At 38.0% G+C, this 55964-nt stretch overlaps 9 protein-coding genes, 2 long non-coding RNA genes, 1 other non-coding gene and 1 pseudogene across 22 annotated transcripts; 9 read left to right on the top strand and 4 right to left on the bottom strand.

The window, feature by feature from the left end:
* Positions 1-1391: 1391 nt before the first annotated feature.
* Positions 1392-2902, bottom strand: LOC119980100. The gene is made up of 2 exons (XM_038822760.1): positions 1921-2902; positions 1392-1752 (listed from the first exon to the last, which is right to left on the bottom strand). The coding sequence occupies exons 1-2, from the start codon at positions 2640-2642 to the stop codon at positions 1566-1568; spliced, it is 909 nt and encodes a 302-aa protein (XP_038678688.1). The 5' UTR covers positions 2643-2902; the 3' UTR covers positions 1392-1565.
* Positions 2903-3581: 679 nt separating this feature from the next.
* LOC119980002 (protein CHLORORESPIRATORY REDUCTION 7, chloroplastic) lies at positions 3582-4368 on the top strand. The gene is made up of 3 exons (XM_038822640.1): positions 3582-3678; positions 3749-3882; positions 3997-4368. The coding sequence occupies exons 1-3, from the start codon at positions 3624-3626 to the stop codon at positions 4267-4269; spliced, it is 462 nt and encodes a 153-aa protein (XP_038678568.1). The 5' UTR covers positions 3582-3623; the 3' UTR covers positions 4270-4368.
* Positions 4369-4415: 47 nt separating this feature from the next.
* On the bottom strand, positions 4416-5476 carry LOC119980003. 4 transcript variants are annotated; one of them, XM_038822644.1, is made up of 4 exons: positions 5413-5476; positions 4999-5214; positions 4791-4902; positions 4416-4638 (listed from the first exon to the last, which is right to left on the bottom strand). In XM_038822644.1, exons 2-4 carry the CDS (start codon positions 5193-5195, stop codon positions 4567-4569), a joined length of 381 nt encoding a protein of 126 aa, XP_038678572.1. In that variant the 5' UTR covers positions 5196-5214; positions 5413-5476; the 3' UTR covers positions 4416-4566. The 4 variants fall into 4 exon arrangements, with proteins under 4 accessions (XP_038678572.1, XP_038678571.1, XP_038678569.1 ...); XM_038822643.1 differs by having other exon boundaries at positions 4999-5239; positions 5321-5470; XM_038822641.1 differs by having other exon boundaries at positions 5321-5470.
* A 6256-nt stretch (positions 5477-11732) lies between these two features.
* LOC120016507 (serine carboxypeptidase-like 25) lies at positions 11733-15231 on the top strand. The gene is made up of 8 exons (XM_038869317.1): positions 11733-12066; positions 12898-13101; positions 13409-13584; positions 13653-13943; positions 14043-14173; positions 14248-14343; positions 14446-14551; positions 14804-15231. The coding sequence occupies exons 1-8, from the start codon at positions 11805-11807 to the stop codon at positions 14945-14947; spliced, it is 1410 nt and encodes a 469-aa protein (XP_038725245.1). The 5' UTR covers positions 11733-11804; the 3' UTR covers positions 14948-15231.
* Positions 15232-15879: 648 nt separating this feature from the next.
* Positions 15880-18952, top strand: LOC120016852 (exocyst complex component EXO70E2-like). The gene is made up of 2 exons (XM_038869797.1): positions 15880-16148; positions 16556-18952. Exon 2 carries the CDS (start codon positions 16735-16737, stop codon positions 18694-18696), a length of 1962 nt encoding a protein of 653 aa, XP_038725725.1. The 5' UTR covers positions 15880-16148; positions 16556-16734; the 3' UTR covers positions 18697-18952.
* Positions 18953-20704: 1752 nt separating this feature from the next.
* Positions 20705-20778, top strand: TRNAN-GUU. Its single transcript has one exon. It is a non-coding gene; the product is annotated as a tRNA-Asn (tRNA).
* A 10-nt stretch (positions 20779-20788) lies between these two features.
* LOC120016851 (pentatricopeptide repeat-containing protein At5g12100, mitochondrial) lies at positions 20789-28233 on the top strand. Its single transcript, XM_038869796.1, is given in 9 exon segments — positions 20789-23706; positions 23708-23834; positions 24601-24636; positions 24760-24843; positions 25675-25733; positions 25811-25921; positions 26731-26899; positions 26988-27081; positions 27752-28233. Coding segments are annotated over 2 exon segments (2439 nt in total). The 5' UTR covers positions 20789-21303; the 3' UTR covers positions 23744-23834; positions 24601-24636; positions 24760-24843; positions 25675-25733; positions 25811-25921; positions 26731-26899; positions 26988-27081; positions 27752-28233.
* A 2698-nt stretch (positions 28234-30931) lies between these two features.
* Positions 30932-38934, top strand: LOC120016533. The gene is made up of 10 exons (XM_038869357.1): positions 30932-31087; positions 31741-32134; positions 32390-34162; positions 34265-34767; positions 34863-34945; positions 35258-36958; positions 37171-37219; positions 37321-37568; positions 37791-37892; positions 38328-38934. Exons 3-10 carry the CDS (start codon positions 32758-32760, stop codon positions 38554-38556), a joined length of 4320 nt encoding a protein of 1439 aa, XP_038725285.1. The 5' UTR covers positions 30932-31087; positions 31741-32134; positions 32390-32757; the 3' UTR covers positions 38557-38934.
* Positions 38935-38957: 23 nt separating this feature from the next.
* LOC120016532 lies at positions 38958-39391 on the top strand. The gene is made up of 2 exons (XR_005472002.1): positions 38958-39050; positions 39150-39391. It is a non-coding gene; the product is annotated as an uncharacterized LOC120016532 (long non-coding RNA).
* Positions 39392-40593: 1202 nt separating this feature from the next.
* On the top strand, positions 40594-41803 carry LOC120017282 (transcription initiation factor IIB-like). The gene is made up of 2 exons (XM_038870456.1): positions 40594-41464; positions 41588-41803. The coding sequence occupies exons 1-2, from the start codon at positions 40648-40650 to the stop codon at positions 41722-41724; spliced, it is 954 nt and encodes a 317-aa protein (XP_038726384.1). The 5' UTR covers positions 40594-40647; the 3' UTR covers positions 41725-41803.
* A 1308-nt stretch (positions 41804-43111) lies between these two features.
* Positions 43112-44207, bottom strand: LOC120016187. The gene is made up of 2 exons (XR_005471909.1): positions 43922-44207; positions 43112-43610 (listed from the first exon to the last, which is right to left on the bottom strand). It is a non-coding gene; the product is annotated as an uncharacterized LOC120016187 (long non-coding RNA).
* LOC120016186 lies at positions 44031-46510 on the top strand (annotated as a pseudogene).
* Positions 46511-47254: 744 nt separating this feature from the next.
* Positions 47255-54133, bottom strand: LOC120016184 (putative pentatricopeptide repeat-containing protein At1g31840). 8 transcript variants are annotated; one of them, XM_038868832.1, is made up of 8 exons: positions 53975-54133; positions 53662-53752; positions 50943-53539; positions 50559-50658; positions 49024-49119; positions 48901-48949; positions 48441-48569; positions 47255-47482 (listed from the first exon to the last, which is right to left on the bottom strand). In XM_038868832.1, the coding sequence occupies exon 3, from the start codon at positions 53497-53499 to the stop codon at positions 51046-51048; it is 2454 nt and encodes an 817-aa protein (XP_038724760.1). In that variant the 5' UTR covers positions 53500-53539; positions 53662-53752; positions 53975-54133; the 3' UTR covers positions 47255-47482; positions 48441-48569; positions 48901-48949; positions 49024-49119; positions 50559-50658; positions 50943-51045. The 8 variants fall into 8 exon arrangements, with proteins under 8 accessions (XP_038724760.1, XP_038724762.1, XP_038724766.1 ...); XM_038868834.1 differs by having other exon boundaries at positions 48441-48561; XM_038868838.1 differs by having other exon boundaries at positions 47255-48569; positions 50943-51162; positions 51304-53539.
* Positions 54134-55964: the final 1831 nt, after the last annotated feature.

The raw sequence follows: 55964 nt of genomic DNA, 5'->3' as shown, positions 1-55964 counted from the left end.
AAATTTAACCATTTTTTGGTGATAAAGGAGCCACCGCCCAATCCAGCATGCCTTTTGGATAACTAAGTATGCGTAAATCTCATGTCGCCAAAACAATCTGCACCATACTGATGACAGGTAAGACTAGACCGAAACTCATGCTGAAGAAATGATGCTCCGAACTCATTCCCGGAAGTAGGCAAGCCCACAGATCATACCAGAAAACTCTAGAAAAATACTTTTAACTGATTCGAACTCCCAACCTTAATGGTATCCGCCTTAAATTCATAGATATAACCAACCGAGCTATTATTCCGTGGTTAGTAATAATATAGACAGATGATCAAGAGTGAGACGCAAAATACTATAACATGTTTATTGATCTTTTTGGTCACCACGTTCAATCTATGAAGTTTTAGCATTTGGGGTTCGTCACAATCTCTTTTTACTGTACAGATTTCCATTATCTTTAATGATACGATAATATTTCATGTGCTCTGTAATTACATCATTGTGACGAACCAATGACGTCATCCGGCTGCGTAATGTTGTTATATTTTATTCACTTATAATTAATTACAAATTAAATTAATATTGAACATAATCTGCTCAATTATTTAATTATAGAGATCAGAAAGAATACACTGTTGCGGCTTTAATTGTGCCATGTGAGGGTGTGGTGGGAACCTTTTTTTTTTTTAAAAGATAAATTTAACCCCTTTTTTTGGTGATAAGGAGAAGGAACCACCACCCACCCAGCGGGCCAGGATAATATTTTAACAATGAGTGTGCGTAAATCTTGGACTGTCAGAATAGTCCGTATCATGTTAATAACAGGTAAGGCTGAAACGAAATTCATATGGATTAATACCATTTTTGCACACCGAAAGATAATCAGTGTTTCAATTTGCACATCGTTGTTTAAAATGTTTCAATTTGGTCACCCAATAATAAAATTGTTTCAAAGGTAGATTTTTTCACTTTGGGGCAGTCAAATTGCACATGTGGCAATCAATATTTGAGCAGTCAACGTGTCACATGTGCAGTTTGACTGTTCCAAAGTGAGAAAATCTACCCGAGAGACCAAGTTGAAACAATTTTATTATTGGGTGACCAAATTGAAACATTTTAAATAAAGGTGTACAAATTTAAACACTGACTATCTTTCGGTGTGCAAAAGTGGTATTAATCCAAATTCATGCTGAAGAAATGAAGCTCTGAACCTATTCCCGGAAGTGGGCATGTCCATGGATCGGAACCAGAAAATCTCAAGGAAATACTCTTAGTTGGTTCAAACTCCCGACCTTAGCATCATCCGCCTTAAGCTCTCAGAGATATAACCAACCGAGCTATTGTTGCGTGGCTAGTAATAATGTAGACAGATGATCAAGAAAGACACCAAAATTCTATGACATGTTTATAGATCTTTTTGGTCACTACATTCAATCTATGAAGTTAGCATTTGGGGTTCTCAACTCTGATACTGAAAGTCACATATTTTTACATGCATGAGTTCCATATACTTGGAGACACTTTTGATGAGAATGAAGAGGTTTTGGCGTTGCATTTGTTATCAAAGAAGTCATTTAGCAGCACCCAATTTTGCAGAAAGAGAAGCAAGAAAACCAACTGTTCCCAGCACTGGTCTTTGGGGTTGTTTCAGAGGTTTGCAGAGGCGGCTGCTCTTGCTGCTGTTGTTGATTTTTCTGTGATTGCTGCTTCTCATCAACATCTACCTTCATAGAGCTCAGTCTTCCAGCTTCACCTTCCAACCTGAAAATGTGCCAAGACAAAGTAATGCAAACATCAGAAACTGACTACTGACTTGTAACTAGCTATGGTAACCATTAGAATTGCTAGATTCACCAAACATGAACAACAAATCACATGCAAATAAACATTTCTAGCTACCAGAGTTGAGAGTATACTAATGTGGCTTACACAGGGAATGCGAAAGAGCGTGTGCTGTTGTTACTTCCTTCGGAACGATAAGAGATGCTTTTGCTATTAACAGTGTCATTTGCAGGAGGAGCCTTCAACTGAGTATGATCTGCTTCTTCCAAAACTTCCTGTTTATTGGCCTCCCTCTGATCATTTTCAGCTCTACTGTCTGGAGAGGCTTGGGCTACTTGTGATCCTTTCTCCATATTTTCACTCCTTTTGTTCGTCTCGTCCACTTCAGGCATAGGAGGCAGGCTATTCGAGAAATTAATCATGTCATCAAGCTTTGGCAATTCTCCGGATTTATACAACATAAAAACGTGGTCTCTCGAGAAGCTGTTGTTTCCCATTTGAATACTAAACAATGATTCGTTCGAAGCAACGCTCCATTCCATTGGCGAGGCTGGTTTAGTAGCAAAAACAGCAGATGGGATGCGATTTGGATCATATCCTGGAGGATGCCCCAATGTTTGAAGGGAATATGCAGGTGGGACCGTAGAAGAAGATCCTTGCATAGAGTGACCAGAAAGTTCAGGTGATGATATGGCTGCTTTTGACTCGAGGCCGGATTCTTGAGATATGGTTGTAGTCTTATGCGTAACCTTAGATTCCACCGAAGCTTCGCTTGAAGAAGATCCCAATGTTTTTGGGGGAACAGGCATATTATCTTCATTGTTAGGTGTTAAAAACTTGCTCTTTCCATTGCCATGTTCGTTATCCATAGCACCACAAGTCTTCAATTGTACTACAGCAGACTCCAATCTTTAAACTGCAGAATCAAGTAGCCATTTGTGTCATAATCATTACACAGTCGTTAGATCTTTCCACGTTCTATTGAAACGACATTTTCACAGACTCCAAAAAAGTAAGCAAAATTGACATCAATCCACAATGAGCTGAGACCAATTAAGAAAGCTATGAACATTAATCCCCATCTGTAAAATACACAACTGCTTGTCAGATTCTAAACTGACCTGTTCTATGTTATCAATTGACTTGTCCCTAGGACTACCAAAATTTGCAACAAACATTGCCTATAAACGACCAAACAAATCATCGTCGTAATCAACATAATTTAATGAGAAAGAGGGCAATGTACTTGCCCGTCTTGAGAATGACTTCAAAATTTTGTTTGATCCTCGGCTGATATGTTCTGCAAATTAGGTTGAATCAATGCCTCAATTGATCTGACATGTAGTTCAAATAATCAAAACCCAGAAAGGTTTGACAATGTAGAGAGAAGAAAGAGAGGGGGGTAAAGGTTTGTGGGTTCTGGTATGGTAATTGATAATAAGGGAAGGCCAAGAGCGGATTTCGGTTTAATATTCCTTGTTTTGGAAGAAAGTAACAGACTCTGGTAGCCATTAGTGCCATTTTCTGTTTAACTACTCTGTCCAAACGCGCAAAGATAAACTCTACAAAGTTTGTTACTTATAACCAAATCAACCTATAATTAAGCATATTTTTTTGAAAAACCCACTATGGAGTTGTAAATCTCAACAAACTAAACAAAATATTTATGCTTGGCCATGGAAAAGACAGAGGAGAAAGTGATCAAATCAAATGGTTCAAAACCAAGAGGGGTAGACATGTTAATTTGACAAAAAGTGAGGGTGAGGACTGAAAGTCCATTAGAGGTTCATATAGTCCTAGTTATCTTTGAGACATGATCTTCACCAACTTTTGTACTCAAATAGTTGTCAATGGAGAGAGCCTTGAAGCAGCAATTAACAGACAATGGAATCAACAGTTTTAACTGTAAATTTCTTATCCTTTTCATTGTATACTTCTACCAGTTTCCTTCAACATTGATTGAAATTGTTTGCAGGTCAATATACACCAAGATACTATACCCTTAAACAGTCTCTTCAAGCAAGTTCAGTTGGTTTTTCAAAGAATACTAGTTTGTTTATTCATTCACAGTTGCAAAAAAACGTGAACCAGCATAGAGAGGGAGTAAAGGTAAATGCTTTTTCTTTCTTTCTTTCTTTTCATTGTGCTTTAATTGCTACAAATTGCTCATGTTAACATAAATTGTTTCGAATTCGAATTTTTTTCCGGCATTTCTTGGATTAGGTTTGTGCTGTACGGAGGAGAAGGGCACATATGCGGACAGAAACTTATGTACTACTGGAACCTGGACAGGATGAGAAGTTTGTCTCTGAAGAAGAGTTAAGGAGCAAGTTGAAAGGGTATCTGGAGAATTGGCCAGGGAAGGCACTACCACCTGACCTTGAAAGATATGAAGCCATAGAAGAAGCAGTCTCATTCTTAATAAAATCAGCCTGTGAACTTGAAATTGATGGAGATGTTGGTTCAGTCATGTGGTACGAAGTTCGTTTGGAATGAAAAAATACCACCTTCTTCAAGCCTTGATTTTCTTTCTCATCAAATACTGTGAAATTTGAGACTGAATGTTGTTTGATAGTAATTTGTTACTTGTTTGCACACTGCACTGTTGATGGTGTTCTTCAATGAGGCATTTTAACAAACAGTTTGTATACCATTCTTTTATTGATATGAATATATCCAGATTACACAAACAGAACTGAGAAAACTCACATGACACAAGACTGATTCTTCAGAAAAATTCATCAAGTTCAAGAATTCATCTGATCAAAGAGAAAGAAGTAGAACCCATCAGATTTAGGGCTTGTAATATAGAGTTCCAATATTTTCAACTTGGGAAGAGACATCCTTAATTTCAACATCCTGAATCTGCAACATTAACAAATGAATAACTGCCTCATTCATATCACTAGCGAAAATGAACATCAGAACTCACCCTAATAAAGTAACTGACATATTCATGGCCCAATCACACATTCATGAAAGCACTAAAATTGCTTGAACAATGGGATTGCACTTACCTTTGTGTGATTCAAGCTGGGAGGCAACAACATTCCACTGCCCTTTCTGTTTTTGGCAAGTAGAAGACCCTTTGAAACTGGTGACATCATTGAATCCGTTGGGCTTCTATACCTAAAATTAACCCAAAGAAGTAGACATATAAGCAAAATTTGAGACGTAATTACAATTCTTCATACACCCAACAAGATTGAAGATTGAGCAACTTGCCTTTCAGGGTAATTGAATGCCTTGGGAACTTTGAGCCGATCTGGGGTCCCAATTTTGCCCAATTTTTCAGTTCCAGAGCTTTGAAAGTTCTGGTCTTTCAGAGGATCCTGAGATGGTGGTGGTGGTGTATTGCACTCCAAGTCTATGTTTTTGGTCTTAATCGGGCTTTTGAGAGTCGGCTCGGACGAATTCTCCATTGAATGACAAATGGGTTACCTGTAAAAATTCAAGAATAGGCCTCCTGTGATGAAACCGTAACCCTCTTTCAAATTCATTAAGAAGTAACATATTATTTACAGAAAGAAAGTAACTAAATCCAGACCTTTTCGAGAAGAAACAGAGAGATGAAATTTGTCTACTTAGAAGCAAAGATATGAATATTGCTGCCAAAGAAACTGTGTCAATTGAGGTTACCGTTCTTGTGTGGTGGAAGATTGTAACGGTCACATTTTTTGCTTCTCCACAGAACTGCCCGTTGAGGTTCAAAACAAAAGTTTAAAATTTTTATCTTATTTGTTTAAAAAGCTTCCCAATAATGGTTGGGCCGAAAAGAAGACCCAAATAGTGGGCCCAAATTGATAAGCTCTTTAGCAACTTTTGAATACAACCTCAAACAGCAAAAAAAAAAGTTAAGTGAATACAATGATAAAGAGGAAACATGTAGAGCCAGAATGAAAGTGTTGTGGATAACAAAAGTAAGGCGGAGAGCAGGAGATGGATAGTGGATGGGATCCAGGGTAATCTAAAGGATGGGAGACGGTGAAGGGAAGCTTAGTGGAGAAAAAGGTGAGAGGGACAAGACAATAATAGTCAAGACATGCCTCCAAAAAAATGGCGAAATCTGTAGTGAGGAAATAGGGGAAGAGAGTGAAAGCAGAGGTCAACATGCATGAGCAATAGCCGTTTGTCTCATGAGAGTCAAACTCTATGTAGATTGATTGTAGTAGGTAGCTTGGTTTCCAACAAAAATGGTGGAGATAGTTGTATGGTCTTCTGCAACTGCTCTTGATGCAATGGACACCTGGGCAATGGTTTGCGAAACATCTGTGCTTGGTCTTGGACTTGTACGTTATCTTGTTATCATTCATTCCTAACGAAAAATAAATAAATAGATAGATACGAAGCTATCATCGTACTTGTCAACCGTTCTTTGACTAATAAGAAGAGATTATAATGAGTGAAAGATCATGATGACCATGAAGAATATTTATATGTCAACCGGCTATGGCGATGTTAATTAATTTTATGAGACATATGACCCAATAATTAATATATTCATGGATCAAGAATTCAATATTTATATATATATGACCAAATCAAGCCATGCACATTATTTCTTCTTTTTATTCTTGAAATAGAAGCGAAGGCTTTATTTGACTTATGACCAGCATGAGTTGTACCATTAATGAACTATATATATATAGTGTGTGTGTGTGTGAGGAATTTTTTTATGCGGGTGTAAAATACGGACCACTTGGGTAAGAGAAATTAAGGTCTGTAGGCACTCGATCGAGTCATCATAAATATTGATTACAACCAATAGGACTAAAAAAGAACAATACAAATACAAAATCAATCTTCACTAGACCCCCTGAACGACACCATATTCCACCGGATATCGTAAGAAACCGAACGATATCATGTCACATTGGATTCGCTGGCTTGAACAAACAAATATGAAAAAGAAAATAACATGAACAAAACATATTTGATCTTTTGAGAACTCCTCCAAACAAATCTGGAAGTAGATCAAGATCTAGATCTAAATCCAACTCCAACTCCACCGAATCATGACTATTCATACTTTATCTTGGAGTTCAGAACTAAGAACGTGGTAAAGAATCTCCGATTATACATCGTTCTTGAAGCAAAACCATAACCCAAACGGACGTATGGGCGGGAAACCATGATCTTCCCATAGTTCTTATTCAACATAACACCAACAAACTAAGGACTGTCTTGGATTGTGGGAGGAAAAAGCGACTCTACCTCGCTTAGATTGTAGGAGAGATAATTAAGTGGGGTGAAAGTAGGGGGCAGTTCCCCCTAACTTAACTCTCTAACTCTACATTTTGTGATCCCTCAATCTGGGGGGTTTGTGAGATAAGAGAAAAGTTTGTTTATTATTTCCAAAATCATTCATACAAGTTTTTCACTCATTTCATTTTTAATAGAGGTATTTTTGTAACTCACATTTCTTAATTCTCTTTAACTCTACTTTCTATCCAAATAAAGGTGAGTCAAGGTAATCCCCTTATCTTGACTCCACCTCCCATAACTCTCTCTCCATCAACTAACTCTACTCTATTCTACTCTTCATTTTTCAGTCCAATCAAAGTTGAAAACAAAAAACTATTATTGATTGTAAGAATAATAGACAAATATATCTCAATCATCAATAGCAAGTAGTTATTAGTAAATAGTAGTGCATGCACGTGTGGGTGCACGAATGGGTATTATTATTGATTTGTGATTAATTAATATTAATATTGATATGATTATGATTGGTTGTCACTGAAATGACTCTATTTGATTAAGTTTTCTTTATTAAGTTTGTTGCATACGACCGACTACACTTTCACATTATCTACCACCCACCCGAATACCCGAATCAATTGTCATGTAATAAATCAACTAAACTAGCTTACTAGATTTTTTTGTTGACTTTTGGTTATTGTGGACAACAATGTAATATTTCATTTAAATTCGTGATGAATAATTGATCTTGGATTTAGTAGTTGCATTATTGGTAGTTGTTTAATTAATTTTGTTTTCAAGTGATTATGTTACCATCAATTGATCATGTCGAGACCAAAATTTAAGCTTGTTTGTATATGTGTATACCATCACTTGAGACTTTTATGGGTTCCACTAAATTAAAACTCTAATCTCTAAAATTAACAAGATGTCGATGTTGGGTGTAATACGATATCATTAGAGAGTGTTTGATCGATAGCCATTGTTTGTATTTTTCTTTTTAATTATTTTGTAATTCATTTATGTGGTCACTCGAGTGTCTTAGAGCCTCAAAATACAATCTAAACCATGAAATTTTTTCAAAAAAAGTCAAAGTTTTTTTTTTTTTTTTTTAATTTTAACTTTTAATATGCCAAAGTTTTGAAGTCGGCCATGGCAATGTTTTCAAACACTGACGTGTGGGTGATGTAGCCGTACGGTGGCCTTGACCAATGAGAGCACGTTTTAGCAAATCTCTGGTTGGACAGTGATTCAACGACACGTCAATAATACGTGTGCTTAGTAGGCCCAAACACACATTGTGGGCCCCTCTCTGGTCTCATCGTGAGCTAGCTAATCTGACTGTTTTGAACAGAGATGGAGATACGATCACTTTTTTGAGTGACTAAACGTTTGTAAGAAGCAAGAGATATTATTACCAATATAAAATAAATAATAATAATAATAGGAGAAAGTAAAAATAAAAATAATTTCCCCTCAAAAATAAAAAATAAAATTGTTTTTCCATAGTCAAATACTAAGTGTGAGTACAAGATGAGCAGTGGTCATCACAGATGTTGGATTGATTTGTTTATCAAATTCAAAAAATTATGTAGACACTAATAAATATACTAAACGATCATCACAGATGTTCAATCAATCTGTTTATCAAATTTAAAAAATTATGTGGATACTAAAAAATAAACTAAATAATTATCACAGGTGCTTGATCGATCTGTTTATTAAATTTAAAAAATTATGTGAATACTGATAAATAGACTATTTATTAAAACTGAAGAAACTGCAGTACACTTAATCTGCTTGAGTACTTCAAGGTTTCTGCTTGCAGCCAGAAAAATAATATTAATTATCAGAATTTCAGGTTCCAACTACTCTCTGCTTTGATTTTACCTTTCTAGTATGTATTATTTTGTATTGTATCTTCTGGTCTCATAAATACCATAATTACGTCTCTTCTTCAACAGCTACTCTACCCTACATCTGTACCACATATATATATATATAGCTGTACATATATATACATATATATATATACAAAAAAACACAAGGAAGAAATGAATACTCTTGCTAATTTTACACGTCGAGACAAAACCTCATGCATTATTATTGGAAAAGAGATTATGATTATGATTATGATTTTTTTTACTGGTCTTGAGAGAGAAAGATGACCTAAGGAAGGAATATGGGTTATTTTTGGACCGACCTTAGAGAATGGGTTAATTTGATTTTTTATATGAAAGAATCTGAACACAACACAAAGTTGGAAAATCCAGGAATCGAATCTTCGAAAGCAACTAATCAGATTACCACAAATTAAATAATATGTACAAACAGTCAAAATTCATCATTTTTTAGTCCAACAACAACGACCGAGTAACTACAATTCAACTTCACAATAATATATATATATATACACACACACATACATACATACATACATATATATAATACAAGGTAATAAAAAAGAAAATAGGATCGAAGTAAGTGCAAAGGTGACAAATAAAATGAAAGAATGATAAAAATGAAAAGTACGTGGTGTTAATGGTTTTAATTGCAAAAGAAACAAATAGTGGGTGGGAGGAGCTCGTGACATGACATCCTCAAGGTGCATACACACACACTGACTCACATAACACAGACACATATATATTTGTATGTATGTATGTGTATACAAATATACAATACAAGTCCAAATGTACCATGATGACCATCATCATCAAATCCCCACACATCATGCCATTTATGGACATTTATGATGCTTTTCTCGCGTGCACGTTAAGAGAATATATATGGCAAGAGAACAAGCTTCACTACCCTTTTTTTTAAAATTATGATCAACCCTAGCCAATTTGGAGAAGGTCAATGTAGTAGCCAAAAATCATTATATGACGGTCAACGCAATACTAGACGGTCAACATATTAAAGAATGGTCAACATCAAATTTATGCTTAACCATTTAATAGATGTGACATGACATGAAGGAGGCACAAACCCATCTACATCTAGCGCCTTCGGCGGCCTATGAAGTAGCGCCCGAGCCGGAGATGTTTAACGTAACTGATCATCAAGAGACGGAGACCATGCACACCTCAGGTACATGTCCTACATCATATTCACATATCTGTGCATGCATATACCCCGTACTATATTGATCGTACACCTAAACCACTATCTCCTATCCTGCCTCCGCCGTCCTGAGGTAACAGTCGTCTGAGATCGTTGTCGAACCTAGCCCCGACAAATCAGATAGCCTAGTGCGCCGTATCAGACAATCTGCAACCACCTCCTGACACTGAGCCGTCTGATCACTGTATAACCCCGACCTCAGCCATCCAAAATAGGCCACGTGTCCTGACACTCGACACCACCTCCCCATATCTGCCTGCAAACCGGACTACAGTATCCAGTATGTTAGCCTTGGTCGGCTAGTCACTCCACTATAAAAGGTCTCCCTCCTCCTCAAGAGCGGGGATACGCAATCTTAGAGACTGAGACCCATACCTCTTTCGCCTTCTTCAACCTTCAGCTCATTCACAACTACCTTGCATCTTGCATCCACCATTCTCATACCAGCATTTGCACTTTACGATTCTTATATCTTTGCTTTGACCAACATGATTCCAATTGACTGACCTGAGCGTCGGAGGTTCTTTGGCAGGTACCCCACCGGTGCCCAAGTTCTTTGATCTCAACCTTGCTTTGTTTCTCAGGACTCCACTGTAGAAGGCCTCCATATAAATTACATTGACCATTCAACGATTGTAGATTCGAGTATCTACAGTCAACAAACAATATGTAAAAAAAAAACATTAAGTGAAATTACAAGAATTATGTTCTTGTTTTCTTTTTACAAGGTAATAAATAATCTATGTAAATTTATGAATACTTGGACTGACCCATATCCCTCAAATGTTAGGTAATGTCGGAGGACGTAAATGTGAGTCGAATTTCAAATGAGGGCCTTTGTAATAAAATTCATTACAATGGCTATCACAGACATCAAATTAGAGTTTAGTATGAGAATCTTGATGACCTCAAATTCAGCAAAATGTGGATAAAGTGAAGAAGCTTTCGAGGCCCCTTTTGTTATAAAAGTTTTTTTGGGGGGCTTTCTTTGGGAATAAGACTAACTACTAGCATCAAAATTAGCCTCCAAAAGTCTATACACTTCACATTAAATTATGTAATATTCAACCGCTTATGACATTTAATAAAGACATGCAACATGTAGTAATTACAGCTCGCTTATCCTAACAAATTAAGAGACCTAATAATAATACCAGTTTCTATCATATCTCATTATATATATATATATAGACACACACACATACAAGGAAGTGAAAGGCAGTCATATCAAGAATGGATAATGCCAAAATGAATGAAAAAGATGGTCAAAGGTCCTCATATATGAATACAAGAGGAATTAATGGAGGATTAAAGGGACTGTTTCATGGGCTTGTGAAAACCATGTGATCCTCCCTTCCTTTGCCTTCTTATTAAGCCAACAATTTTGTTAAAAAAAAAATTCAAAAGCAAAATTAATTATGATATTTGAGTACCCTCCTTACCCTTTATTATGCACACTCAATACCCATCCCCACCAAGACAAAATAAAAATCAATGGGGGCAAAATTGTCTTTTTACTCTCAATTGGGTTGCCCCCCAAAAATTAATATAGTGTCAAACCTCTTCCCCCCCCCCCCCCCTATTTATTCCAATCCTGAATATCATAACTTCCCTTATTACTCTCCATCACATCACAAAGAAGACCCATTTCAATTTTTTTCTCCTCCTTCACACTCTCTCTCACTCACACAAAAACACACACCATGGCCATTATGGCCAAAACACAGATCTTGGCCTCTTCCATGGTATTTGCTTTCCTTGTGGTGAGTGTTGTTGATGGTGTTATGAATGAAGAGGAAGCTCATGACCATATAAATGCACTTCCTGGTCAGCCTAAGGTCTCCTTCCAACAATTCTCTGGCTATGTTACTGTTAACAAAGTTGCTGGTAGAGCTCTCTTTTACTGGCTCACTGAGGCACCCCAAGAACCTTTGTCAAAGCCTTTGGTTGTCTGGCTCAATGGAGGTAAATAATTAAACCCCCCCAAAACCCTTCTCTCTATACATTCCTGTAGTGTTTGTCATTTGACTATTTGAGTGTTGATTTTGTGAGTTTTTTTTTTTTAAAAAAGTTTGTCTGTGTTACTGTTTTATTGGTTATTATTCTGTGTTAATATTTATTGCTACCAATGATCATGTATTTTTGGTGGTGGGTTCAATTGCTCTTCTAGTGCTATCCATTTCTTTTGGTCTTCTTCATCACCATGTGAGTAAAGTCCCTTTTTTTACTCTCAATTTGTGGTTCAAGAACAATCTATAGATACATATGCATGTGTATGTATATGTAGTTGTGGCCCCAGAATGATGACCTAACTACTAATGAATAGTAGGAGCCAATGCTCTGCAGGCTGGGGCTATACTATACATATAGCGCTTATATAAAACAAAAAAACAAAGCAAGTGAAAGACAATTAAGGACTTGAGGAGACTCATAGATAATTACAGTTTACAACAACACCATCTCTTTCTCTCTCTCTCTCTCTAGACTCTAGTAGTAGTGAATAGTAATACTGTGATAATGCATGGAGTGATCAGAACGTTAAATGCTTGAGAGCAACCCAGATCCAAAAGTGGTCACATTTATGATTCCACAGAAATTACAGTTCCCTTTTAGCAACCTCTGTCAGCTTCTGTTGGTACCACCATCAATAGATTCAATACAAGTCAGAGTCCTGCTGCATCCCCAATCCCAATTTGCCTAATTAAGTCCAATAAAGCCATTATTATTAATTTAAGGTTTTTTTTTTGTTGGTTTAATTTATATATTTAATTGATTGTTTTTGGGGGTTTTTTTTAGGCCCAGGTTGTTCTTCTGTGGCATATGGAGCATCTGAAGAAATAGGCCCATTTAGAATAAACAAGACTTCCTCAGGCTTATACCTTAACAAGTTTCCATGGAACACTGTGGCCAACCTCCTTTTCCTGGAGACTCCGGCTGGCGTTGGCTTCTCTTACAGTAACCGGTCATCGGATTTGCTTGACACCGGTGATCGCCGGACTGGTAGGTCCCTAGCTAACATTCCCAATTGGGCATCATGATTAGTAACCATTGCCTTATTTGATAGAAATGTTACATTGGTAGGCCATAACTTGAAGGACTATATATAGCACTATACTATCTATGTGCATTGTCATGATGATCCTTAAGGGTCCTAGCTTTCATGATTAATTTGTTGTGAAAAAAGATTTTGACTAGACTTTAAGTTGGCAAAAAGCTTATACATTATGTTGTGCCCCATTAGATGTATTTCAGTTTCATTGAAGTGTTAATTTTGATCTGTGAATTGGAACTATATGTGTTTGATCAGCTGAAGACTCATTGGAATTCCTGGTTCAATGGATGGGTCGATTTCCGCGCTATAAGCACCGCGAAGTTTACCTGACCGGAGAGAGCTATGCAGGGCACTATGTTCCTCAACTTGCTAGAGAGATAATGAAGCACAACAGGATCTCCAAGCACCCCATAAATCTCAAAGGAATTATGGTAATATATAATCCTTTCACTTAATAAGTGTTCGTTGCAGATGCAGTAAATAATTCAATGAAGTGCAGGTAGGCAATGCAGTGACAGACAACTACTATGACAACCTTGGAACAGTCACATACTGGTGGAGTCATGCCATGATCTCGGATAGAACGTATCGGCACCTCATGAACACCTGCGATTTCCGAAGACAGAAGAACTCAGATGAGTGTGAGTCAATGTATTCTTATGCCATGGACAAAGAATTTGGAAACATTGATCAGTACAACATTTATGCACCTCCCTGCAACAACTCTGATGGAAGCACCGCTTCTAGTAGGACTCGCCACGCTATGCGATTGCCTCACAGACCCCATACAGTATGTGTGTTTAATTGGTCAAAACATTTTGTGTTTATTAGTACACCCAATTACAAGATTTCAATGTGGTTTAATCGTGGTCGATCAATCGATTATCAGATGTTCCGGCAGATGTATGGATATGATCCTTGTACAGAGAAATATGCAGAGGTGTATTACAATAGACTAGATGTACAGAAAGCACTTCATGCCAACACTACCAGAATTCCTTATAAATGGACTGCCTGCAAGTGAGTTGAAGATATCTGTACATACATATATACATACTGAACCTGTTTATAATGAATTGATGCTGTAATTGCAGTGAGGTCTTGAATCGAAATTGGAATGACACAGAGTTTTCGATTCTTCCTATTTATAGAGAAATGATTGCTGGTGGATTGAGAGTTTGGGTTTTCAGGTTAAGAACATACATTTTATATTTTCTTGTCCATTGTTTCATATATACATACATATATATATATATATGTAACTCACTTTCTTCTTTTTAAAATGAATGCAGTGGTGATGTTGATTCAGTGGTGCCAGTTACAGCCACTAGATATTCTCTTGCAGAACTCAAATTGGCTACCAAAGTTCCATGGTATCCATGGTATGTCAAGAAGCAGGTCAGTGATAATTACTAAATTAACCCCAGTTTTCTTTGCTTAAATATCTTTCAAGAATAATAATTGAGGTTTTCTGTTGTGGTGTTGGATTTCATATTTAGTCAAAGGACTAAAACAACCTGCCCCCACAAATTTTGTCATAATTTGAATCTCCAAAACCCTGTCTTTTTGTTGGAATTATTATTTTTTTGCACTTGAAAGTTCAAAGTAGTAGCTATCCAATAATGAGGTTTAATTGATATATTTGTGAAGGTGGGAGGGTGGACAGAGGTGTATGAAGGGCTAACATTTGCAACAGTGAGAGGGGCAGGTCATGAAGTGCCATTGTTCAAGCCCAGAGCAGCATTTCAGCTATTCAAATCATTTCTAAAAGGAGAGCCTCTTCCCAAGTCATAAAAAAAAAAAAACCAAAAAAGAAACTTTAGATTTCTCTTCAAATTAATGACCTGTTTTTACTTTTTTATTTATTTATTAATTGCATTGATCACCATTGTTGAAGAGGAAAACCTCAAATCATTTGAAAAGTAGTAGAGACAGAATGAGGAAAGAATTAAAAGTCTTGAAAATGTCTATTGGATACAGAAGCAAGTGAAATGAAGATGGTCTCTGATTGTATATGTATATGTTTCTTTGAATCCCATCTCTGTTGGGAGACTAATTGAAAAGTCATGTGTTGGGCTTCTTTCTTAGCTTTTTTAGGCCCATTAATATTGGTGTTTTTTCATATTCTGAAACTACTTAGTTATTACATCCGAATCATTAATTGGAGTGGTAAATATGGTGTCATCATGATGATGAGGGTTCGAATCCCTCTTCCCGTTTAAGTAAAAACAAAAACTGCTGAGGTATTAGTGGTCCAATAACTAATTAATATTTGTCCAAAATTTGCAAAGGACTCACTGTCATGGACAGTTGAAAACTTCAATAAATAATAGTGCAGGCATCAACTCTTCATGGGTATTGAGTTGCAACTTGTAAGTACTACTAGTACTGGACTAGGTCAAGCTTGTGTCAATGACCAAAGCCAAAGCTCCATCGTGTTTCCTCATCTTTTCTACAGAACACAGAATGCCTATGCAGAACAATAGGTAAAACTGTCAAAGTTTATAATTAATGCTCATTTTTGCCAACTTGACAATCTTGATTGAGCAAGACAATGACAAAAATTAACCAAACTTTTTTGCTTGAAATGAATGGTTTTTTGCTATATCAAAGAAGAAATGTTGAAGAAGTAATTATATATATATATATATATATATATATCTATATAGTTAAAAGAAAGTGGAAATTTTGTGATAAGTGATGATCTTTTCTAGGAATTTGCATGACTTGCCTTTTGCTTTTCTTGTTCCGCGTAGACGACCATAAGGTCAAACTTCTCACAAAACTTCGCAAGGAAAAGAATAGTACCCAATAAAAGACTTTAAAATCCAAAGGCAGAGAGAGAGAGATATCTGCCATAGAAATTGTAACCAAAAGCTGCAAACTCAAAGAAAGTTTTCACCACCTCAGAAGCTCCGAAAGAGAAGGCCAGTTTGTTCTCTCTCCTACCTACGGAAGTTTATCTTATCTTGACTTTAGTGAGCTCAATCTATCCGTGAGTTTTTTTCTTTACTTCATTTATTGCCTAATCTGGCAGATCTTGCTTGAAGTTCTTGTAGTTGATGATTAAGCTTTCTCTTTGTTGTTTCTCGTCTCCATTGCTTCTTCTGTTTCTTTTGACTAGCAAATCTTGAGAACCCATTTGTGGTAAAACACGTTTTGTAGTTGTTATTGTACTGATTTGGAGATTCAGGGTCTTTTTTTTGGTGACATTTTTGGGATTGTTGGCCGTAAAGATTGAGATCAGTGTTGTCATGTTGCAATCTTGATTTAGTTTCTGATATTCAGCAATAGTTATATTAGTCTTCCTTTCCTTTTCTGGAGACATACCTGCTTGAGTTTCTGCATCCCTTCATGATTAGTATTGTGCCGTGGAGGCTTACTTTATCTGGGTTTTTGTAGTTTATGCTGCTGCCTGCTGGCCCTTTCATTGCATACAAAAGAGTGATCTTTAGTACTCTGCCCCCTTTTGGGAATCCAAAGTATAATTTGTGCAGTTGAAGCCAATAAAGTTCAGGTGTTGAGGAATTTGGATTGGGTGTCTGTTTGAGGTTCAGTGTTCATTTTAGATTGGTTACTGTATGGCTATGGAAGATAACGACTACATGATTCCTGGTTTAGAAGGTGAAGAGAATTTGATTGCTGCCGCAAAACATATAGTGAGGGCTCTGGGGTCTAAAAAGAACCTGACAAATAATGAGAAGAAAGTTTTGGCAGATCTTGGCAACCAACTATCCACCATGACCATAGTCAATGAAAACGAGGGGGAAGAAATTAGTGAGATTGAATTACAGCTAAATGCTGTACAGGAGAAGATTATGAGTCGGGAGGTAGATGAGTCTATGATATGGGAGGGGGGCTCAACTGAAGGCCTCGAGTATCTAAATGTCGTAAATGAAGCCCGAAAGTTGACTGAAAGATTGGATAGGTTGTGTGTGGATAAAGGTGACGATGAGAATGAGCATCTGCGAAGGGCCTACAATGTTCTTCAAATAGCCATGGCAAGGCTTGAGGAAGAGTTCAGGCACATTCTTGTTGAGCATAGGCAACCCCTTGAGCCTGAACATTTGTCTTTCCGTTCAAGTGAAGAGGATGCTGCAGATTTCTGCTCAATAAACTCATTTTGCGATGATTCATTTGAAGCACCAATTCAAAGGGATGGTGCGAGTAGGACGTCAGAGGAACGTATAATAGATTTGGTTAATCCTGATGTGATTTATGACCTCAGATGCATAGCAAATTCAATGTTCCAATCGAATTATATATGCGAATGCTCCCAGTCGTATATTAGTGTTCGAAAGGATGCCTTTGATGAATATCTCTTCATTCTTGAAATGGAGAAGCTGAGCATTGAGGATGTGCTGAGGATGGAATGGGGAGCCTTGAACTCCAAGATCAAGCGGTGGATTCGGGCTATGAAGTTCTTTGTGCGGCTATATCTTTCCAGAGAGAGATGGCTCAGTGAACAGATTTTCGGGGACCTCGGATCTGTTGGTTTAAATTGTTTCGTGGAGGCATCGAAGGCTTCAATCTTACAGTTACTGAATTTTGGGGAAGCAGTATCAATTGGCCCTCACAAACCAGAAAAGTTGTTTCCCATTCTTAATATGTATGAGCTTCTAACGAGTCTTCTCCCTGATATAGATGCTTTATACTCAGACGAGGCTGGTTCTTGTGTTAGAAACGAGTATTATGAGGTTATAAAGAGATTGGGTGATTCTGTGAGGGCAGCATGCCTTGCATTTGAGAATGCCATTGCGTCAAGCACATCTACAAACCCTTTTGCTGGAGGTGGAATCCACCCTTTGACAAAATATGTGATGAATTATATCAATATTCTTACTGACTACAGTGAAACCCTCAATTTTCTCCTTGATGACTGTGAGGGAGAGCATCACATTACTTTGTCGCCTGAAACGAGTCCAGCTAAGGAAGAAGGGCATACAAGAGGAGAAACGTCGCCTGATATTTCCCCAATGGCTTTCCTCTTCCGGTCTTTTGCTTCAATTCTAGAATGCAACCTTGAAGAAAAGGCCAAGTTATATAAGGACCCTTCTCTGGTTCAGATCTTCTTGATGAATAACATATATTACATGACTCAGAAGGTAAAGAGTTCTGAACTAAGGCATGTATTTGGAGATGAATGGATTCGAAAGCACAACTGGAAATTCCAACAGCATGAAATGAACTATGAGAGAGCTACTTGGAGTTCAATCCTAGCTTTACTAAAGGATGAGGGGAACTCCAGTGCAGATTCCATCTCAAAAACTCCCCTAAAAGAGAGGTTCCGAAGCTTCTATCTGGCTTTTGAAGAGGTTTACAAGACGCAGACTGCCTGGCTTATCCCTTATCCTCAGCTACGAGATGATTTACGAATTTCGACATCTCTTAATGTGATTCAGGCCTATAGGACATTCTTGGGAAGACATAAAAATCATGTAAGTGACAAGCTCTTTAAGTACAGTGCTGATGATTTAGAAAACTATCTGTGGGATCTCTTTGAAGGATCACCAAAATCATTGCATAATTCCTACAGGAGGTGATTGCATTATAGGCAATATGTATTAATTTTTAGCAGAGTTAAGGCTGCTATGTCCCACTTAGCTCTTTATCAGTTTTTTACTTGATTGATAAGCAGTTGGTTGTATTTGCCAAAAACCACAACTGCTAAGATGTCTCATTGTTTGTAAGAGGCAGACTAATTACAAAGTTTTCAGTTTTGTTATAGTTCTGTACCATCTCCTTTCTTATGATTCTAAATTGTTGGGATCAGAAAATTATTTGTGCATTGTTTGTGGCCAGGGTTTCCTGCAAATTTGTTTCTTTAAACGTAAAAATCACATCATGCAAAAGATAGACCATTGAACAAGATAAAAGCCATGGATCAAATTGAGCTGCCATGATTGGAACATTGGTCATGTTTGGGAGTGCTGTCAACTACTGTGAGGTGCTGTGAGTTTTAAAACTGTGGTGCTGTGAGGTGAGTTGGAACGCAAAAAGCTGTTTGGCGCATTACTTTTAAAACTATGGTGCGGTGCTGTGAGGTGCGTTTGGCGTATCTAAATTACAGTTATATTAGATGACTAATAATATTAATATAAAATTACTTAATGTCTGCATTGTACATTAATATAAAATAAAATAATTGCATTGTACATTAATATAAAATAAAATAATTGACGTAATTTGATTACGTAGGATAATTCAACATATATTGTAAGCGTTTGGGAGTACTGTGAGGTGTGGTGAGGTGCTGTGAGGTAAAAAGCTGTGGTGGTGTGAGGTAAGTTGGAAAGCAAAAGTTGTTTGACGTGTCACAAAAAACTGTGATGTTGTGAGGTGCGGTGCAACTGAACGCAGTGCGAACGCACTGTCAAACACCCACATTGTGTCATTGGTTCTCTAGTTGGAGTCTTGAGTTGTTCCCCTTGACTTCGGGTGACCAGCCACGAAGGTCCGCCGCCCACCTTAGTTTTTACTTGTTTGCGGATCGTTCTACATTTGACAATATCGTCCGAGATTCACCTACGGTAACCTATATGCAAGTTGCGTTTGGGTATTGAATGCATTTGTGTTATCGGGGTCAATGGGATATGATCCAAAAGATTTTTTTTCTGTTAGGCTGTTGCTTTCAGGATTTGAAATGTCATAAATAGGACAATTCAATGAACTTGACCACCGATATGGACTTTACAATTTGGAAACTTGATTTGTTGGAGGTCCTACCAAATGGGTATACGCATCTGCAGTTGCAGAGATTTTTGCAGACATTGAATCTGATCCAAAAGTCCACTTGAGCCAAAAAAAACCAGAAAAGTCTGCCTACCCATTGCTAGGATGAGTGAGTTGAATCTACCAACTATGCACATCAGCGAAATTAAAGAGAAATCTCAAGTGGGTCAGAAAGCTTGAGGGTCAAGAATTTATGTCAACAGAGAAGACTCTTCAATCACTGGGTGATGGGTGTCGTAACAGTCTAGGTTTTTATGACTTGATCTCCATGTTCCCTGGGTGATGGGTGTCTTAACAGTGTAGGTTTCCATGACTTGGTCTCCATGTTAGCATAAGGATCTGTAGTAAAGACTATGGTGCAACAAGAATATAAATCACTGAAAAATAAATATATGATCAATTAAAAACAGGATTTAAATTGGGAAGGAAGTAATTGTAGTAGAATGGTAAGGAAGCAATCGCATAATCTTGAGGTTTTTGATCACAAGAGAAACAGAGACTATAATGGTGGTCACTGGTTAGAATGATCATTGATCGATCACTCGTCCCGTTGCGTGCTTGGGCCAGTCTGCAAGGCCCGGCTCTTATTTTGAGCTGGACTTGTATGCAGCCTTCTTGGGCTAATTATATTTGAAGCATACTTTTTGCACAAGAAATTTGAACCGTTGTAACCAACACCCGAGCCTGAAAGCAGTGGGCCGATTCTGATACTTGGGCTCAATGATCTGTTTGATATTCAATTTCTTACATATATCTGTCTTGGAAATAAAAGACAAACTGTAAATAAGTATAATATTGTAAAACGGTGTGACCAAAATTGCTGGAATAGCTCAGTTGGTTAGAGCGTGTGGCTGTTAACCACAAGGTCGGAGGTTCAAGCCCTCCTTCTAGCGCAATTTATAATTTTATTTTTTTTGCATCAATTTCTCCTTCCATATTCATTCCTCCTCCACGGAGAGGAGAGATCAGGGATTTACTGAGATTTTTGGTTAACAGCGGTCAGGGAATTAGGGTTTTAGAGTGAAGAAGAAAGCGTCCTATTTTTCGTTCCATATTCATTCCTCCTCTCTAGATTCCAAAGCAAATGCTTCTCCACGGAGAGGAGAGATCAGGGATTTACTGAGATTTTTGGTTAACAGCAGTCAGGGAACTAGGGTTTTAGAGTGAAGAAGAAAGTGTCCTATTTTTGACAAAAACACAGCGTTTGTAAGTGATACGTTCATTCCTCTCTATTCCAAAGCAAATGTTTCTCCACGGAGAGGAGAGATAAGGGATTTACTGAGATTTTTGGTTAACAGCAGTCAGGGAACTAGGGTTTTAGAGTGGAGAAGAAAGCGTCCTATTTTTGACAAAAACACAGCGTTTGGAAGTGATACGTTTTTCTTGACTAGACGACACAGTCGCGTATTGCAATCCCAATGGCAAGGAACATCAATTTTGTTCACAAAATCCCACTCTCTCCCCGTATCAAACCTCCTCTCTTCTTCTCCTTTTGTTGCTCCTCTCAATCCCAATTTCAGACAGAAAACGTCGGCGACAAATCCCCGAACTTGCTGGACCGAGAACGCGATGAACAAATTCGCAAGCTTCGAGTTCTCCTCCAACAGAACCGCACAGACACTGCACATAGGCTACTTCTCTCCCTCGTTCAGAAAAAATCAGTCTTTTCTTCACCCTCTGATCTTTTTTCTCTTTTCTCTTTGTCCGTACCCTCCTTGAAACCAGCTTTCTCTAGTATACTCCTCTCCGTTTGCTGTGAGGCTAAGATGCTCTCCGAAGCAACTCAAGTCTACGACTTGATCAGAAATGAGGGTATGCTCCCTTCTTTACCTTCTATCAAGTTGTTTCTTGAATTAATGGTGGGTTCGAAGCAGTTTGATAAAACTCTTAATCTGTTTGAGGAGATTGTGGCATCCGGGTTCAGGCCGCACAGCTTTGTCTATGGGAAAGCGGTGCAGGCTGCTGTCAAGTTAGGTGACTTGAAAAGGGCCAACGAACTGGTTGATGACATGAAAAGGAGAGGACTTAGTCCGGATGTATTTATTTACAATGTACTGATTGGTGGGTTATGCAAAGAGAGGAATATGAGAGATGCAGGGAAGAAGTTTGAGGAAATGTGTAAGAGGAAGGTACTTGCCAACCGGGTCACTTATAATACGCTCATTGATGGGTATTGTAAGGTTGGGGATGTTGAGGAGGCATTTAAGGTGAGGGAAAGGATGAAGGAGGAGAATGTGGAGCCAAATATCGTTACCTTAAATTCTTTGCTTGCTTCTCTTTGCCGGGTGGGGAGGATGGGGGAAGCCAAAAGTGTAGTGCATGAGATGGAAGCATGTGGGTTTATGCCTGATGGCTTTACCTACAGTATCCTTTTTGATGGGCATTCGAGGTGCGGTGATAGTGAAGGTGCAATTGCCTTGTATGAGGAAGCAGTCAGGAAAGGAGTTATGATTAATAATTACACAGCTAGCATTTTGCTCAATTCCTTGTGTAAGGTAGGGAAGGTTGAAAAGGCAGAGGAAGTTTTGAAGCAACTCATGGAAAATGGGTTTGTTCCAAATGAGGTGATCTATAACACAATTGTGAATGGGTATTGTCGAAGAGGTACTATGAGCAGAGCCATTGAAACTATTGAAGCAATGGAAGTTCGTGGGTTGAAGCCCAATGGCATTACTTTCAATTCTTTGATCAGCAAGTTTTGTGAAATGAGAGAGATGGATGAGGCCGAGGACTGGGCAAGGAAGATGGAAGAGAAGGGAGTTGTTCGGAATGTGGAGACGAACAACATCCTGATCGATGGTTATGGAAGGCTGTGCCTTTTTGATAAGTGTTTCCAGATTCTTGAAGGCATGGAAAATAGTGGAGTAAAGCCAAATGTGGTAAGTTATGGTTCTTTGATTCATTCTTTGTCCAAGGATGGTAAGGTGCTTGAGGCTGAAATACTCCTCAGGGATATGGTGGGCAGAGGGATTTTGCCAAATGCACAGATATATAATATGCTTATAGATGGTTGTTGCATGATGGGTAGATTGAAAGACGCATTTAGGTTCTTGGACGAGATGGTGGGAAGTGAAATAGATCCCACACTTGTAACTTACAATGCACTCATTCATGGGCTCTGTAAATTGGGAAGGGTAACGGAAGCTGAAGACTTGTTTCTTCAAATAAAAAATAGGGGTTTAATTCCTGATGTAATCACGTACAATTCCCTAATTTCAGCTTATTCTAATGCAGGAATTGTCCAGAAATGTCTTGATTTATATGAGACGATGAAGGAAATAGGAATCACGCCTACTCTTAACACATATCATCCTCTAATTAGTCGATGTGGGAAGGAAGGAATGGCGGTTGTGGAGAGATTGTTTGATGAAATGCTAAAGATGGGTTTGGCTCCTGATAGAGTTGTATATAATGCTCTTATACACTGTTACGTGGAGCATGGAGATGTTCAAAAAGCATTTGCTTTGCACAATGAGATGGTCAACCAGGGAATTCATCCTGACAAGATGACCTATAACAGCTTGATCATGGGGCAGTTTAAGGAAGGGAGGTTGGCTGAGGTAAGGAATGTTGTTAGTGATATGAAGGGTAAAGGATTGGTTCCTAAAGCTGATACTTATAACATACTGGTTAAGGGACACTGTGAGCTAAAAGATTTTGGTGCAGCGTTTGCTTGGTATAGAGAAATGTTTGAGAACGGTTTCCTCCCAAATGTCTGCATTTGTGATGAGCTTTCTGCTGGGCTTAGACAGCAAGGGAAATTTCAAGAAGCTGACATTGTTTGCTTAGAAATGACTGCCAAGGGAATGGATGATTTGAATGGTAAATAAGGATTTAGCTAAGGCTGCCAAAATGTGAGGAGGATCTACAGCAATTGGTCCAGACTAAAAGAAAGAGATGACATTGTGCTTTGGTTGGAAAATGGCATTTACAGATACAATTATGTTAGGTTTGTTGTGATGCAAGAATATTTAATTTCTACGCGGGATTCTTAAATAGCATATTTGACTAGTTGTCCCTCTCTCACTGTAATTGGCAATATTTCTCTTCAAATTGAATTAGTTTGTTATCATAGAGTGCGATTTGTTTATGAGTCTTCTACTCCTCTTAGAAGATGGGATTGTTATACTTTCCTAGTTTTTTGGGAGGTAGTATTAATGTAACATTTCTGTTAATTGTGTAAGTTATTAGCAAAGTTTAGCATTTATTCTTTGTAAGAATGGATGTTGCTTACTCAACAGTTTTCTTTAATTAGATTTAAGGACTATATTTAGTAGTGTTTGAGCACCTCTTTTTTAAAACACTGTAATATCATTCACAGGAATCTATTTGTTGCTGCGCTTGAGACCTATATTTGTTTTCTCCAAATATTATTTTTTCCCGCAATGAGTGCATTTCCTTAAGGAATTGTGTTTTTATGGTCTTTGAGAACACTTTTAACAATGGTTTCTAGATGTTTTGATTCTTCTGAGAAATGTGATGAAGGTCCATCAATGCCTTTTAAGCTCCATGAGAATTATTTTGAACTCTTCTTCGTTCTACTGGTGTTCGGTAGCATCTTTAAGCTTGTAAATTTTGGAGACTAGGAGAGACCTTATCATAGGGTTGAATCAATGTGCATTCATGATAATGGCTGTGGCACATGCTTCGTGTTGTGTTATATCTATAGTTCGTGCGAATCATAGTTAACTATTTTAGTTTGTTTTAATTGACAGGTTCATTTTGACAGGGACATATGACTGTTTAGGGAGGTAAAATCATTATAAGCTTATCTGTTTCAGCTCCCTTGAAGCCTGTCTTCAAGTAATATCTTTTAATGTATTAGAAGTTTAGAACTTGATTAATGTGAAACTTTAAATTGAAATTATTTTCAGGGTCTGGAAAACTGCTGGATTGTGTAGCCATGTGTTAGAAGGTCAGTGATGCTGTTACTGCTGTTAGTATCATAACACCGGAAGGTAGAAATTTGTCATAATCATCTTGGCTTGTCTTGTTCAGATTAAAAGTTCACATATCAATTTCTTTCATTTTTCCTAGTCTAAATTCATGTGATAGTTCTTGTTTTTAACCCCTTATTGTATTATGCCAAAACATAAAGTACGAAGTGGTTTCATGAAATCAATTGTGAATGTCTGCTTAGTCATAAGTTCACACATTGGGTACCGTAGACATTGGTTTCTTTCAATTCTCATACAGCTTTGTGTTCATCTGATGGAGTGTTTGTATTGGTGCTCATCCTTCTTGTTAATATTACATATTTCTTTTAATGCAAGTGAGCAACAATAAGGAGCATCTATATTTTAGACAATACAAGTTGTCAATTTCAATTATTTGAAATGATAGGAGTTTTTGTTAGATTTGAACCAATTAGGATATTTGTTTGACTTTTCAGCATGGTTTCTTCTTCAAGGTTTTGGTATAGTCTTTAGCTTCATTGTCTGAAGAATTTTCTTTGAGAGTAGAATTTAGTTATATTTGTTAGCCTGATCTGTACCAGTTGGCATGGCTGATTCTTCTCTGTTCCTCTTATACTTCTTTGTACTTATCAATTTTCTATATTTAATTGTTTTCTCCTTTTTTAGACTTATCACTTATGTGATTCCTTTTGTGTACTTGTTTTTTTTTCCCTGTTCCTTTTCCTATCTCATACATTCTCGTTTTCTTATTTTAAAGTTGTCCTTTCTTTTTTCATTGTTGTCTCTTTGAGGTTAGCCGAGTGTTCCTGTTTTGATATGGTTGCCTATTTCATGTGTTGCCATCGATTCAATGTTTGTACTTTGTAAATGCAGATGTTGAAGCAGTTACTGTAGCCACTGCTTCAAAAGATCGGTCACTATGACTCTGGAAGGTAATTGGGCATCTATACTGCTTTCTAAGTGGAACTTGATACCCTAAATAATCAATGCATTTCCTTTTGTCTGAAAGTTCAATACAGGGGAGCCCCAAAATTATCCTATGAAGATTCATTCCTTAAAAATTTTGCGTGGCCATAGGGCATCTGGACAAAGTGATGCAGCAAATGCTTCTGGAGACATGGTCTTATCTATCGCTTTCTGTTCTTGATTTCTTTTATAAATGATGAATTTGATTGTAGAGCTAAACTCTCTCTTTTTTTCTTTTATTATTATTATGTGTACTTAGGCTTGTTCTAGTTCCTGGGATTGTACAATTAATCGATCTATGGAATACACATGAATCTAACTCAAAGGTGATCAAGTGTCAATTAATCCCATTGGAAACTCATGAATCCGTATGAAAAATCAATGAGAAAATAAATAACAATGTAATATAAAAATTCAATAGAATACAAGTTTTTCATGATAGCTCCAATTATTACATGTAAACTTGTTGTCAATCATTCTGAGGTATGATTTATGCCCTTATAAACTTCATAGATGAAAGCGAAACAACCAAACACAGGATGCACAATAACTGAATAGAAGACTTGTGTTACCTCCGACTGTGATTCCTTTGCAAGTTGAAGATCATTTATCTTGTAATTTTTTGCCTTTGGCACTGCCAAATGTATCGTGACTTGCTGCAGTGACACATCAAAGTAACAGCTAGCATTGATGCTTTTAATTATCCATTCATATTCTTCAGTTTGTTGTGATTTCCCCCACATTGTAAAAGTTTATTTGCGAGTAACATTCTGCTTGCTGCAGTTCTATGGTAAAGCTGTCAACTGTCTAGATTCTGTAGTTGAAGGTTCTGCATTAATTAATTGCTGCTGGTTCCTCAGAAGTCAGACCCCATCCTTAGAATATGAATCCCCGTAAACCAGGTTTCCTAAATAAGCTAAGTAATGGATTCTCTCTCTCTCATATTTTTTAGTTTCTTTGTAGGAAATTCTGCTCCAGTGTTTCAGTTCTCATCTCACACTTCCTAGATTTCGGCTTGCAAGTGATAAGCGAGATCATGGTTTCATTTAGTAAAATCTGGAAATGTTTTACTCAACTGTGGTGTTTTCTGTTATAGTGGCCTGTCGCAGTCATGAACTCTCACAAGGACAAGGTACTGCATTATTTTCAATGTAACTGTTTCGTGGATCCCTTAGATTCAACAAGTTTTTAATTTGGTGCATGCCCTTTGCTGGAACCAGGTACTATGTGCTGACTTGTGGAAAGGTGACAGCATTATAAGTGGTTGGGCAGACTCGAACCTTCGCATTTCTTCTAACATTCCTATACAATGAGGTAAAAGTTGTAATACATGCACTCTAATTTGTGTAATGAACTCTGTTCTGATTACAATACTTTATCTACGGCATGTGTGATTTGATTCTTTCCTTTCTTCTCAATGTTAGTGTGGTATCATTTTGACTGATGTTCTTTGGATGGCCCAAGTTTTTGCAAGCTTAATTTCATATAGTATAGGCAAGAGTTGGAGTTATTTTACTTGATGAAAAGTTTTATATCAACTAAACCAGATAGATCATTGGTTAGGGAGCTGCCAATGGTCATTGTTTAGAGACCTGTCAACCCTAAATGTTATGTGTGCCAAAAAGGATTTTAAATGTACATGAGCAATGCAACACTGAATTGTTTGGCTTCCATTATATAAGCTTGTGAGAGGCTTGACTTGGATTTTTGTACATGATCATCGGTTAGGGAACTCCCACTAGTTTGTGCTTGGAAAGCTAGAATATGTTTGTACAAACTTGCTTTTTTGTATTTGTTTTTCATTTACGCTAAACTGGCCACTGTGGAACAATATTAACGGCCATTGGGTGATCTAACATCTTGGTTAAAACGTCCACCTTAACTCTTACCATCTGTTTAACTCATCTCCATGTTGAATGAAAAAAGGTTTAGTTTCGCCCAATTTCTGAGAGCCAACAAGAGTTTTTTTCCCCCTCTTTTGCAGCCTGTAATGTTCTGAGGCCATTCCCGTGTTTGACATCCACGTTGTCATAACCGAGGTAATTGAGGGCTCGAAGGACTGCTATCCACTGCCGTAGGAATAGTGAAGGTCATGTTACACCTATACACCATGGACTAGAATGAAGCTTGGACCTTTTGATTGGGATGGCATTGCAGTATATTATTATTACAACTGGAGCTGGAAAACTTTTTCGTTCCTGTACTTTGATCAAAATTTTGTTTTATTTTCTTGACTACTTGTGAGATTTCTTACCGAAATTCACTCTAGGTCTGCAAAAGTTCGCACTTGCATCTGGACCATAACCATCTTTACTTTTCTCATCGATTTGCTAGACCTTTTCATGATTGACAATGCCCTACATACAGGAGGTTGATGCGAACTTGATCTTGTACATGGCAATGACCAAAAGGAACGGTGTTTTATTTGAGAGTAAAGAACCTGTTGTGGAACTGGGATTGACTTGACATGCTATATTTTATCTTGCTAGTAAAACTTGTAAGCAAGTCTCTGATATTGACCGACATTGTCATCATCAATCGAGCTTTTAATCTCAAAAGTTTAGGGTCGACTACACGAGTATATGAAAACATTCATCGGAAATACTATATATTTTATACTCTATGGTCCCAATAAGAGAGCATCCTATTGTCCCAATAAAATATATGTATTAAGCATTATAATGTCATGATCAGGTGACTGCATGCATGATTCTTAATGAAAAGTCTATTTTACTTGGATAATCTTTTAATTGCTCTCTTTAGCAACTTTATGGAAACAGTGTAGACTGTGACTGTGTGCAGCTTTTTGGACAACAAAAAATATATTTGTCTTTGTACTTTTGTAAGTTGAATTGTCCTTCTCAAAGAGAATAACTTATTGTGTTTGGTCTCCAACACAGAAACAAAGTAGAATCCAATTCAGGATCCTTAAATAGAAGGTTCTTCTCTCCCCGTCTTTCTTCAGCATTTCTTTCATAAAAGACTTCTCCAAGTCATCAATTCCAAATTGAGATAAAGTGAAAAGACTTTTGAGTCAAAGTACAAAGCAAAATTTTCTCTCTTAAACTCAATGTCCAAATCATTCTATCTCTCACATGCATGATGTATGTGGATTCAGTTGTTATATATCTAAAGTTATTGTTCGCTTTGGATACCTTTATAGGTGTTTTTATACCCTCCTCTCACAATATTGATTTCAATAAATTTTCTCGCATCCTCCATTCAAAGTCATAATCCTTTTAGTTTGGGACAGTGAGTAGTTGATCACTTGGGTACTCACTTTCACCAACTAAAAGACACTATGAGTTTGAGGTGGGGGGAAGCGGAATAATTTTCCAAAATAAAAATCACAAGGAAAGGATAGGAATGCATGTAAAAATACCAAAACGGACAATACATTGGATACAAAAACAAATCTATAATATATATTTCCTTTTTTTATTTGCTAGTGCAAGAATAAAAATGCCATGTCACATTATCACCTTTGTAATAAATATTGTATTAGTGAGTGTATATAATGATCTATTACATTTTTCATGCAAGAGGTCTATAGGTGATGACAGATAAAGATCTTACTATCACAAATTAAGAATTCAGAAAACAAAATATTCACAATAATTTTTCACCATGGATGACGTGGCTGTGTATGTTAGCATGTGTACATGCACCCGTGCCTACATTTGTTCCATGTTAAGTAAATATTTTGACAACGCACCACTTAGATTTTATTGATGCATACAAAAAATTGACTAATTTCAATATTTTTTTTAATATGTGATATAATAAATAAAGAATAATGTTTGAGACCCTCAAAAAGTGACCCCAAAATATCTCCATTTAATATGGAGTGTTGGATGTAAAGTGGGCCCTACATGTATGTTTTTAATCAATGGTTATTTTAATATCACATAGATTTGGGGGACTTTTGGGGGTGATATTTTGGGGGTCTCTAGCATTGTCCATAAATAAATTAGATATGTTAATGAAGGATATAAAATCTAAGCTAAACATCAAACTTATTCCTACACATTTTATTTTGAAAAATGTATAAACCCAAAAATTCATTCCATAAGAACAAAACAATACACCTAACGCCACGTTAACAGTCTAAGAAATTACAAACCTAAAAACAACATCTCCAGAAATATGACTCCCAAGAACTGATCGAATTTCACATTGCTCTTTTTTACGAAAAACTTTTATTCTTCCACACTTTTTCTCAACCCTCTCTTGTCCCTTTCAAAATCCATCATAACGCACACATGTAATTCCCGCGTCCAAATCTTCCGAACGTCTCTCCATGTAGTTAAGTTAGCCACAAAGTGACAACTTTATTTGCAGAACGGTACGTATCACATTGTCCATTAATCAAAACAATAAGTCGATTTCGAATTTCTTCCACAACGAATCTCCAAAGAGCACCTCATTACTTAAACAAAATTAATGTAATGTCAAATTTATATTATCATTATATTGTGAATTTGATATTAAATTCTTTTAGCAACACAAATTTAAATAAATATAAGTAGGCTTGGAAATTCTCTTAATAAAAGGGAAGTGCATTAATTAATCATCCCAACTTAATTTGATGAACGTGGCGGCGGGAAAATAAATAGATTTATAAAACTAAATAAAGTACACTCACTTTAAAAGCCCAAAAGATTTTGAAAATTCTTTGGCACCCCCCAAACTCTAAAAAGGGGAAAAAATTTTGATTTAAATTTAACAAAAAAGACCAAAAAAGTTGACTTAAAAATAATGTACACTCAAACCCACGCGTGCCAAAAAGCGCGTGGTATCCGCATACACCATCCACTTTTCTATTTCACAAAGGGCTCCAATCCTGATGAAGGGCCCCACATGATGAGGGCTGCAGGGCCTGAAGTAGAATCACAGACCTTCAATTTAAACAGAAGGACGTCTGTGATTTAAACTTCAGGACCTGCAGCATGGCCTACACTGCAGGCCCCCTTAACTCGGTACGAACCACGTAAGGCATACGTGTTCCATACGAATCCCACCGTTCATTTCAGTCAGATGAATCGAACGGCTTGTATACCTATGCTAAAAGAAACATGGGAAATGTTTATTCGCTCCAAACCTAATTTCTAACCCAAGCTTTTGGTTCCGAGCCTACTGTTGTGCCAACTTTTATTTGATTTATGATTTTGGCTTGTAACTTATTTGAAATTACATTTTGGGCACTGCATCGATTGCTTTATCTTCGGCTCTGGTCTGATTTTCGTTTCTCTCCTCTCAGTCCGGGCGAGATTTTCTGCTCCTGTTGGTTGGGGATGACTAATTCGAGTAGCTATTTCCGGTTTGGGTTCTTAATTTTTTCTCTGACAACTCCGAAATGTTGTTTTTGTCGAATATGTGGCTTTCTTGTGAGGAATTCAGGTTTTGGTTTGCGTTTTTTGGTTTTGATTATGATGATTTTTAGGGTTTTGAGGTCGATTTAGGTTGGTTTGGACTTTTGATGTCTAAGCACTCTTTATGCATTCCTCTTAAGATGCAGATGTGTTATCTCAAGCTCCATGGTTCTTGCTATTGTAGATTTTGCTCGAATTTAAGCTGTATGTCTCTTTTTAAAGATAACTTGCACGCTCTTGGTAGGTTTAGTTGTTTTAATTCGCATGTATTTGCATTGAAGTGATCTATTTAGCAATATCTTTCGGGTTGCTAGGAATTATATGGAAAGAATATCTGGAAAATTGAGTGAATCTTGGTATTGTTCCATTTGATTGTGTAAAAGTCATTATTTAGGCATTAATTATTTTCTGTGGTACATTATTTTAGATTTCAAATGTTCCTTGTGAATGCTAGTGAATTTGTTTCTTTGCATTTTCTAAATTTTATATCGGTTTATCTAGTGCAAATAATAAGTAGGCTATGATGGAAATTAATGGCAATAGAGCAGTTCCAAGTATGCTAGCATCTTTTTGGCTCATTCATCTAAATAATCTTCTGCAGGATGACATGATGACATTTTGAGGGGTGCATCTGCAGAAACGTGTCATTTTGGAGTAGGATTGTGCTACCTATTGAAATAGCAACTACTGCGTGTAACCGTTTAATGCCTGATATAGAAATTGAAGACGGGATACAGAATCTCTTCAAGCTAGAAAGCATTGCTCAGTGCCAGATTCTATCTCAAAGTGTGGGTGGTAACTGGCCAGTCCTGAATCACGGTCACTGGGTTGGAAGACTGGCAGTTTGCAGCACCTCAGGATTTTAATCAACAGTATTTCATTGAACGACAATTGGGTAACAATGAAAATTTCACTGCTTACTGCATTTTGCAGGGGTGCAGCCTAGAGGTCACAGGTTCAATTCTTAGAAGAGTCTCTCCACATATTATGTTGGGGTAAGGTCTGCGTACATTTTGCTTGTCTCCGAACCCGTCCACTGCGGGATCCTTGTGCATGAGTATTGTTTACATGTTTAACTTATTGAATTTACCATTGTGTCCTTTACTCTCTCTTTAGTAAGGAGGTTGCCTGCATTTACCATTGGGTCCTTTTTCTTGTGGTTTTTATTTTCTGTTGTAAGGGTTCATTTGTTCATTGGGGTTTCGTAACTTTTTCATTCAAATCCGTGCTTGTTTGTTTGCTGTCTGCAGATTCTGTTAAAGTTCCCTGTGATCAAAGCTTTTTGTCGAATTGACTCCAAGAGCTCAAAATTTCGGAAGTAACTTCAGAAATCAGCGGCTGAACACGGATGAACTTTTGCTTGACTGCTGAAATTTCCAGACAAAGCAGAACCAACCAGCTATTGAAGACGAATTACTGGTTATGATCATCACAATTTCAGTTGCTGAGGGTCTTCTGTCTTTCAATCGCAACAAGCAACAGAATGTATAGACAGTCCCATCTTGACAAAAAATTCTGGAAGGTCAGAGATTACTGAATTTTCTACAGATTTTAACTTTCCTAGAAGCACCAGCAACCTGAGAGGGGGCCACAGCCAGGCTCCCCCCATTCTCACATAATGCAGCAGTCAGCATATAATGACATGCAGTTGCTGCAGCAGCATGTGATGTTTAAGCAGCTGCAAGAACTGCAGCAGCAGCGGCAACTGCAGCAGTTGGGTGATACGAGGCAGCAAAATTCTTTAAACCAGCTTTCTGCTTTTTCTAAACAGACTGCTGGAGGTCAATTTCCTCCTCTGATCAATGGAACACCTGTTCATGATACATCACAAGTTTTTAAGAATTGGGTTCAGCGAGGTGCATCTCATGCTGGACAAGGAATCCCTAATAGAGTTATGCTTTCACAAGAGCAGGGGCAAGCTTTGCATTCTATGGGCGGTGTTCCTCAGCTGCATGACATATCTTTATTTGGTACCCCTATTGCTAATGGTAGAGGAAATTTGGGTCAGTATTCACATCTCCAGGAGTTATCTAATGATTCTGTTAATTTGATGGCCGATGCCAATGGTCAATTACAGAAACCTACGATGCAGTCATCAAGCTTCAATAATCCCTTTTTAGGGGATCGGCATGCTGTTTCTGGAGAACAGGTTGGCATGTCGCAAGGAGCTTTCATATCCAAACAGGGATCACAAGGGAGAAATATTTATGGACAAGTACCTGTTCATGGTTTAAATACTGGAAGTTTTTCTGGAAACCCTCAGGAGGGGAGTACTTCACAAACATCTGCATCTTTGAAGGAATTTGTTGGAAAACAAGATCAAGTTGGTTGGCCTTCAATGCAGCAAACAACAAAACAACTTGGCCCTTCTCAGGGTTTTGTTCCCTTGGACCCAATGGAGGAAAAAATATTGTACAACATGGATGACAACATATGGGATTCTTCTTTTGGCAGGCGTCCTAACATGGATAATGGATTTTCTGGCAATTCATTGGAACATACAGTTCAATCAAATACATTCCCTTCTATTCAGAGTGGCAGCTGGAGTGCTCTTATGCAGTCTGCTGTTGCAGAATCCTCTAGCAGTGATACGGGCCTACAAGAGGAGTGGAGTGGCTTAACTTTCCAGAATACAGAACAGTCGCATGATAATCCGCTTCCAAACTTCATGGACAGCGAGAAGCAACAAACTGGCTGGGTTGATAGCAACTTGCAGAATGCCTCCTTTAATTCAAAGCCATTCTCTATGTTTAATGATGGGAATATAAACTCAAGCTTCCCTGGCTTTCAGCAGGCAGCTGTTCAATTTTCGGTGGAAGGTAGGGAGGGTGTTCGCCAAGATGGCTCTCATGAAGCTACTGAGTACTGCAACCCTCAACAGAAGTCGTCAATTGAGGAGAATCAACGAATTCAATCATTTATGCATCTGGATAATTCGTTGGCTGGTCAAATGTACCTGCATTCAGAAACTGGTGCACAGAAACAGAGGATTGAATCACAAAACAGTGTTGGCCAACCATGTGGTAAGCTAGAAGATATAAGTATTGAGTTTCTATCACCTTGTGAAATTGTTACTTCATTAAGTACTCGAAACAACAAAAAACACTTTGGGCTTTGTTTGGCAGGTAATGCAGCCATGAACCAGAGGACATTTCCTGATGGTTTTCTGTGGAAGGGCGATGGGAATAGAGGGGCAAGTTCATTTTCTAGATCAATTGGAGACTCTGAGAAAGTGCAATCAGGAGCAGATCGTAGTCCACCCAACATAGAGAATTCACAGATACCAAACTTTTCTGCTGCAACAAATTCAAGCAGTTTTAAGGCCCATCTGCCGACCAATCAATATGTACCAGATAGCAATCAGACTGATTACAAGGAACAGCCCACTGTCTCTGTAGACAACAAGGGCAATGAGAGGGTGGGGAAAATTCATAAGGTGGGTAATAGTCCACCTGTTACTCATAATTATTATGGGGGAGCTAATGCAACATATGAAAAACAGCAGAAATGCTACCAAAATGAGAACTCTAATAATTTCTATACCTTGAAAGAATTGATTGGTCGTGGACAAGTACATTTTGGGCACTTCAAGTCTTTGAGTGATGTTTCCAGCAGCAACTCGGCTAAGGTGTATTTTGTTTAACCATACATAATATGTGTTTCTGCCAATGACCGTCATGGTTATTGCATATTTTAGTAAATGCGGGTTGTCTTTGTTTCCAGGGGTGCTTACCTGATTTGCAAAGAGGCTCAAAAGCACAAGAGGTTGCAACTTCAAGAGGTGATCATGTATCTAACTTTCACAGGTCAGTTTTTCACTGATGGCTCAAATGTTGTTGCTCAAACAATGTAGTCAATTGCATGAGATTACAATGGAGAAGAATTGCACTCTGGTCAATTTATTGCATGCATGCTAAAATCATAGCATTGTGTTCCTTTATTTTGCCATTTAATATTAATTTTACATAAACGTGGAGGTGTTCATTGTTCTACATTGTTCATGTTTTCTATTTATACAGAAAAACTGGTTACTTTTAATTTTTTGGATATTTCTCCCAAATTCTGCATGTAATGTTTGCTTATTAGCCTTTTCTGTTTGTTTTATCTCATAAATGCAGTCAAAATATGCTTGAGCTTCTTCACAAGGTTGACCAATCAAGGGACGATAGCTCTTTGTCAAACTTTGGTTCTAGTGACTGTATTCCTTCATCTCAGGGGCCCAGGGCAGATATGCCTAATGCCTCTTCCAGCCAATTATATACTCAGTCTTCTAGTTCTCAAGGCTTTGGCTTGAGGTTGGCTTCTCCATCTCAACAGTCACTCAATTCAAATCTTGTACTGTCCCCACAGAGTTCATGGAAGGCAGCAGGTAATCTAAATTCCGAGCTAGTAAGTACTGAATTTGGAGTGAAAAGTCCTACATGGCTGTCTCCCCAATCTGCGGTTCAGTCTTTGCCTACGTCACACAAACTGCACCAAGAGGCTCATTATGATAACCAATTTGGTAGTCCAGGACACACAGCCAACTCCTCAATTTTGAATATGCAAGGAGGTTCAAATGCATCAGTTACGCCAAGTCCACCATATTTTAAAAATCAACTTCAAATGCATTTCATGTCCAATATACCCGCGGCATCTCAATCTTCACAGGGAGTCTTACCCAGTTCTGCCAACAGATATCCACAGTTCAATCATGCTCCTTCCCAAGATAGTTCTCAACAGATGTTCCTCAACCCTCTCAGTCAACAAATCCCAGTTTTGGGGAATGTCCTAGTATCTCAGCCTTCCATCGTCTCAGGCATGTCTCAGCAGGGTGAAATTTCGGCAGGGCCAGACAGTTTGTGGAAAAATGTACTTCCTCAGCAACAGCCTTTGGATGTGAAATCTGTTGAGGTTTCATCTAATGTGCCTTCTTCCTTGGATCTATCAAATAATGGTATCCTGAGCACATCGGCTCCTCAAGGTTCAACAGATCGTAACTCTGAAAAATGTGAGAATTATGGTGTATCTTCTGTGAAGACACAGGGCTTCGCTTGTGAAGACGAACAGGCTGCAAAAGAAAGGTCCCTGCAACAGACATCAATTGAGATACCTGATGCTTCACAGATAAATGGTTTATCTCCAGGACAAGAACATGTGGAAAAGCTTAGGTCAGGTGCAGCTGGTCTTGCCTCAGGCTCATTGGTGGGATATTCTCGCCTGCACGAGCCTGATAGAATCGGGAACAATGACAATCCTGCCGATCCAGTTCCATCTGGTGATTCCAAAATGTTAAACTTCTTGACAGGAGCTAGAGAGTCTCTGACCGTAAAGGCTTTACAACAACCTGCTGTCAGAGATATATATTCCCCACAGACAGCCGGATTTAGTCAAAATGTTTCTCAGGATCAATCTGGCAGCAGCAATGCTGTATCTAATACTACAGACCGAGGCCAGATTGATCTGCGAATGGCGCCTTCTTGGTTTAAGCAATATGGGGCCTTAAGAAATGGGCAAATGGGGCCTATTTATGAGGATAGGGTTGGAAAGACAGCTGTGGGGCAGTTATCTCTTGGGAAGTCTTCCCAGAATTTGCATAGCCATCCTTCAATGGAACGCCTGGATGGTGCTGATGCTACTCATGGTGGCAGGGTTTGGCCAAGAACAGCTGCCACTTTGGTATCTGAGAAACACTTATCGGCCCTTAATGTATTGCCCCCAGATGCTGCCAGTCAGAGTGTAGCTATAATGAGACAGAAGAAGCGCAAAATTGCAACAATTGAGCCACTACCTTGGCACAAAGAAGTGATAGAAGGCTTCAGAGGGCTTCAAACTATTTGGTAAGCCTATTATCTGAGTATTCGATCCCTCTGTCTATTGATGATTGATTATAAGTACTTGCTTAGTTGCTCTAACCACAAGTGACATTTGTTAGGATTTTGCATTGAACCCCCCCCCCCCCCCCCCTTTTTTTCTAAAATTCTTATCATACCAGCCCTGTGTGAGAATTTTTTTTTTTTCCTTTGTTGATAACAATAATACTCTTGTGCAGCATGGCGGAACAAGAATGGGCGCAAGCCACAAATCGGCTGATTGAGAAGGTGATTGTAGTTAAAGGATTATATCAAAACTTTCTCTCGTAAGATATTCTCCTGTATGTTGGATCCAAAAGTGGTTATAATTTTGATTCTTCCTATTACAGTTACAATATGAGGTTGAAATTATTGAAGATGTACAACAATCGCTTCGATCAAAAAGAAGGCTTATAATGACAACACAACTCATGCATCAATTGTTTCGCCCTGCACCGGCAACCCTTATCTTAGCCGATGTGACCTCACACTATGAAAGTGTATCATACTTTGTTTCTAAATTGGCTGTAGGGGATGCTTGTAGCCTCGCCAATTGTGCAAGAAATAGTTTGCTGGTGCCCGCAGATGACGATAACATGTAAGTGCTGATCTCTTTTTCTTTAAATACAAAGGAGTTCTCTTCCATCAGAGAGAAAGCGTTTATCAGGTCGAAGAGAATACCCAAGGTGTGCACGTGATTGCACATTGAGAAATCTTAGCATTCTAACAATTAGACTTGTAGGATTTTTTTACAGTAAAAAATAAAGTAGTTTTTGGTTATCCGGTCATTAATTCGTTTGCTAAATTCTTCTGTGATCAGGGAGAAGCTCAAAGACACTAAGAAACGTAGTGACCAACAATTTTCTGAAATAGTGGAAGAGCTCATAGGTAGAGCGAACAAGCTAGAAAATGAATTCCAAAGGTAAGAATTCATTTATTAACTCTCCTGCACATGAAATCTACAGCTTCATTTTCCACTTGCACAAGTCTATGATACCAACCTCTGGGGAAAATATTTTCCAGATTGCCTATTCAATTCAGAGAAAATGTATTTCATATGTCATTTACCTCTTTAGGCATTTTAAATACCCTTTTAAATTTGGAAAATACTTCATTCCCCAAAAAGTGACCCCAAAAGACCCCCAATAAATGTGGAGTGTTAGATGTTATGTGGGCCCTACATGTGTGTTTTTAATCAATGAGTATTTTAATGCCACATATTGGGGGTCACAAAATGGGGATGTAGCATTACTCTTTAAATTTATCCTTGTATTTTCATGTTTTTTGTCTTATATGGCATGTAACCCACCTAATCTGTGTCTAACTATGTTATTGCATTCCTGCTGGATAATGCCAGATTGGACAAATCAGCATCAATTGTGGACTTAAGATTGGAATGTCAGGACTTGGAAAAGTTTGCTGTCATCAATCGTTTTGCTAAGTTTCACAGCCACAGTCGGGCACAAGTAGATACCTCTGGAGCCTCTTTTCCTTCTGGTGCGCCTAGATCATTTCCGCAGAGATATGTCGCAGCGCTTCCTATGCCTAGGAGCATTCCCGAAGGGGTACAATGTCTTTCATTGTGATTATAATTGATTGGTCTCCAACTGAATCCTCTTCCCATTGATACTCTACATTTCATACCCTCATCCGCATGTATATCAACGGCCAATCTTGACTAACATATGTGCTGGCTTGCAAGATGGAATGCATGATGGGTCCATCCTAAAGTAAATTAAGGAAGGCAGATTGTTTTCATTTTTGGTGAAAAGTACATATTGGGTTTTGTATATTTTGATCAGGTTTTAAGAATTTTAGGGAGTAAACATACTCTATAGAGCAAGAGGATCAGTATTATGGATGTGCCATTTAGTTTCTCTTCTTTCTAAGGAGTTACATGAATGAGCTTAATGTGAACTACATATTTTAATGCTATAACCATCTTGGCCAAGGCTTTCTTGGTATTTTCTCCCCCCCGCCCCCCCCGCCCCCCCTCCTTTGTCTCATATTCTCAGATTTCTCCTGTTGTAAGCTGGAAGCAAACAGAACAGTTGTTGGGAATCCGGGCATAATCAAGAAGGTATGGATCTGAACTTGGCATTTCATTAAAGATAGCCTCCTCTTTGCACTTGTACTTTCTTGTTACCTAAACTTAAAATTTTGTTGCTGAATGCAACAGATGCAACTCTGAAAAGGATGCAGAAGCTTCCATTGATTTCTTTGAAAAGTACAAGGTTTTTCAGACATTGATTCTGGTGTCCCCTCAATGTCACGAGAAGGGAATTATATTAAGGAGTAAAAGACAAAAGGGTGACTTTTTAATGACACAAAGGAATAATATTGTTACTTGGATTCAAAGTACTCGATTGTCTTGGTCTTGTCCTTTTTAAATTGATTGAAAGCAGTAGCAGCAGTGACACGTCAGTGTTTTGGACACACAAAATCCTAACTAATATAACTAACTTCTTGTTCTGCTCCACCTTGTCAGCATCAATATCAGTATCTGCTCCATTCATGATTGAGAAAGTGATGTATGCGACCCATGATGAAAGCTGAATCTATCCAATTAACGGCACCCACAAGCAGAATAAAGAACAAGAGACCAAATTCAGTCAATTTACATATAATAATACATACTTGTAGGGTTAGCTCCCATGTTTTTGGGTTCCTTTGATTGGTGGTGTGGCCAACAAACCAACAACATTCCTGCTGACATCCCATGTAAGAGAGAGGGCTTTTGTCTCAAACATTCCAACATGATGGAGATGAAAAATATTATTATTAACACACAACTCCGTCTATAGAGTATATGTAGACTATAATCCACCATCATCACCACGTGTGGATCCCTTCATTGGGATTTGGGACCCAAATTCATCCAAATTACAACAGTGCGATTTTTTTTGTTTTTAAGGTCGAAAGACAAATCAATATAGATTACACATTTAGCGGTAATTTTCTCTACCCAATAAGGTAAACGAAACTCATCAAGACAAGACTCATAAACAAACGAAACAAATTAAAACCTACCTATACCAAACAACAGAGGTATTACATCGGGTAGAAAACCTAACTTTGAAAAAAAAATGAAAACACAATACAAAAATAAATAGAGGACTCTTGTCTTTACACTAAGGAGGGAAGGATTGAAAACAACAAACTTGCCTCTGCATAACAAGATTTATCGGTTTGAAACCGTATCCAAGACAAATATGAAAATAGAAGCAAATCCAAGTGTAGATCGCAAAAGATTGACCATCATCATCATCTTCTTCTTCATTGTCGATAAACCCACAGGTAGAAAACGTAAAGAACTCAAATTTTTGACAAGCATACTAAAGCTGCCCCACTAAAAATAAAGAAAATAAAGTATACTGGAGGTGGAGAAGAAGGATCTTCACCTCCTCTAGCCAGATTGTCAGTAAAGAAAGTTTTTATGATTATTCCATGTGCGGTACTAAATAGATAAAATAAAATAAAAAAAAGAGTTACACACGTAATCATTGATTCCTTTCCTATTCACCTTCAGATTACTTGTTAGGCAAGTCGCTTGCCTCCCTCTATATATGGAGAGTCCTTGTGTGTTAAAGTTCATTAATTCATCGTTCAGCCTCGCCGCCGGACTGTAAAACCAGAGAAAACCCTAATCTTTAAAACCCTCAAAAAAACACAAAATTATGGATTCAGTGTACTCCAGTTTCTGTCCAGAATGCAACAAGAAAAACACAGAAATCGTGCTCGATCACGCGGCGGGGGACACAATTTGCTCTGAGTGCGGATTAGTTCTCGAAGACCGGTGCCTTGACGAAGGATGCGAGTGGCGAATCTTCACCGATGACAACAACGACAACGATCCCAAACGCGTAGGAGCTGCAATTGATCCTCTATTGAGTAATTCAAATCTCTCAACCTTTATCTCCACCTCCAATCGCGGTGGTGCCACTGCCGTATCTGATAGTGTCTTGAATTCGTCTCTTGCTCGGTTTCAAAATCACAAATTAAGCGCGAATAATGACAATCTGATTAAGGGTTTCGAAGCAATTCAGGCGATGGCGGATGGATTGAGTATACAGAAAAACATAGTGATTAGGGCTAAAGAGATATACAAGAAGATTGATGATGAGAGACAATGCAGGGGAAGGAACCAGAGTGCAGTCTTCGGTGCTTGTTTGTTTATTGCTTGTAGAGAAGTTAAATTGCCGCGGACATTGAAAGAGATATCTGTGGTTGCTAATGGTTCTACGAAGAAGGAAATCAATAGGGCTAGTGAACAAATCAAGAAGACATTAGATGTTGAGACAGGAACTTTACATGCTGGGGACCTTGTGAGGAGGTTTTGCTCTCACCTTGGAATGAAGAATCAAGAAATCAGTGTTGTTCAAGAAACTTTACAGAAATCCGAAGAGCTGGATATTAGGAGGAGTCCCAAATCAGTCTTGGCTGCAATTATTTACATGATCAGTCAGCTTTCAGACAACAAGAAGCCTATTCAAGGTAATTAAATTCATACTTCTTGATTTTTTGTTAGATTGTACAATAGTAGAAATAAAAACCCCAATTTTGAGAGAATCTGTTCTTTGTTGATTTTTGTTTTGACAAAAAGCAATGTGGATGTAGATATCTCATCGGCAGCTGAAGTTGCTGAAGGGACAATCAAGAAGTCCTATAAGGATCTTTATCCCTATGCATCAAGGATTATACCGAATCGGTATGCCAATGAGGAGCAGGTTCTGCAGAAACTTTGCCAACCTTGAAGAAGTTGATTCGTAATGCGCAAAGCTGCATATACATCTGCCCCCCTATTCACTCTTCTGCTGTAGTGCTGGTAGTTCTGTGTGCTAAATTGAATTGAATCGTATGAATCGATTGATCAAAATTTTGAATCGTGAATTGTAAGATTCACTTAATTTATAATAACATATCGTAATCACATAAAATAGAGAGCTATGGTACTAAAAAACATATTTATAAACAATCTAACATGAATTTCATACTACTTGTCTGGATCTGATACGATAAATTAGTCGTTGGCAACGGATGCTGGATATTATGAGCACGAACAATCTATGGAGAAGGGATTTTTCATGAACAGTGAACTTAGAGAAGGGTTTTATTTTTATTATTTTAAAAAAAAAATTAATAAGAACGTGCTGTTTTGAATTTTTTTTAAAAATAAAAAAATTCATTATTGAATCCTTCGTCTTTCCCATTCGTATCAATTGAATCGGTATGAATTGAATCGTGAATTAAGACCGTTCAAGCTACGAATCAAATCGTTTCGTCAAATTTTAACAACTATGTCTGTGTGTATATAGACCATATTGCTGGACAGTAAACTAAAATTGGACTAAGGATTTTGTGCTCCAATAGGAGATCCTCATGCTTCAAACAGACTATACAGATGGTCTTATTTTTGTTAATCTACCACAATCATCATGTCTTTTCTAAGAAGCTAGTAAGTTGGGAGATGTGCAATGGGCTACTGAAGGAACACAATCATCGTACCTTTTCGGCCTCGTCTTTGTTCTATGAAATAAAAAAATAAAAAAAAAAGAGGCTGTAATTATGCCACAATAACAACATAGATTCCACACAAACACTTTTATTCTGCGACTTCAATTGACTGAGACTCTTTAGTTCCCAGTTCCAGCAGAGAATTTTTTAGATACGACCGAGCGAAAGTCTCAAATTTGTTACTTTTGGGCTCCAAAGCTGCCCAGTATCCAATTACACAGGCCCAGTAAATTCTTGAGATTCCAAATGAGAGAAGCCCAAGCCCAATCTCAGATATTTTGAAAGGGGTTTTTACGGCCCAAAAACAAGCCTAACTTCAATCAAGCCCAATGATGTGATGGAATAAAATAACTCCATATTTACTCAACGAAAGCGCTACGTATCCCTAACAAATTTAGTCATAACAGGTAATTAGACAACGTAATAACGAAATTTAATTTAATTAAATAACATAATACTGTTATGACCGATTATGGACGAAATTGTTAGGATATAAGTCTCTTTCATTTACTCAATTTACCTTTTCTGTTGTGAAAGCATTGTGTTATTTTCTCCCATGCTTGTTCTAATTAAGAAATTCTTTCAATACCATCTCTAGGCTGTATATTCCATCACTATCATCATCTGTTTATTGAGAAATCAGCACAAGTGTTTTGTATTGACAAGGATTAAGATTTACTTAACATAGAAATAAGACTGGGTCATTGGAGAGTGAGGATCAAAGACTGCATATATGACATGGTGAATATGGTTTTGTTTTGCTTACCCTTGCTAATATCACATAATGGTATAGCTTACAATGGGGTTGAGATGGCAGAAAGATATGCAAAAGCTTCTGGGCTTTTAGATTTCATATAAGCCGGTGCTGGATCTGCAATTGAAAAACCAACCAAAAAGAAAAACAAACGGGTAGTTCCAGCTCAATTTGTCTGGCACAAGCAGCCGCGGCACTGCATACGAGGTTCAGGTTTTCAAGTTCCCAGCAAGGGAGTCTGGTGGTCCTGCCAGCACTTGAGGTATGTCTATCCCCGTTCAGTATCGCACTGGATCTCGACCCATCGACCCAACTTATCTGCCGGCAGGTTGTGCACGCAACCTGTTTGGCCCGAGTTTAGGCCCAACTTAGCTGTCAAAAAAAGTAAACCCGGTGGTGTCACCGTATTCAATTTAATATGCAGCTAGTAGTCATCTCAAAGATATGCTAATTTTGGTGAGGTCACAGTCACACTGAAAACGAAAGGCAAAATATTAAATCCTGAGAAGCTCTTCAATAATTGCATGAGAATGTGATGTCTGAGCAAACATGAATGATGAATCAATAAACAAACCACAATGACAGCTTATAACTTTGAAAGAGAGAACAATGCCAACGAATCACTTACTAAAGACAGATAATGAAAGTTTTTAAAAGCCATGAAAACAAGAAAAAAAAAATACCTAGTTTGAGATTCCATTGAAGTAAAGGTAGGAAGAATAATAATGTTCTAATTCTCGTCGCCTTCTCCCCTAGGCTGCCTGCGTAAGAGTGATACAAATCTTTAAAGTAGAACCTGCAAAGCAAAAGGGAGAAATAAAATGGGAAATCCACATATTTTGGTTGTTCCTTATCCAACTCAAGGCCATGTAATTCCTCTAATGGAGCTATCTCTGTGCTTAGCCAAACTTGGATTTAAAATCACTTTTGTAAACACAGAGTATTACCATGATCAAGTCAAGAATAGCCTGAAAGGTGATGTAGGGGATCTGATTAATCTAGCCTCAGTCTCAGATGGAATGGAACCTGGAGAGAGTAGGAACCAGCCAGGAAAGGCATCTGGAGCAATACTGAAGGCTATGCCAGGAAAGATAGAGGAACTCATCGAACAAATTAATGGATCGGAGAGAGAAAAGATCACTTGTATACTGGCTGATCAGTCCATTGGATGGGCACTGGAAATCGCAGAGAAGAAGGGCATCCGACGAGCTGCCTTCTGTCCTGCAGCAGCCGCACTGTTGGTGTTGGGATTTAGCATCCCAAAGCTCATCAATGATGGAATTATTGATGATGATGGTAAGTTCAAGATTTACTTTATATGTAGATAACAGAGTGATAAGTACCTGCCCACCAACTCAGCATAACAAGGGTCCCACCCCGGCCCACAAGGGGCTGAGCAGTTCCTGGGCCACGCCCCCAGACAGACGGACTGGGCTTCGAGTCCCCAGCCTAACTCCCAAACCGAAGGCCCACAGGCCCTGGCCCAATATACCCGCAGGTATCCTTTTCCTTTGGAAAACCCTTGGTACCATTTGAAGGTGGCGGCCCCCTTATAAACCGCACTTCACCCTCACTCCCAACCGATGTGGGATTCGTATCAATACTCCCCCCTTCGAGACCAACGTCCACGTTGGTCAAGCACCATGGACCTTCTGTCAATCTTTAGACAGGCACTTCCATGGCTGGCCACTTCGCAGATCGCTGCCCCGAAGGGTAAGGCCGAAGCCCAAGAGCACGATCTTCCCCCCACAAGGCCCAGAGTTTAGGCTCCGATACCTTGATAAGTACCTGCCCACCAACTCAGCATAACAAGGGTCCCACCCCGGCCCACAAGGGGCTGAGCAGTTCCTGGGCCACGCCCCCAGACAGACGGACTGGGCTTCGAGTCCCCAGCCTAACTCCCAAACCGAAGGCCCACAGGCCCTGGCCCAATATACCCGCAGGTATCCTTTTCCTTTGGAAAACCCTTGGTACCATTTGAAGGTGGCGGCCCCCTTATAAACCGCACTTCACCCTCACTCCCAACCGATGTGGGATTCGTATCACAGAGTCAATTAATTGAAAGAGCTTACCTACCTATTTGATATTTCCTTTGCAGGAACTCCTAAAAAAGAAGAGACGATAAAATTATCACCAACCATGCCTGCCATGAACACCAAACACTTTGTGTGGGCTTGCCTGGGCAACACAAATGCGCAGAAGAATATTTTCCAGCTTATGGTTAGAAACAACCACTCTATGAAATTAACTGACTGGCTCATTTGCAACTCAACTTATGACCTTGAGCCTGCAGCATTCACATTAGCTCCACATATCCTACCTATAGGCCCTCTACATGCAGCAAGCAATCAGCTTGGAGACTCAGCGGGAAACTTCTGGCCAGAAGATTCAGCTTGTTTAACATGGCTTGATCAACAGCCACCACAATCAGTCATAATGTCATATACATTGCTTTTGGAAGTATCACTGTTTTTGATCCAACTCAAATGAAAGAATTAGCCCTTGGGCTTGAATTATCGAGCCGTCCATTTCTGTGGGTTGTGTGTCCCAACACTAGAGAAGGAAAAAACCTGAAAGAATTTCAGCACAGATTCAGAGATCATGGGCAGATTGTTGGTTGGGCACCTCAACAGAAGGTTCTGGCTCATCCTTCCATTGCTTGCTTCATAACCCATTGTGGTTGGAATTCCACCATTGAAGGAGTGAGTAATGGGGTCCCATTATTGTGCTGGCCTTACTTTGCTGACCAGTTCATCAACCAAAGCTACATTTGTGATATTTGGAGCATCGGCTTGGCCTTTAACCGAGATCAGAGTGGGATCATTACAAGCAGTGAAATTAACAATAAGATAGAGCAACTGCTGGACAACAAAAGGTACAAAGAAAAGGCGTTGGATCTCAAAGAAAAAATCATGAATAGCATCAAAGAAGGAGGAACTTCCCACAAAAATTTCAACAATTTCATTGAATGGCTAAGGACATAAATTTTTCTGCATGTATTAATGTTCCAATATCTTTATTAGACAATTGTTAAATGATTGCAAGGGAAGGGAACTTACTAACAGCGTCTAAATTCAATTCTTCCAGAAAAGTCCTCTAAACATCTTCAAACTTAACCAATTTCACATCCATTTCCACTGCCCTAATCACGGTTGAGCCGCATAATTACATGCTTTGTACAAGCACCAAAACCTAAAATGTAAATTTGATTTCTATACTTGTCCAAACAATTCTCAGCCTCACCAACCAAACCAAAAGAGGAATGAATCCAAGGGGAGTAACAAAAATCAAAGATGCGGAGAGAAACTGAATAATTGGTTGATAGATACCTGAACACCATGAAGAAGCTGAAGAACCGCTGCGGACACCAACCCTTCCTTTTTATAGGCTAACATGGTGGCCCTATCAACATGCCCCCTCCCTCTGCCAGTATGAGAAAGAGACCCTCCACTACTCTTCATTCATATTTATTTCTAAGTTCTATAACATTTTTAATGCTAAAATATACTTTACCCTTAATTACTATTTTTTATAAATAAAAAAACGAAGAACAAAACTGTATTTACTCGTAGAGTGGAGAGATTAATTAGTTAAGGGCATTAATTTAAACCTTGAATATAATTTATTTTTTAAAATGACGATGTACTTATTTGAGAAAAAATTAACAGAATTGGATAAACAAAGAGAAGAATCACACTCTTAAGGAGATTTTTATGATGTCTCCTCTGAAGGAACACAATCTTAAGGATATTATCATATGTAGTTTGCATAGCCATTTTTGAAGCCGCTATTGAAATAGCTTTTTGAGCTATATTTTCTGCTACTCCGTCTATTTCATAACATATTCTACCCCATTTAACAACGCTACCCAATATTCAAAAGATTCTTTTCCCGAACCCAAACGAGTTTATATAGGTCTTACCAATTAAACGTACCCATATTTTGCCACTTCGACGGACATTTCGTGTCATTACTCATTAAGCAGAATATAAAAACTGGTAGTGGTTATGCTTGAGTAGGTTAGAAGTGAATCCTTTCAGTTGAACAAACTCAAATGTAAATTTTGAGTGTAATTTGGAATGGATATACCATTAAACAAACTCAAATGTAAGGAATTAACTAAACCTCACACCAAAATTTAAAGGGACTTCTCATTTTACAATAAAGGCAACATGAAAGAAAAGCGCACATTCTTTCATGACAACCAAGCCTACTATTTGTGTAATATACATGACCGGCTTCCTCTGTACATTTGTCCAATAAAAAATATAAAACGTCAGCCAATTATCCAGATCATCATACTACAGAAAAAGTAATGAAGTTTTCTAAATAAACAAACCCAAGAGCCCTTAAGTTCAATTTGATACCAAATAGTTCAGGTATTCTAGATCAGAAAAGACCAACATGGTATGCTAAACGTTGCAACAACCGATCAGGATAGGAACCACATTTGCAAATTAACAAAGGCAAAAAAAATGAACGGTTAAACTAGTTGCGAAAACTTCATATAATTTCCATACCTCACTCTCAGTCACTGAATTTCCATTTATCTTTTCCATTACTCGTCACTTCAGCAAAGAAAAAGTAAATCAACTTTTTATAACCATACCCAAGAAGATATTCTGTATAATGTATTTATGTACTAAATAACTAAAGGATGGAAACAGTCATTGCTAAAACTCGACAGGAAAACAACCTTCAGAAGACACAAGCCCAAGTATTTTTACATCGTTATGTTCCATCAAGCCCTAAAGCTTGTCTTTACCACTCGATTAGATTATATATCTCTACATAGTTACATGGGTACATGAGTACACATGCATGTGTGTCGTTGATCCAACACATAGGCATGAAAACCTTGCAGACATCATGGGTAGGGCTCAGGAAAATGGATTGGTTTAGGAGGGAGTAAGGCCTTCTCAAGTTACTTGGAGGCCTTTCCGACACATACAGGAAATCAGTCACCAGCACTAAGGCCTTCTCAAGTTACTTAGAGGGTAGAGCCATTTGCTAGCAAATTATTTTCACTTCTCAACTAATTAACAAGGATGCCTTTTCAGCTATCAAATACTCTTTGCAGTAATATCTGTTAGTTTTTTCTGAGCTAGATAATATAAATCAATAACTTTTAACAAGTGATATCGCATATTTATTACAATTTGAGAGTTGCAGAAGAGAGCATCAAGCAGATAAAGCACTTACTAAGGAATTTCTCTTTGTTAGTAGCTCGGTCGAGATAATTCTAAGTTGATGAAGCTCCAAAACGCTTCCTGATACCATCAATTTCCTTCTCAAAAGATTTTGAAAGCTCCGTGATGGATGTCTTGCACACTAAAAAAATTGAATTAGTAATAAACAATGTTACAAAAGTTGAAGCTTATATCCACATGCACAGAGGATTTGATCTAAAATTCTGCATAGGATAAGCATTACTCTGAAGATGCCTGTGACTACCCCTTTGAATGCAGCAGTTTAGATTCAGTTATCTTTCAAGTAAGGCCAACTTTTGACATAGGAGATCATGTGGAATTCATCAGCAGGACTGGCAAATATGCTTAACAAAGTTCATCCCACCAAGGCAGTCACAACTTAAAGTTCTGGTCCTTATTCGAGTCATTATAATATCAAATATCTGAGAAAAAGCAAAATAATACAAGTGTACCACGAGATGCAGCGGTCTGTGCCTCTAACATGAACTCTGCGTATGAAACCTGGAACAAAGAACATAAATGATATTAGAAGCAACATCAAGATAGATATGATTTATCTATGGTATTTGATATACCTTCATTGCTTCCTGAGTTTCACTGATCTGCCCATTGATCTTCTTATATTCTTTCTCAGTTTCATCCATCACTTGATGGGATGCTTTTATCTGTATCTGTAATATTTGACAATGAATGAAGCTTCTTAGTATAGAATTAGAGGAATAAGCCAACACAATCATAAGATAAATGACAACTCTTCTGATTTGCAATAAATTGATAATTAGCTACCATCCAAATCACTCCTTCACCATTTGTCATTAGTTTTTTGAGAATGTAAAAGGTTGACATTAAGAGAAAGGCACCACGGGGTGCTGCCCAATTGCCCATGTAAAAAAAAAAAAAAAAAAAACACACATTCATATAGAGGTACAGGAAATAGACTGAAAAACAATCAAAGTAAGAAAAAACTAAACAAGCGAAATATTGCTTCTCCACCAAAAAGGAACAGCAACAATGTAATCTACCAATCCTGGTATTTACTGTTTTAAATCCATCCATGTCAGGAGCTTATAAGCCTTTTCAAAGACTTCTAAAAGTTATCTAACATTGTAGCAAAAGAACTCAAATGAACTATTTAAAAAGTTATGAGGACTTGACAAAATGCGTGAGGGGAAAGAAGGCCAATCTTGGATGCTTTGTCGATTGCGAACGAAATGGTAGAAGATCCACCTCGAAGGAAGTTGAATGGGTGGTGTCAAGCTAGACATGGAAAAATCCTAGGAATCTTACATGAGATTGCTTAAATAGCATGGGTATCATGTCATTGACAAAAACTTCCGAGTGTATAAATTTGACACGAAAAGAAGAAAAGTTATTTTTTCTCTCTTCTGTCCGTACAGGGAAGAACATCCTAGTTACTCTTATTAACAATAAGTTCCTTTTCCCAAAAAACCATAGCTAAATGCAAAATTTCCAGAACATGCCAAAAGTAAAAGCCACTAAGACCACATAAAGCTCCAGTGAATTCACATTCAGATTGAAATAGAATGAAGTAAGCCACATAGAAATTATAGGGTTAAAAGCATTTGCTCTATGGTGCAAAAGTATCGCCTTAACAATGCTCCAATATAATCATAGGTACTGCGCTTATCTAGAAAGCTCGACAACGTCCAAACCCATCTGCAACCCAACCACTAAGTAGGGATCCAATCAAAGCACCACCAAGGCATGTACTCACCACGAGACCTTCATTTGACAATAAATATTAAGAGGTGTAGACAGAGAATAAAGCTCACATCATTGCCTCCAAAACAAATATATCGACAAAGGCATTACCTTCTGCCAAGGTATTCCCATTGAAACCAAGATCCAAAGATATGCTTTCAAGTGGTTCATTAACTACTCTATATCAGCAATAATCATGAATAAGTGCAAATATTCCATAAAATCTTAGCAACAATACTACAAAGAACAAGAAGCACAAGAGACTTAGTCCAAGATAGCAGGCTAACCCAAGACGGTAGCCAAACAAGAAAGAAGATATTGTTTATCCACTGGGTGTACAGAATGCAATGAAAATATGAAAGAATGGGAGATGTAGAATCAAATGAACCTTGTCATTATGTAGCCAGCGTGGTGCTGCTGCACAAAACATCATGGCAACAGAAAGTACTGCAACAGGAATTGTTGATCAACATAAACAAATGGACCACCTGAGCAAGGGTGTTGAGTATGATTAGAAAGCTAAAAATAAAGTGAAGACGGTGTGGTAATGGAAAAGTAATTCTCACTTCTCAGCAACCCTGACTTTCATTAAATCAAACTTAATTAACAAAGTAGTAAAAAAAGGTTTTCAGGCAATTATAACGATTAGAAAAATATAGTATAATAGTAGAATGGACAACACCTAATTTATACATATAAGAATACAAACAACATATATGTTTGGGATAACGCTTCAATGATGATGATACAAAATCCACATAACAAAAATTACCTAGTAGGAAGTGTGGAATGTTAATTCACACTATGATCATATTGACTAGTTGAACACAGGAGACAATATTGGCTATGCACATCCCTCAATTGAGAACAACATCTTAAGCCACTTTTTCAAGCTGGTACTCTGCAATCGTCCTTTGCAACCATTCATCTGGAATGATTCCATCCATTAACATTCTGTCATAAAACATCTTGGCTTCGGCTAGTCTCCCAACCTTGCAAAAATTGAGAATCATAATTGTATATGCTATAAGATCAGGCAATAAATGCCTCTCCAGAGCACAATTGAAGGTAAGCAATGCTTCCTCCATGAGTCCTCTTTTGCAAAGACCATCAATAAGAATGCTGTAACTAACAATGTTTGGAGAGAGATTCTTTCGAAGCATCTCTTCATGCAGCTCAAAGGCGCTTTTTATATTTTGAGATTTGAAATAACCGTCAATTAAGCAACTATATGTGACCACATTAGGTTCCGGACCGTTATCTGACATGTTGGAGAAGATCATCATTGCATCATTCAGTCGACCTTCCTTACAGAAACCATTGATCAGCATGGTATAAGTAATGCCATTGGGTCTGAAAAGCCTGCCTGTAAGCCTTCCAAAAAGCCGAACTGCGTCATCCAACCTTTTCAGAGAGCAGTAACCACAAATCATGGTGTTGTATGTTACAATATCAGGTGTTGGCCCTCTCTCAAAAAGATGGCCAAAGAGTTCTTCTGCAGCTTCCACGCAAGAGTCCTTGAAAAGCACATTAATAAGAACATTATATATTGCAATATCAGGAATTACTCCATTATTTTGCATCAATCCAAAAATTTGCCATGCAACAGTTGGATTGTTCTGCTTGCAAAATCCATCAATGAGGACACAGTAAGTCATATCATCTGGTAAGAAACCTCTCTTCATCATTTGGAAAAATAATAACAACGCCGCCTTCAATTTCCCTTTGACAATCATTCCTTTGATGAGCACAGTGTGAGTTATAACATCAGGTTCTATATGATATGTCGCCATCAACCTGTACACCATTACAGCATCACTCATTCGTCCCAGCTGACACCAACCATCCATCAAGGTGTTAAAAATGAAAACATTAGGTGTTAGACCCTTACTTACAGCATGAAAGAGCAACCTAAGAGCATCAGCTACCAACCTTTGTTTGCAAAGACCATGTATCAACACATTATAAAGATTGACGTCAGTCTCAGGTCCCTTCTTTATTAAATCCTGGTATAAGCAACATCCATCCCTCAAATTCCCTGAGCTGCAGAAACCATTAATTAGACTAGTGTAGGTTAAAATAGATGGCTCATAACCATGTTTCAGAATTTGAGCAAAGATTCCACAAGCCTCAAAAATCCTACATTTCTGACACAGCCCCTCTATAAGGATGCTGTAACTGACAATGTTGGGAGAAATCCCTTCCTTCAACATTCTCTTGTATACGTCAATTGCCTTCCCCAAATCCCCACTTTTCACTTTTATATCCATAACAGTGCTAAAAAACACCGCATCCAATTTAACATTTCTCTCTAATGCTTCCGAAAGAAACCTCTGCCCCTCCTCCAATCTTCCACATTTGAATAAACCATCAATAAGAATGCTATAAACAATTAAGTCAGGTGTTACTTTCCTATCTATCATAACATTATAAAGCTTAACTGCTTCATCCCATTTTCTCCCCTTGCAATAAGCATTAATCAAGGTACTAAAGGTAACCACATTTGGCTTTGGACCTATCATCAGTATCATATCAAAATAGTTAGATGCCACTCCCATCTGATTTTCCTGACAAAGACCTTTCAGAATCTTATTACACGAAACAATGTCAATTGTAAAACCTCTATCAGCCATGGCACGATGAAAATTGATGCCCTCTTTAACCATACCTTTCTTCTCACAACAATACATGACAAAGTCATAAACAAAAGAATGTCTGACCCTCATTGCTTTACACAAAATTTCAAGATTATCAACAATCATAAAAAAATTCATGGTATCTACAGCCAAATTCATCACCCTACACACCACATTAGGTGACACAGAAGACCCCAATTCACATGTGCACATGAGAATCTTGAAACAATGAGCAATCATCTCTTTTCGATGATAACTGTCAATAAAGAACTCCCAAACAATAGCATGATTCAAATTAAACCTCTGAAAATCCTCATGCAACTTGCTGAAAAAGTCTGCATCATTCCCAACTCGCGCAAGCATTTTGTCGAACACCTGTGATGCGGGGCCTAACATTCTGTGTCCCAGCAATACACGGAGTAGCGCAAAACAAGATTGAACACAATGAGGAGATTCCAGGATGCTCTCGGCCCATTGGAAGAAGCGAATGGCTGATTGAGGCTGTGAATGGAGTCTAACCAGGACAGGTTCCACGTGATGGGCTCGTAATTCAGAAGGGTTCAAGAGTTTGGGGTTTTGGTCGTGGAAGAAGGCTTTAGAGATGCGTTCTATTAGGGTTTTATCAGAAGAAGAAGAAGAGTGATAGTAGTGACTAGAGCTTCTAAGAACCTTTGAAGCTGAATAAGAGATCATTACTCCAATCCATTCGAAGAGACCATTATCCGTTCATTTCCTGAGAAACGCACGCCAACCAAAATCAACACTTCTAGCAACAAAATTAAAATTCTCTAGCAAACTCGAAGCAGATGCTAACAATTCACAAGTTCACGACACAATGGAAGCAACGATTAATACCTTGATTCCGTATCCCGATCACAGAAACGATAGAATCCGAAATCACCGGAAAGTTCTGGCGTCTCCGCTGATGTGGATTTGCAATTGCCACCTGTAAAAAAAAGGGATACAGAAAACAGACCTGTAGTACGTTCAAGAACAACATAACAGATGCAACAACTCCCTTCTCACCTAAACCAAGAACCAAAACCATAATAGAAGCATATATAGCAAAAAAAAAGAGCATAATATAAATTAGATGAAGATTGGGCCAAATTAGCAATAAGCAGTGAAGAATTGAGACACCCAGAACTAGAGATGAATCGATTCTTACCGGAGATGAATTGAAGTTGCACAATCGTTGAGGAGTGAGATGCTTCGCGGTTGAGAGGTCGTCCAAGAGAGCTGGTAATCGATTTTTAGAGAAGAGAGTTTTAGGGATTTGAAGAAAATAATTTTAGGCTTTGTTTTGCGAAGTGGACATCTATTTTTGGGGCTTTCTTTGGTTTACCACTAAAGCCACCTAAGCACCGTCTGGTCAGCTTCCAACGGTCGACTAAAGTTTGACTGACCGGGTTTTATGAAATTTGCTCGTGTGGAAGTGATGAAGTTCAAACATATCTGAATTTTAAAAATGACTGAGTTGAAATATTATGAAATTTGCTCGAGTGAAAGTGATGAAGTTGAAATATATCTGAATTTTAAATATGACTGAGTTGAAATATTTTGAAATTGAGGGATTGAATTGAAAAAAGTATCATCTTTTAATACTGGTGAAGTATGATATATTTTTGCCTCACAAGTTCTTGAACTTGCATTACTGACTTTGTGTCTCTCTAGAACTTGTGTTATGCAAAAAAATAAAGTTGTGGTTACTTGTACATCACTACATCAAAGCAAGAAAATGTATATGTCAAAATAGGGTTTTAGTTATTTGGATGGAGATTTGAATTACCCTTTTTTGCATGGAAAAGGAATTTTATTAAAGCACTCCAAAACCATTTCAGAGAGGCAATGATGATAGATCGATTGAATTACTTACTCCACTATGGCATTATTTATCCTGCGATATATGAGAACAACTATTATAACAATGACCAGAAATTAAGTATTTTCCATTTTTCCTGTGTCTCACAATTATTTTACATATTTGGAGTGATATTATATAATGTATCTATATATATATCATCACTCTGATGGCCCATTGGATAATGGATTTAAAGTGTAGTTGGTAATATAAGGGCGTAAGCAATATGACATGATTTGTGCACAAGTTTTAAGTTTGGTTTTCTTTTTAAACGTAAGGAAAGAAGCAGCATATTGTTCCCTTGACTGTATATGTCACATTGATTATACGCACATAGCACTATAAAATCATCACGATTGTAGTTTTTATTTCAAAAGTTTGGAGTGGACTAAGTGTGTGACAAAATTAACGACAATCCATCATTTGTATTATAATAAGAATGCAGGTCTTCAGTCAGACAGACACAAGAAATATGACAGAAGAAGGAATAGAAAGAATTCACATAACTTGTGTCGATCTTTGTTATTGATTACGGTATTTTACTCGAAGCAAGGAAGCAAATTAAAGCATTACATCAGTTACTGTTTCCCTGAATGGAATGATCGATATGCTAGACGACTGAGAATCATAAAAATCATTCCTTTCATGCGTGACCTTGATCCTGTAGCTGGAGAAGGATCGCTCTGCAGAGGAAAATTAAAGACGATGCGTCATTTTTCTATAACATCCCTAGTGGGCAGTGTGGGCAATAGAAATGGATCAATTTCTGCAAAATCACGACCTGGGTCTTTAACAACACAATATAATCTGCAGTTTCTTGGAACAACTCATCTGGTTTTACTGTCTTTTTTCCATTATTATTCTGGGCAGGAATCAATTTCTTTAGTGCCTCCAACTTGTCTGAGACTGAGACCTTGCCCTTCACATCAACTTTGCTTCTTTGATAACCCCTGCAGACCGCATCTGCTGATCTTCTTCTTCTTCTTCTTCGGGTCTTCCTCAAACAGCTACTGGGTTTCGTTAGTTTCGAATTCATGGTTTCAACCCGCAAAATGTTGCACAGAGAGAGAGAGAGAGAGAGAGAGAGTTTGCTACAGGAGGGAGAGGGAGATTGAGCTTAAGTAAATGGAAAATTGATACCTTGCCCCTTGGTTTGTCATATATTACAGAATCGCCATTATTGGCCTTTTCCGTTTACGCCTTTTGAGATTTTTTGGGGTGCAGAGGCGGGAGGCCGCTGTAAATTCTTGTTGGAAGGCCCAAAACTTTTATTTTTATTTTTAAAAATTATATTTGT

Source organism: Tripterygium wilfordii, chromosome 15, assembly GCF_013401445.1.
Source record: "Tripterygium wilfordii isolate XIE 37 chromosome 15, ASM1340144v1, whole genome shotgun sequence".
Classification (NCBI taxonomy): domain Eukaryota; kingdom Viridiplantae; phylum Streptophyta; class Magnoliopsida; order Celastrales; family Celastraceae; genus Tripterygium; species Tripterygium wilfordii.
The sequence above is the reverse complement of the archived record's forward strand: the minus strand, read 5'-3'. Positions and strand labels throughout refer to the sequence as shown.

Bases quoted from the DNA above. Each gene is read 5' to 3' on its own strand.
- LOC119980002 (XM_038822640.1), top strand. From the start codon at position 3,624: ATGGAGAGAGCCTTGAAGCAGCAATTAACAGACAATGGAATCAACAGT. The intron at 3,679-3,748 runs GTAAATTTCTTA...AATTGTTTGCAG, and splicing joins TGGAATCAACAGTTTTAACT to GTCAATATACACCAAGATAC. The intron at 3,883-3,996 runs GTAAATGCTTTT...TTCTTGGATTAG, and splicing joins AGCATAGAGAGGGAGTAAAG to GTTTGTGCTGTACGGAGGAG.
- LOC119980003 (XM_038822644.1), bottom strand. From the start codon at position 5,195: ATGGAGAATTCGTCCGAGCCGACTCTCAAAAGCCCGATTAAGACCAAA. The intron at 4,903-4,998 runs GCAAGTTGCTCA...GGTTAATTTTAG, and splicing joins GCATTCAATTACCCTGAAAG to GTATAGAAGCCCAACGGATT. The intron at 4,639-4,790 runs GTAAGTGCAATC...TTAATGTTGCAG, and splicing joins CCAGCTTGAATCACACAAAG to ATTCAGGATGTTGAAATTAA.
- LOC120016533 (XM_038869357.1), top strand. From the start codon at position 32,758: ATGCAGCAGTCAGCATATAATGACATGCAGTTGCTGCAGCAGCATGTG. The intron at 34,768-34,862 runs GTGTATTTTGTT...CTTTGTTTCCAG, and splicing joins CCAGCAGCAACTCGGCTAAG to GGGTGCTTACCTGATTTGCA. The intron at 36,959-37,170 runs GTAAGCCTATTA...ACTCTTGTGCAG, and splicing joins AGAGGGCTTCAAACTATTTG to CATGGCGGAACAAGAATGGG.
- LOC120016184 (XM_038868831.1), bottom strand. From the start codon at position 53,499: ATGATCTCTTATTCAGCTTCAAAGGTTCTTAGAAGCTCTAGTCACTAC.
- LOC120016852 (XM_038869797.1), top strand. From the start codon at position 16,735: ATGGCTATGGAAGATAACGACTACATGATTCCTGGTTTAGAAGGTGAA.
- LOC120017282 (XM_038870456.1), top strand. From the start codon at position 40,648: ATGGATTCAGTGTACTCCAGTTTCTGTCCAGAATGCAACAAGAAAAAC. The intron at 41,465-41,587 runs GTAATTAAATTC...ATGTGGATGTAG, and splicing joins CAACAAGAAGCCTATTCAAG to ATATCTCATCGGCAGCTGAA.
- LOC120016507 (XM_038869317.1), top strand. From the start codon at position 11,805: ATGGCCATTATGGCCAAAACACAGATCTTGGCCTCTTCCATGGTATTT. The intron at 12,067-12,897 runs GTAAATAATTAA...GGTTTTTTTTAG, and splicing joins GGTTGTCTGGCTCAATGGAG to GCCCAGGTTGTTCTTCTGTG. The intron at 14,344-14,445 runs GTTAAGAACATA...AAATGAATGCAG, and splicing joins TTGAGAGTTTGGGTTTTCAG to TGGTGATGTTGATTCAGTGG.
- LOC119980100 (XM_038822760.1), bottom strand. From the start codon at position 2,642: ATGGATAACGAACATGGCAATGGAAAGAGCAAGTTTTTAACACCTAAC. The intron at 1,753-1,920 runs GTAAGCCACATT...GCACATTTTCAG, and splicing joins CGCTCTTTCGCATTCCCTGT to GTTGGAAGGTGAAGCTGGAA.